The sequence below is a fragment of the Rutilus rutilus genome (genome assembly GCF_951802725.1).
Source record: "Rutilus rutilus genome assembly, chromosome: 25".
Lineage (NCBI taxonomy): Eukaryota > Metazoa > Chordata > Actinopteri > Cypriniformes > Leuciscidae > Rutilus > Rutilus rutilus.
Window position 1 is genome coordinate 13182689 of NC_140229.1, and position 71706 is coordinate 13254394.

The 71706-nt window shown below is 37.4% G+C and overlaps 5 protein-coding genes and 1 long non-coding RNA gene across 17 annotated transcripts in view; all 6 read left to right on the forward strand.

Annotated features, from left to right (window-relative positions):
* Positions 1-753: 753 nt before the first annotated feature.
* Positions 754-34338, forward strand: bbx (BBX high mobility group box domain containing). 9 transcript variants are annotated; one of them, XM_084399756.1, is made up of 17 exons: positions 754-1338; positions 9153-9234; positions 15278-15449; positions 17236-17493; positions 19482-19683; positions 20200-20267; positions 23006-23086; positions 23248-23322; positions 23464-23541; positions 27782-27859; positions 29174-30038; positions 30434-30572; positions 31374-31522; positions 31706-31795; positions 32165-32353; positions 33156-33351; positions 33427-34338. In XM_084399756.1, exons 3-17 carry the CDS (start codon positions 15291-15293, stop codon positions 33506-33508), a joined length of 2709 nt encoding a protein of 902 aa, XP_084255882.1. In that variant the 5' UTR covers positions 754-1338; positions 9153-9234; positions 15278-15290; the 3' UTR covers positions 33509-34338. The 9 variants fall into 9 exon arrangements, with proteins under 9 accessions (XP_084255882.1, XP_084255886.1, XP_084255881.1 ...); XM_084399760.1 differs by having other exon boundaries at positions 1082-1338; positions 27785-27859; XM_084399755.1 differs by lacking the exon at positions 754-1338 and adding an exon at positions 2934-3544.
* A 6732-nt stretch (positions 34339-41070) lies between these two features.
* LOC311285563 lies at positions 41071-42750 on the forward strand. 2 transcript variants are annotated; one of them, XR_014626376.1, is made up of 4 exons: positions 41071-41665; positions 41764-42033; positions 42307-42412; positions 42670-42750. It is a non-coding gene; the product is annotated as an uncharacterized lncRNA (long non-coding RNA). The 2 variants fall into 2 exon arrangements; XR_014626377.1 differs by having other exon boundaries at positions 41389-41665; positions 42307-42708.
* A 630-nt stretch (positions 42751-43380) lies between these two features.
* Positions 43381-45264, forward strand: LOC311285002 (uncharacterized protein). The gene is made up of 4 exons (XM_084400377.1): positions 43381-43656; positions 43909-44217; positions 44316-44588; positions 44740-45264. Exons 1-4 carry the CDS (start codon positions 43593-43595, stop codon positions 44799-44801), a joined length of 708 nt encoding a protein of 235 aa, XP_084256503.1. The 5' UTR covers positions 43381-43592; the 3' UTR covers positions 44802-45264.
* Positions 45265-46265: 1001 nt separating this feature from the next.
* On the forward strand, positions 46266-51418 carry LOC311285000 (uncharacterized protein). Of its 2 annotated transcripts, none has more exons than XM_084400374.1 (5): positions 46266-46711; positions 47343-47654; positions 47758-48027; positions 49330-49416; positions 50428-51418. In XM_084400374.1, exons 1-5 carry the CDS (start codon positions 46648-46650, stop codon positions 50559-50561), a joined length of 867 nt encoding a protein of 288 aa, XP_084256500.1. In that variant the 5' UTR covers positions 46266-46647; the 3' UTR covers positions 50562-51418. The 2 variants fall into 2 exon arrangements, with proteins under 2 accessions (XP_084256500.1, XP_084256501.1); XM_084400375.1 differs by having other exon boundaries at positions 46271-46711; positions 47767-48027.
* An 11532-nt stretch (positions 51419-62950) lies between these two features.
* LOC311285357 (uncharacterized protein) lies at positions 62951-67553 on the forward strand. Its single transcript, XM_084400972.1, has 6 exons — positions 62951-63108; positions 63292-63340; positions 63504-63845; positions 63934-64209; positions 66734-66829; positions 67251-67553. The coding sequence occupies exons 1-6, from the start codon at positions 63049-63051 to the stop codon at positions 67400-67402; spliced, it is 975 nt and encodes a 324-aa protein (XP_084257098.1). The 5' UTR covers positions 62951-63048; the 3' UTR covers positions 67403-67553.
* Positions 67554-68197: 644 nt separating this feature from the next.
* The window catches only part of LOC311285471 (uncharacterized protein), a 5363-nt gene continuing 1854 nt past the window's right edge, over positions 68198-71706 (forward strand). Inside the window, exons 1-5 of one of the 2 annotated variants that reach the window (XM_084401117.1) lie at positions 68198-69022; positions 70285-70345; positions 70446-70790; positions 70909-71205; positions 71315-71398. In XM_084401117.1, the coding sequence (XP_084257243.1) occupies positions 68978-69022; positions 70285-70345; positions 70446-70790; positions 70909-71205; positions 71315-71398 (832 nt within the window). In that variant the 5' untranslated portion in view covers positions 68198-68977. Of the gene's footprint in view, positions 69023-70284; positions 70346-70445; positions 70791-70908; positions 71230-71314; positions 71399-71706 lie in introns of both variants that reach the window. The other variant, XM_084401116.1, reaches the window with a different exon arrangement.

The window sequence follows — 71706 nt, forward strand, 5'->3', positions numbered from 1 at the left end:
ATTACATTGTAATTTGTCATTAGTCCATCAGAGAAAATGGCAATAATCTATGAAAATAATATTGAAAATAAATAACATAGGCCTAATAAATTTGTCAAATAACAGTGATCTTGTAGAACATTTTCAAGGTACAAAAGGTAGCCCGCCTACAAAAAAAAACATTACGCAAGATGTAGGCTACCCTACATTTAACATTTAAAAAAAAAATTGAATAAAAAGGTTACTAAGGTAAACTGCTGATCTTAGCTGATTTAAGATGGTAGACTGACCAAGCTGGTCATCGGTTGAGCTTATTTACACCAGCTAGACCAGTAGGAAAGTGCTCAAAACCCATTTAAAGCCAGCAAGCTGACTAACTTGAGCAGCCTGGAAGAAAAGCTAAGACCAGCAAACCAGTTTAGGCTGGTATACACTGTTTTTTTGTTTTGTTTTTCAGCAGAGATAGAGTTAAATTTTGTATTGCACGAAAGATTGACAGAAAAGTATGAACTTAACAGTTATAAAAGCATCGCGTCGCACAGGTACGATTCTGCCTCTGTTGACCCCCCTCTTCCTCTTCCTCCTCCTCCTCATCCCCATTAATCAATATCAACGACATAAACAATCATGAGCATAAATTGCTTGATTTATTACTGCTCGTGTGTGACCAAAGTGATATGTAGAGGTGATAATGCGATGTCCACTCTCGTGTTAGCATGTAGATCCGTATCATGAAAAACTCTCATAAAGAGGGCAACGAGACAGGAAAACGGTGGACCAGTATGTGAGAGAACAAGGCTGCTGTGACACGAATGAACACACGCATGGCTTATCGTCTTTTAACCACAATGAGCTTTCAACAGTCGTATGCAAAGAGTGAATACGGGGCAAACACATCAATGTTGTTCACTAATGTGTGTTTGCACTCGGGGTCGGGGACTGTTTAGTAAGTGTTGGGATTGCATGAAGCGTATGTCACTCGCTCTCTTTTCTCGATGGCGTCTCTATATCGATAATTTCACACCTCCTGTTGATCTAATGAATGATAGTGCACAATTCTTCTGTAACTGTTGTGTGTTTTGTGTGTTGTGTGAATGTTCAGGACATTATGAAGATGTGGTTTTAATCTCTCTGTCTCGGAACCGTGCCGAAATGTTTCGCGCACTCTGAGTGGCTGCCTCGGGCTGTCACTCAAGCGTGCGTCCAATCATAACTGTCCTTTCATGAAAACTATATTTTCACTCACTGCATGTACAGTAGACTGTATGTTGCAAAAAAAGTGAACAGAGAAAGACACCATCGAAGGGGTGCGAAAGGTGGACAACGGAGCTGTTAAGTCACTTTGGTGGCCTGTTGCAGGTAAGTGGCGACGCACATGCACTGTTAGAGTTTATTTTACCAGCGCAACGCCGATCTGACACTAATACACAACATCCAGGAAGCTCTACAGATAGTGGACCTGAATCAGAAAAGCATTCCCAGCATGGTGGTGTCATCCTCTAGAAGTAGGTGTAGTGAAACAACTTAAACGCAGCACTTTAGTTTAGGCAGAATGGTTTGACTCTAAACCATGCTGGGAAATCCAGTTTAAAATGATATGTGTGTTTTGTTACAAGGTAGCTGGTCCACCAGCAACAAACCAGCTATCAGTCAGTTATACCAGTTTAAGGTGGTCAGGTATGTTTTTTGCAACATTTTAGCTGGCCTAAGATTGTCATTAAGCTCTTGAACCAGCAAAAAAAAAAACCCACAGCTTAAACAGTCACTAGATCAACCCTTAATGGGTAAAAAATTATGATTGGCTATAACATGGGTAGTCAAGTGCACAAATCACCTAGAATGTGTTTGAAGCTCTGGCTGCGTCCGAAATCGCATACTCTCTTGAGCAGGTACATATTTTGAATATGTAATTCCTTAACGACTTCTTAAAAAAGTATGTTCTATATAGTATGAGTATGTGTTGTATGAATGTAATATGGACGAACTACATTCGCCATGTTGTCATTATTATGTGATCATCAACCAGCGTCAGTTTCATCACTTCACTGCCATTCACAAATCCTCTCCTGTGGCCTTATGGGAAAGTGAAGTGTCCATCATTGCACACCTCAGAATCTCGTGGGAAGAAGTAGGTCATTCGGGTACTTTTTGTCTACTCTTTTGAGCTCTGTGAATTCGGACATACTATTTTTGTCACATACTGTTTTTCGCCTACTATATAGGGAAGTATGCGATTTCGGATGCAGCCATGGTACCGGTTCCTAGATGGTGGTCCATCTTAGACCAGAAAAAAAAACAGCAATTGGCCGGTTTCACAGACGAGGCTTAAGCCTAGTCCCAGACTAAAATGCATGTTTGTGCTGAAAGTAACTTGCACTGACATATCTTAAAATATGTCAGTGCCATTGTTTTGTCACAAGATGCACACCATTAATGTTTTTTTTTTGTTTTTTTCTAAGACACGTTTATAAAAGCTACTTAAATGTCCTAATTGAACTAAGGCTCAATCCTGGCTTAATCTAAGCCCTGTCTGTGAAACCAGGCCTTTAAGACATTCATACCGGCTTAAGCGGGTCAACCATGTTTTTGCAACATGATCGCTCATTTCTAGCTGGTCTAAGATGGTAATTAAGCTGGCAGACCAACAACAAACCAGATACCAGCTGGTCATATGAGGTGGTGAAGCTAGTTTTTGGAACATGGTGACTGGTCAACCAACTAATTATGATAATGATGATAATTATATTCAAGTCAGTCCAGAACAGCAACACACTGGACAAACTAACTAGATGTGTTTTGGAGCATGGTAGCTGGTCTAAGATGGTAAATAAGCTAGACCAGCAACAAACCAGCTACCGGCTGGTCATATGAGGTGGTCAAGCTGGTTTATGGAACCTTGTGACTGGTCAACCAGCTATTTATGATGACGATATAGTCCAAAACAGCCACACACTGTTCACAAACTAACTAGATGTGTGTTGGTATGGCATGTGTTTCTGGCTGATCAAGATTTTGCAAGCTTGCAAACTATTGGACCAGCAGCAAAACCACCTACCTGCTCGTCATAAGGTGGTAAAGCTGATTTTTGGTCAACCAGCCAGAACCCAGATATAAAACACAAGTATCGTATTAGACTGGATTTTCTGACAGGACACCGACTGAATGAGGAGGATGATGATGATGTGACGGTAGGCCAGTGAGTCCAGCGCTGTGAACATCCACACACACTGTGCACACGGGCTTCAGTGGGAACACTTGAACGCACGGAGGGGGAGGAGGGCTGCGAGAGAAAACAAACCCAGAAAATTGTTCGCCTGAAACGAAAGTACCAACACCAAGTGGCATTCGGTCCCCACCGTTATTCGTTCTTGGAGTGATCGGCGCGATTGTGATGTAGTTTTGTCGACTTCACGCTGCGTTGTTGCTCCCTTCCAAGCATCCGGTAAAAAATAATATAAGTGTCTGTGGGGCTACTGTACGGACGGCCAGTGCAGAACTGTTCTGATGTGTCAATAAGTTTGAGGCTGGAATGAGAAGGCCCTGGCGTTTCGACCGGATTTCAGGGGTAAGTTTGCATTCACATATGCCGCGATGACTGAAAACTTGGACATATTTTGTTTGTGAAAAGCCCCGAGTTCCGATTGATCGGGAGCTCTCGCTTAGACAGTGCGAAATACGTGCCAGTTTGTTGTGCTTCGGCATAAACAACTTTTGTGATCTGCGTGTGTGACACCTGCTCTCACCGAACATCAGAGTTTCTGTGCAATTCACGACGATTTAACATGTACGACCAACCGTGCGATTATTGCATATGGGTCTGCTAATGACACGTTCAGGCGAGCTAGAGCAATCTCGCATCACAAGGGCTAGCAGGCTAGCCAGCTACTTTTATTCTATCTGACCGAACGGAGCGAGAAACCTGAGCACAAAACCGTCTCATCTGAAAAGTCTGCCCTGAAAACCCATAGTTTAAGTAATGAAAGCTTGTGGAGGGGTATCTCTCTCTGAAAATGCCCTGGCGGAGTTTGACAGGAGTGAGATTTATACTTCATCTTCCCCAAAGCAAGATGGACTCTCGGCTGTCTGTCTTGTCAAAGCCCAGATCGACATTTTGCACCGAGATGCAAACCGAGCACAGTTCAAATAAGGGGTCAAATGAGTTATGAAATGTGCTCGATGGCTTAAATAATCGGACGATATCGTCGACATTGTGCTTTGTGGAGTTCTTGATTCGCTGTTCGATAGTTGAGCAGGGAGAGACACAGAGAGAGAGCACCGCTCTCAGGCTGTACCTGAAAACGAAACGCTGCAATACTGTAGATATCGTCCATCCACTCGACAAAACTGTGTCGGATTTGCTTTAATAAGACCTACATGAACGAGTCGAAGTATGGCAAGCCTTTTAAACATTGCTTTCTTAAAACTTATGTCTTTTTATTAACGTTACTAGGTATAATTGGGGCTTTTCACACTTGAAATGGCTAACCCTGGGTCAGTCAACCCCAGGCTAAACGAAATCCTGGGTTATCTTAATTTATGTTTCACATTGCTCATAATTTACCCTGGGTTAACAATAAGGGCTAACTGTACATTCTTAAACCTGGGTTAACATCCTTATTCGCGGTGTCACTGATTGGATGAACGCTGCATGCAAAATGTTTACACAAATGCTCTAGCATTGCACATCCTCCTATTGTATATTGCCCTGTATTATAAAGTGTATCCTGAATTTACTTTTTGGACTATAAAGGTAAGAATGAAATGTTCTCTTCCTCATTCCAATTGTCGCATTTTCTGTCACCATTTGACATTTTTTCCCCTTAAACTACTGTATACAACACAATGTTTCCATGACTGTCCAAAACATATGAATATGAATGAGACACACTTTTGGTTGTCTGTTGCTAAGCATCTAGTTGTAACACAGCATTACTTCACACTGTATAAGTTTGGCACCGCAATGGGGTTAACACTGCAAAAGCCATGCTAACCCTGTTCCAGAGCAGAGTTTCACAACCCCGGGTTAAAAGCCGGGTTTAGAATGCCGATAACCTGGGGTTAAGCTAAGCACAGTGTGAAAAGCCCTATTGTTTAAATTCACTATTAGCTTAACTGTTCATTACATGTAAATGCATATTGAGTTAAACAGGTGTTCACATTGACCGTGATCTGCAGTGGAAAAGCAGCAGAAAGTCATTCATTCTGCATAAACGATTATGACCGTTGGCGATGCAAAAAGTTGAGAAGCAAATGTGCAGCGACCCGTCATCAGTAGGCGTATGAATAGGAACGGCGACTGGAAACCAGCAGTACAGCGACTCAGTGATGTCCAGCAATTGAATCACCATTCACAGCTATTTGTGAGCATGCTTAGCAATGAAAAGTTGCAATGAAAGGGAAATATGGACATCTAAGTGTAACGGATCATCGAAAAAGATAAAATGTAGGGTGGGAACCTGGTTTAGTGCATTGGTTGTTGATTAGGTTTTGAGATGTGGGTGTTGCGCTCAAAAATGAGCTTGTAAGGGAGCACACTAAATAATTGCAGAAGTCTATCGTTTTTTTACCAGAAAATCAAGTTCATGGTGTTTTTATTAAACGTTATGAGGTCAGACTTTAAAAATAAAAATGTATGCATTTAAAAATAGGGTGAGTTTTCATTTCAGTCTGACTTTAACAAATGCAGAGTGACTTCATGCAGCGACCTGTCTCTTGTATCAGTGTCTGCAAGACGGAGAAGTTAATCCTTGCAGAGTGCATTTTTCTTATGTCTTTGACTTCATGCAATGACTATGTAAAACATAATGTAAATATGCCAATTAATTGTGAATTGACCCAAATAGTCTTGCATTTGTGGCCTTGGCACAGATAGATGGCCTCACTTGCACATGTTGATGCACAAAATGATATTGAACATCATTTTAGCGGCAGTGACGTTCATTATCACGTTAGGTTAACCAGAACTAAGAATTTCTACTAGCAACCAACTGGTGCAGCGACATATGAACTACAACAACAAAGTTGCTAGTGTGAACGGGGCTTTATTCATTAGATACTAGTACTTATTCCAATTAGAGATGCACCGATACAAAATGTCTCTGCCGATACCGATAGGCGATTATTCAGAGTGATCTCTACCAATAGTTCGATTTTCTTAAGGAAAAAATCTCTCCCAACTAATGCTGTAAACAATACAGGGAACTCTGTAACTCATTCCGTGCATTACTGTAATATTAGAGGTTAAAATTAACAGCAGAGCCAAAACTATTATATTTAACTGCTATTTATTTTTAGAATCTGAAATGTTTGTATACAGCTGTTGCACTTAAGGTAGTTTCACAAACACTTGTCTTCATGACATTTATTCAAACACAAACCGTAAATAAACTCATCTCTGGTGTTTTTTATAGCTAACAAACAAACTTCCATGAGGTAAATGCAACGTTAAGCGACATATTGTTCACAAGCTGTTTTATGGACATCTTTCTGCGGTTGAAACACTGATTGAGCGATTACATGAGACATGATACATTTCGGTAAGTTGGACTGTATCTTTCAACATACCTTTTGATGTTCATGCATGTTTTTTCATGCTATAACTTGTGTTAAAGTGGAAGAAAAGTTCCGCGCTTCTGCTTGAACTTAGATGCTACAGCGATCTGTCACATCACATATTGAGTGTCAAAATGGAAATTATTTTTACAATTTTCTGATAAAAATGGACAGAATTTGCGATAATTGGATGGGAGGTGAGCTACAAAAAATATTTTGGTCTAGAGAAAAACAATGGACCTGGCAACCCTGGCTTGAACTACGGGTGATTTCATAGGGTCAAATAGAGCCTGCTTTTTAAATTGTTCATGCTTTATTGTTGCAGCCCTAAATTCAATATGACATTTTCTTTACACACAATGGCCCTCATTTATCAAAAGTGCGTACACCAAATTTCCAGCGTACACCTGGCGTACACCCAAAACCACGGTGACTTTGAGATTTATCAATATGGACGTTGGCGTACGGCACGCTCAAATCCTACGCCAGCTTAGGAGGTGGTGTACATGTACGCACGTTTTGAGTTAGTGTGGAAATGCGCAGAAAAACAATTCCTAACACCACAAAACGCACTGACAAACTAAAAGATATGATATATTATGACCCACTGTAAAAAAAACAACAACATAGTAATTATAAACTTCAGTGTTTATTTTTGTGCAACATGGACTTCAATGTTTAATTTGTGTGACTTTACCAAAGCATTTGATTTGTAGGCGTATATGTATTCCTTCAGTTGCGAGCCTGTGCGCTTTACCTGACGTTTCAAGCCTTGTTTATACTTTCGCCTGGCTCCGCAGCGCGAGTCTCCGCAGACTGCGCGCGCACCTCCCCAAACGGACGAGGCTTTTATACTCGACGCGCTCGCCGTTGTACTATTCTTTGAAACGATGGTTAGGCCAGGGTTAGGCCCGGCAGGTGTGCACGGACTGGGTTCAGTAATGAAAGGCTTTCAATGACCAAAAAATAATTCAGACTGACAAAATAATAAAAATGACATTCTTCTTTTAAATAATACAAATAATAATAATAACGACATTCTTCTTCTAAATAACAATAAGCGTCATTAATAATACAAATCTAGAAATCAATTTTGTTTCTTTCCACTTCCCTTGTTTCTCTTTCTCTTTCTCAAAGAAGTTTTTCTTTTTTGCCGTCTTCCGTGTGTCCATGGCGTAAAATGAGGGCGTGGGGGGAGCGGAGACTTGAATATATAGGGGCGTGTTATTCTAATGACGATCGTTTTCAGCCGCGGCATTTATCAAGGGCAGGTATTGCGTACACCTGTATTTCAAAGGTACGCACAGCTTCATAAATCAGGCGGTGAGAGGAGTGTAAGCACCCGTTTCTACGCAATAATGATAAATGAGGGCCAATGTGAGTTGCAGTTTGACGTATTTCTGCCCCCTTTTGATTGACAGAGTATTAATAGGCCCTGATCATCGGCTGTTTTTAAACAATCAACCAATGGCCGAACGTGAATATAAATGCTTTTATCGGCTTATACCGATTATTGGCCGATACATTGCTGCATCCCTAATTCCAATAAGTACAAGAGTCTACCCAGTAAACAATTACCGTCTTTCAACGTTGAAATATGGTTGAAAATATGTCGGTAGTGCTTTACGAGTAAGTAGTTTCGGCCGGACTGTTTGACTACGTGATTTCAACTGATCATCTAAGACAGGATAAGTCTGTTATACATGCTAAAATAACGGAGAAAAACAAACTACCAAACCATGCTCATTATTATCTCAAATAAATTTAAAGAGTTTTACATATTCCATTAAGACGTTGAAGATCGACCTGTTTCCAACGTTGAAAAGTCGTAATTAGACGTTGAAGATTTACGTCTATTCAACGTTTAATAGACGACTTTTTGCTAGCTGGGTAGTGTCTATCATTTGCAGTTAAATTGAATTTAATGGGAATCTATGGTTCAGATATCAGCTATTAATTTTCGACTAGTATATGTTCCAGTTGTTGTATTTATTTGAGTTTTAATGATTCATTATGTTGTCTGTTTACTCATAGTTGCTTGTCACAGCTGGATAGTACAAGCATCTATATTGAATAATTACAAGCGAGTAAATTATAGATGCTAGTCACTGTTGGAATAAGAACAAATGTCTAATAAAAATGAATGAGTACTAGTATCAAATTAATGAATTATGAGTAGTTAAATTGAAAGAGATAGCCTACTAGTCACTATTGTACTATTTAGTAGTAATCTTAATAAATCAATGTCTGTTCACTTGGTTGCTGCAAATCACTGTCATTGTAAATGACACTTGTATTAGTAACATTAAAAAACAAGTGTTAGTAAATATATACAAGTTAGGGAAATGTTCCTACCGCTTACCATGACTGAAGTGGATTTAATGAATTCAATATATGCTGTGAGCGATGTCATAACTTTATGCTTCCATCAATAACACCAAAGATGCCACCTTGGTGCACATATGCCTCTAACTAATCAAATCCACAACACACGGTTAAAATGTCGCTGACTGATGAGGTCGGACTCGGGACAGAGTTATTTGGTGCATTTGGCTTTGCTTTCGATGATTTATTCCTGTACTGAGGGCACAGTGTGTTTTTTTTTTTGTTTTACTTTGTAGGTCATCTTCATCGCATGATACAGCCTGACTGACAGATCCATCCTCATCTTTCAAATACCGTATTTCCATATTCTGTGGCTCTGTAAGTACGCCTTCACTTCATGCCATGTGTTTTTCCCTTTCATCGGTTGTTATATCTCTTAAATTCACGGACTAATTGGTATCTGATGCCTTAACATCACGGATCAAACATTCATTACATCACAGATTTTAAGCTCGTGTCTGTACATAATCACCTGCTTATTGGGATGTGCTCAATCTGAGATAAAACACATATTCATTCTTCAACCTTTTATCATGCAAAGAGCTAGTCTGTTCAAACATGGTCTACTTTCCTGAATGACTGCATCAATAACAAATTGTACTTTTGATCATATAATAGCATATTATAAAATGTTATTCCTTTAGCCCTTCCATTGTAATCTGTAAGAATGGACTATAAATACCACATTGTTTTTGGTATTGGAGCCAGGCTTTCTAACATTGTCATGGATATCTAAAACAGAATTTTAATCTATTTAAACTATTTCAAATGTGTTCCATCTGTGGTATTGATGATTTGACAGTTATGACTTTTGGCCTTTCAGCTTGTCATGCTGTTTTTAAATGGTTAAAACTATGCCTTTGAATCATATTTGGGGAAATGGAAATTAAATTGTAATTTTAAACTAGAATTGTAGCTCTAGGATGTATACAGTTTAAAAAAAGTATAAAAGTAATACAGAAATTGTTATAAAATGTGAGATATTATGAAATGCCAATAGTGAATGAATTTACTTCTTAATCAAATAGTGAAACTCCATCAATTTTAAAGATTTAACAACAAGTATATAACCATTTATAATGTAAATGTATATAACCATGTGTCATATACTTTGACCAGCAAAAATTATTTTCTTTAATTAATGTTTCTTAAGATCCGTTGAACACTAATTAAGAATTCATGAATTTTTAATGGTTTTCGAGGTTGGTCATATTTAACCTAAGGATAACAGGTGAATGCAGTTCATTAGAATGAAAGGGGAGTTAAAGAGCAATTCATTTTTTATAATGATTGTGCAGGTTTTTTTGTAGCTAATGGTTTGATAATGCAACTGTTTATATTTACATATGTTTTCTTTCCACTTACACAGTATCATCAAGCTGTTGTAGGTTTGCATTGCATTCATAAAAAGTGCATCATTAAAGTTTGATTTCATTCTATTATAATAGAATAGTAAGTGTTAGTATTGAATAGTAATGTGTCAACCCTCGACCCATAATACTAACACTTCTATTCTGTATATTTACATATTATTGCTTCGTTTGCATCTTAATAATACAATTTATGTATTGTAATAATATACTTTTAATCCATTACACATGTACAATTTTAGTTGATCAATTATTATTAAGCAGTTAGTTTAGTAAAGATATGTAAAATAAATAAGCTTTAGAATAAATAGATAAAAATGTGAATATCTTAACTAAACTAACTTTACATCTTTTACTTGCACCGATGTCGTAAGATGTTTTCTTTTACTTCTCTTTCATAGACAACTCTTTTTTTTTTCTTGATATGTAAATTTGTTTAAATTCTAAATTTGTGAATTTGAGAGAGAAGTGAATGTGATTGGCTGATCACTACTGATGTCACTGATTTTACACAGTCTCTTAGACAATAATAAGTATCTATCTACCCTGTTAAGCTTTGTGCTTGCTTTTCAGTAGAGCAGTTTAGACCGTTCATATTAAAGTTATGATTAATGTCATGCGCCAGGGTTACATTTAGATAAATATACCCATTTGTTTAATCTTGGATGGCTAAAAGATATAGAATAGAATTGAATCACTAGCTTTAAACATAGGTTTCTTGGAATTCTAACTTTTTTTTTGCAGCAAACCTGTTGCAAGTCCTGTATCCCTCTCTTGGTTCAGTGATGTTTCAAACTCTTGTTTCATTCAAATTTAGGAAATTTAGATTTCATTTGTTTTTGAAAGTTGTCATTGCATGGCAAGTGCATGAGAGTACATAAGGGTGTGTTCACACTTGGCATGTTTGGTTCGATTAAAATGAACCCTGGTGCGATTGCTCTGTTAGTGCGGTTCATTTGAACGTGTGTGAACACTGCCATCCGAACCAAACAAGTGGACCAGCACAGCTGAAAAGATGGCTCTCGGTCCGCTTCCAAACTAACTCTGGTGCGGTTCGAATGATATTTGAATGCAACGCGGACCAAAGACATGTAAACAAAACAAAAACAGGCAGACGAGGCCCTTAAAAGGACAGAATGCATTGCTCACTGATATATATATATATATTTTTTTTTTTCTCGTCATAGTTGCCCATCACAGTTCAGTACAGGCATCAGAACCGCATCTCCTGGCTGTGTGGATGACGGAGGAATTCCTGATGCTTTTTTGACACCTTTACACATTTTATAAGTACTTCACATGTTCTCAGCTGGTCAAAATACCATCATATGTACGCTATACACATACAATGAGCGCATTTAGCCCAGCACACAGCGTTGTTTTGGATGTTCGGTAAGTTCAGTCACGAAATATATGTAATAAAAGCCGACCAATCAGGTTGTGAGTCAATTTTCTATGAGCGAGGGATGGACAGTGTTGCTAACTATTTTCAAAGGAAAGTAGCTAACGCCTCCCCTAAATGTCGCTAGATGACGTCATACATTAATTAGCATATTCATGACGTCATCGCGGCGTACTTGCGTTCTGCCTGCCTAATGTTTTTTCTCATTAAAATCATGCTCACATACTGTATTTTAATATAATATAATATAACCGAATGTCCAATAAAGCTGTTCTCATTTACTATTTATTTTTTTTGTCAGACAATAGAACGAGTAGAGCTTGAATGACTATTTTTTATATGTGCAAAATTATCTGAATTTAGAGAGTTCGGGAACTGGGTGAACTAAAGCACTGTGATAGTATTACAAGTGATAAGCACAAGTAATAAAATAAAATGGTCAAACTAAATTCTTTAAATATAAAACAAAAGATAAGTGATAAGTCCGTGGAAACAACACTGCTCATTCACGTCTGTTCCGTGCTGCTGCTCCAGTCCTCTCTCAGCCTCAGCCATTCACTGAACAGGGTAGACACAGAGAGAGGTGTGTGACGGCAAAGAGAACGCAAACCTCGCGCTCGCAGGACTGTGCTGGCAACATTTGGAGGTTACTGAGGTTTGTCAAAAAAGTAGCTAGATTTGTCGCTAGTCGCTTTTTTGAAAAAATGTCGCTAACGGGGTCTGAAAAGTCGCTAAAAATAGCGACAAAGGCGCTAAGTTGGCAACACTGGGGATGGAGAGGACTCGGAGGTGCGCTAAAGTAAAACCCCGCCCTCTATTCAATATTCTGTTTACCTTGGAAATACGTCACAACACTGGAGAAAACTCGTTGCAACTTCTGGTTCACGTGGACTTTAAAAATGCCAATGTGAACTCTAAGCGGGCCAGGACAAAAAAAAAAAGTTTTTTTTGGTCCCGACCAAACGAACCAAGCGAACTACAAGTTTAAACGCACCCTATGATGGGAAGGTTGGAGAATCCATGCAAATGTAAAACACATGCAAGAAGGGTAACAACTTTTATTTTAATGTCCCTTTCAAAATTTCCATTTTAATTTGATCATGTTGCCTGAACTGAAAACAAAGCATTCACTTTTCATAATATTGGTATTTATAAGTGGCAGAAACAGTTAATCATAAAATCGGTTTACTCAAACTAAAATCAAATAATACATGATCTGTCTGTATTATTATTGAAGTCTGATTGTTTAATCAGATTTATTAATCTAAACATCTTACATTACTATTGTAAACTTAGCCATACATTTTCTGTATAAAAAATTCACATACTGCGGGATGAGTCAAAATGATTTTGTGGTAAGCGGCAGCTTGCTACTAGAACATTCCTTTAATAGTAATGTTCATATATATTTACATTCTCATAACCATGAATTACAGTATTATCCATATATTTTTGGATGATTATGTTTTTTTAATGACACAATCTTTCCCATTTGAATTCATTTTTATTCTCATTTGATAATGTAAGCTCCTGTAATCTCTGTTTTATTGCACTTTATCAAGCCGTCACTCAATAAGAGGGGCTATTGCCACTCAGACTGAACAGCCATTAGTGACCGGTCATAAAGGGAGAACTGCTGTCCAGCAAGACCTGATTGGTTTCATACAAATGGCCTGAGTTAAATTTTTCCCTGCTGTAGTTTTATTGAGCTTTACAGTGATTCGTTTGTCCATACAGAAAAAAAATCAGCATTCCCATTAATTAAACATCTGTCATCATTTACTCACCTTTATGTTGTTCCAAACCCACAAAGGTTTTTCCGTGAATGACTTGGTAATGTATGCTTTCATTGTATGGAATAGAGCAACATGAACATCCTCAAAATGCTTCCTTTTGTGTGCCCACTGGAAAAAAAAATGGATTTGAAATGACACAAATTATGGTTTTGCTAAATTAATGAATGAATGGACATGATTTTGTGAACCATTAATTTACTGTAATTTAATCAGCAAACAAAAAAATATGCTTTTTATTTTTTTATTTTTGTTTCGTTTTAATTTTGCTTTCTACATAACCAATCATTATATTAATTGCAGTTATTTTATATTGCAGTCATAGCAGCAAAGTGACAAATCTGCATAGTTTTGTGAGAAAATTTGGTAAAACCTTTTAAAATAAAGTCCCATTAGTTAATGCATTAACTAACAATGAGCAATACGTGTGATACAGTATTTATTCTTTTTTATGAACATTAGTTAATAAAAGTATAAATTTTCTTTGTTAGTTCATGTTAGCTCAGGCCAATTAAATAATATTAACATACAATTCTGATTTTAATAATATGTTAGAAGTTATTATTGTTAATATTAATAGTTAATAACTGCTTTAGAAGTATTTTTCATTGCTAGTTCATCTTACCTAATGTAGTTAATTAATGTTAACAGATGGAACATTGTTCATACTATTAAGAATAGTTTGTCATTTTATATATAGCCTATATATATATTTTTCACATATATCATATAATTATTTTTAGATTATTAGTATTGTTTTAATACAGTACAAAATCCATTTTTTTTATATTGCATTTTGCTGATGATTTAAAGTTTTTTCTATATGATACTATTTTTCTCAAACAGTATAAATGGGTATTTTTACATGGAAACATATAGGCGCCTTTAAAATAGTGATGAAAACATCTGGGTTAAATGAGATTATAACTCTAAAAGTTCTCACATTAACAATGTTGAATGAACGTGCAAGACCTCGTCTAGTGTCAGCATTTGTTCAGTCCTTATTACTGAATAAACAGCAAGAGGGCAGCAGACACCAGCTATGGAAACCCTTACAGAAGATGTCTGCTGTTAATGCAATGTCTTGAAACATTGTGCTCCCAAATTCAGATCCATTCTGGATCCTTCCTGTGTGCAGTTTAAAGTGTAACACATGATAATTGAGGCGCACGAGTTAGGAAACAATCTAGCTAGAAGAGAGCTGGTATGTTTCATGGTGATGTGACTGGGTGTGTGTGTGTTCCTCTTCCTGTTTGTGTGCATGCAGCGAACGTGTGTGAGATGTGTGCTCTGGTCTTATTGGAGAGGAGGGTCACATGTACAGTAGAGCTGCACCGGTGCTGCAGATGCAGAAGAACAGTGCTGAGATAGACAGGGAACCCTGTGTCCGCTCTCCATCAGCGATCACTGCGCCGCAATGCACTCAACAGCATGCCTGTTTTTTTCTTGAACTAACAATGCACACTGGAAAACACAAATCAACAGTGTTTTGAGGATCTTATCCAGAGCTATCGATGCTTAGGTTCTCCCCACTTGATTTATGGCCCTATCAAAAATACATTATTGTAGCCTTGGCTTCTCTTATAGTTTTATGAAGCCCGTCAAATTCTGTTTACAGTCTGTTGCTGCCATTCTGTCTCCTCGAATTTGTAACCAATTACACATTTCACCTTTAAATTAACTACCAGGCAATGTAATTATCAGTGTGTCATGGCCTCTTCCTGTCCTATAGTCTACTACATGATGTTAAAGAGCATTAAGGGCCGTGTTTGACCTCTGACCTTTGCCCTCATCAGGGTCAGCAGCAGTATGAAGGGTGGAGGTGGAGGGAAAGAACCTCCGGTGGAGGGAGAGATCAGCGGAAAGCGGCCCAAACGCAAGTGTCTGCAGTGGCACCCGCTGCTGGCCAAGAAAGCTCCAGACTTCTCTGAGGAAGAGGAGGAGGAAGATGAAGAAGAGCTGGAGAAGGTGAATGATTACTCAAACTGGATTCACTTCAGTGCATTAACTGCCATTAGTGTGTGTGTGTTTTTTTTTCAATACAGCAGTTGCTCTTTAAAGACATCTTTAAAGAGTTTTGTGGCTTTTAGTTCATGTGTGTTAGTTTTGAGGTCATCTGTATGCTGGTGTACTTCTAAACATTGACAGAATTAGATTTTAGGCTATTTAAATGTTTAAATTCATTGTAAAAAATTAATTTAATGTTTGAGACTTGTACGATTTTTTTTTAAATGTTTTTGAAAGAAGTCTCTTATGCTTACCAGTTGAGAACAGTTGTGCTGCTTAATATTTTTGTGGAAACCATGATTTTTTTCAGGATTCTTTGAATAGAAATTTCAAAAGGACAGCATTTATTTGTACTAAAAATCTCTTGTAAATTATGAATGTCTTTGCTGTCCCTTTTAGTCAGTTTAACACTTCTTTGAAGAATAAAATGATGTCTTTAAAAAAGATCTTACGGAACCCAAACTTTTGAATGAATATTGAGAGCTAAATGGACTCTTTACACTGACAATAATCAATAGCAATAGCTTGTAGCAAATCATGGTTAGAAATTTTAGCTGGGTTAAACAAAGGCTATTAAACATAGACATGCCATTTCCATCCAATCTGTTTCAGTTTCAGAAATGCATCATACAGTAAAAAACAAAGCAGCTTCATATTGTCTTTAATGTTGCATCATTGTTGAATCATTGGACTGTCAGGCTCAGTCAGATTTGTAGGATATACCACCATTTTGTAGCTTTGCAACACTAACTGTAATTTTTGCAGTTTCCATCCATCTCTGCTAGAAAGTTTGCATATTTAATTAAATAAAAATGCTCTCTTGACATCGTTTTAATTTATAATACATGTAAAACAGCTGTAACAACAAAAGTATGTCTATTTGGAATGATGGGTATGTATCATGTGCCAAAAGGAAGGACAAAAAACCGAACTACCTTGGGTAGTTACCTTGTTATTCAAATTCTGTTTGCAAACTCTGGAGGTTCATGAGGAAACTGAAGTGGGTTCATGAGTTGACGAAAAGCTAATAATTAAGTAAATGATAAAAAAGTACATTTTTTAAATAGATTTAAAATAAAACATGGCTAAAAAAAAAAAAAAAAAAAAAACTTTGGGAATTGCTTGGTTAATGTGAAGGGATCCATAGGAATGCATTGTTTCATTTTAAAGGGTTATTTCACCCAAAAAATAAAAATTCTATCATCATTTACTCACCTTCATGTCGTTCCAAATCCATAAGACTTTCATTCATCTTTGAAATCTAAAAGCTTTCTCTCCCTCCATAGACTGCTAGGGAACTACCACTTTGATGCTTCAAAAAGTTTATAAAAAGATTGTAAAACTAATCCATATGAGTTGAATGGGTTTGTCAACATTTTCTGAAGAGACTCGATTGCTTTATATGATGAACAGATGAAATTCACATATAAAATGTATCATTGCGCACATCAGTTAAGTAAACGGAAGCTCAAGCATGTTTGCTTGAGGTGCGAGAACCATTGAGGTTTGTTCTGAACCGTCAAACAAGTACGGCTGAGCTTCTGTTTATGTTATGTTATGAAAGTCTTTCGCTTTGGAAAAGCGAGTAAGTGATGACAGAATTTTCATTTTTGGCTGAACTAACCCTTTAATATCGTTCTATGGTGAAATATTGGTGGTTAAACTTGTAGTTTTCTCCACTGTTACTGTTGAAACTGACCAGGTCCTTGCATGTCTCTTTCCACTTTCTCCCCACTTTTCGCCCCAGGAGCCGGTGTTATGTACAGAGAGCGTAGCTCAGGAAGGAGTGTGTGGCGGGATAGAAGATGACAGTGAAGAATACTCCTCTGAGCAGCGGGCTCGCCGGCCCATGAATGCCTTTCTGCTGTTCTGCAAACGCCACCGCTCGCTGGTCCGACAGGAGCATCCGCGACTAGACAACCGGGGGGCCACTAAGATCCTGGCAGACTGGTGGGCCGTACTGGACCCCAAAGAAAAACAGAAATACACCGACATGGCTAAGGAGGTAAAAAGGAGGCAGACCACACACAATAAGTCCCTTGTTTTATTATTTTTTTGTAGTACCTTGTAACCAATCACCTACGTGCTAGCGGGCTTTAGCATATCATTAACTATGACCGCTCTGAAGCAGTGAAGTCTCAAGAGAAGCCTGGTTATCCCGGTATATTTTTCTGTTGATATGTAAAATCCGGTAGATTTAGCAATACACTCACCTAAAGGATTATTAGGAACACCTGTTCAATTTCTCATTAATGCAATTATCTAATCACCAATCACATGGCAGTTGCTTCAATGCATTTAGGGGTGTGGTCCTGGTCAAGACAATCTCCTGAACTCCAAACTAAATGTCAGAATGGGAAAGAAAGGTGATTTATGCAATTTTGAGCGTGGCATGGTTGTTGGTGCCAGACGGGCCGGTCTGAGTATTTCACAATCTGCTCAGTTACTGGGATTTTCACACACAACCATTTCTAGGGTTTACAAAGAATGGTGTGAAAAGGGAAAAACATCCAGTATGCGGCAGTCCTGTGGGCGAAAATGCCTTGTTGATGCTAGAGGCCAGAGGAGAATGGGCCGACTGATTCAAGCTGATTGAAGAGCAACTTTGACTGAAATAACCACTCGTTACAACCGAGGTATGCAGCAAAGCATTTGTGAAGCCACAACACGCACAACCTTGAGGTGGATGGGCTACAACAGCAGAAGACCCCACCGGGTACCACTCATCTCCACTACAAATAGGAAAAAGAGGCTACAATTTGCACGAGCTCACCAAAATTGGACAGTTGAAGACTGGAAAAATGTTGCCTGGTCTGATGAGTCTCGATTTCTGTTGAGACATTCAGATGGTAGAGTCAGAATTTGGCGTAAACAGAATGAGAACATGGATCCATCATGCCTTGTTACCACTGTGCAGGCTGGTGGTGGTGGTGTAATGGTGTGGGGGATGTTTTCTTGGCACACTTTAGGCCCCTTAGTGCCAATTGGGCATCGTTTAAATGCCACGGTCTACCTGAGCATTGTTTCTGACCATGTCCATCCCTTTATGACCACCGTGTACCCATCCTCTGATGGCTACTTCCAGCAGGATAATGCACCATGTCACAAAGCTCAAATCATTTCAAATTGGTTTCTTGAACATGACAATGAATTCACTGTACTAAAATGGCCCCCACAGTCACCAGATTTCAACCCAATAGAGCATCTTTGGGATGTGGTGGAACGGGAGCTTCGTGCCCTGGCTCGTGATCTCCATCAACTGCAAGATGCTATCCTATCAATATGGGCCAACATTTCTAAAGAATGCTTTCAGCACCTTGTTGAATCAATGCCACGTAGAATTAAGGCAGTTCTGAAGGCGAAAGGGGGTCAAACACAGTATTAGTATGGTGTTCCTAATAATCCTTTAGGTGAGTGTATAACGGGTGTATGATGTATATTACAATGATATGATGAACTATGTATCTTTCTCCACTGACGTTCTAAAATGTTCAAAGCTTTTCTAAGGATTCTGAGGCAGCGGTCAGACTCTGAGATGGCGAACAGGAACATGGCTCATGTAACATTAGCAACACACTATTAGCTGTTTGATAACATAGTCAAGCAAAAGGCTAATATTAATAACCGTTATGTGTCCGATGTTGTAAAGAGCGATACCATTGTGCAGCGTTTACCTCAGTAAGTCGACCAAGTGAAGTGTAGAGTTACGTTTAAGTTATTTTAAGATGAGTTTTAAGGGATAAAATGAATGACTACAGGGGGACTTTAAACAATTATCTAACATAAAATTACCTTTAAAAGGTGCTAGTTTTTGAAAGCCGCTTGAAAAGCTGTTAGTTTATAACTCTTTAAGGACAGCAAGAAAAAAACATGAACAGGCTTATCTGTTCTTAGAAAGGATGAGAAAAATCATGTTAATCTTACTGTAAGTTAACACGTTTAAATCTATTATTTGATAATGTTTTTGATAATTATATGTTCTTTCTGACACAGTACAAGGATGCGTTTATGAAAGCTAACCCTGGTTACAAATGGTGTCCTGCCACCAACAAGCCGGTAAAGAGTCCTTCCCACTCTGTGAGTAACTCCCGCAAGAAGGTCTGGTCTCTTCCCTCCAACCCTAATAAGGATCCTTCAGTTGCCAAAAAACAGGCCAAAACTGACAGCACACCCCAGCTCAACTTCGCCATGGCTGGTAGGAACAATACAAGCACCTGAATATGTACACACATGCACTACTGTTCAAAAGTCTTTATTATTACAATTTAAAGTAACCATTTTCTATTTGAATGTAGTTTTGAAAAGTAACTTCCTGTGATGTCGTCAGTGTCACATGATCCCTCAGAAATCATTCTAATATGCTGATTTGGTGATCAAGAAACATTTCTTATTATTATCATCAATGTTTAAAACAGTTGAGCTACTTAATACATTTTTATGGAAACCGTGATAATTTTTTCAGGATTCTTTGATGAATAGAAAGTTTAAAAGAACAGCATTTATTTGAAATAGAAATCTTTTGTAATATAATAAATGTCTGATCAATTTAATGCATCTTCGCTAAATAAAAGTGTTAATTGCTTACAAAAAAAAAAAAAAAAATCTTATGAAACCCCTAACTTTTGAACAGTAGCGTACATATTCCCTCACTTCATTTCATGTCACTTGGTTTAACTGTATTGTCGAACATTTATTAATGCTGTGTTTATAGATCCCAATAAGATGGGGGGCCTAAGCATGCTGCTGTTAGCCGGGGAGCACGCGCTGACCGCCAGAGAGGTACAGCAACATCATTTTAATACATATGAAAATAACCTCTCAGCATAAAGTACCACATTTGAGTTCATTTGCAGATCAGAACAGCATCTGAAAGACACAAATACACCACAATAATAACATTTAGAAAAGATTACAGTGTAATTGCACATGTTAATATACAGATTAGCAGTAGGAGCACAGTGTAACCACAGTCGAGTTAAATGAGGTTTTAAAACCAGGGACACAAAGAGGGCTCTAGATGAGAATAACAGTTATTAGTCTAGATCTATGTCCTCATATCTTGATGTGATTGAGACAAATCTGCATCATTCTGTACTCACGGCAGACCTCTGATATAATGAGCACATGATCAGTGCTCACGTAAATAGATTGTGACAGGCCCATCTCCACGGATACAGCAGCCGAAGCGGCCTGTGACTAAACAGACTGGGATGACTGTTTTGGGCCCCAAACTGGGTTTGTGTGCCATTAGGAGGTGCATAGACTTCATAAATTGTAGAGCTTTATGAGGCGTTCGAGACGTCAGGCTAATGTGTGTGTGTGTGTGTGTGTGTGTGTGTGTGATTCAGGGATGCGAGCTGTTTGTGTGTGTGTTTCTGTGGGTTCCTCAGACTCTCACCCCTGTTAATCCTCTGTAAATTCCATTTTGCTGCCACTAAGTGATCCTAATTGCCTTCGGCGCAGTGCATTTGTCACTGAACAGGGCCACGGGAGGTTAATACAAAACAAAAGGCAGCGCCTCCATGTTTTGCAGACAAATACATCAAATGTTTAGTCCTTTTTAAGGGACAGGGCTGAATCATTTCTACCTGTTGTCTGTCTGTAATGTTTGACCAGGAATTGTCTTCTGAGTCTCTCTGTTGTCAAACACAATCTCACACACGGGTTGATCCAAAGTAACTGTGCCTGGCATTAGTGCACTGCAAGTCGTTCCAAGTGAAAAGTCACTGCTAAATTAAGAGTAACACCATGTCGACGTTGCTTTGTGTTGATGGACGTCTAATTATTTTTCTTTTTTTGCGCTGCAAAGCTACACCTGCTACTTTATTTTCCCATTTTGCCTAAGATCATAAAGTAATGCCATGTCTGTGAATTAGGATTGGGAATCCCCCAAAAAAATCTATTGAAATCGGATACTTACGGTCAGGAATCGGATACTTGTCCTAAAAAAAAAAAAAAAATTCTACTTGTCGATTTTTGTGCGCTCATTTTAATGTGGTTTTAAACCATTAAAGCACAAGAAGACGCGAGAGAACTCGGCACGAGTGCACTGTTTTCTGTGCTGTGCACATCCAGAGAGCGCACAGAAAGCCGCCTCTCATATGGTGCATGAATACTGAATTGATTTCTCTTTCACATCTTCTTGCTCTTGAACGGACAAATACACACAAAAATTGTGTCAAAATAGCCTCGTAAACACAGGCGGTTATGTCTTAAGTAAACACAAACAGTTGAGAAAGAAATTGCATTTGTAACGCTAACAGTATATTGGATCAGTGCATTAGCTCTTAAATTGACAGCAGCCTAATAAACCTGCTGCCATCTGTGTCTTTAATGTTAATTTAAAGAACAAAATAAAAATAAAATCATTCAATAATCTTGACTGAATAACTTTTGTCATTTTAATAAGGATTAATCTATATTTTATTTATAAAAGAAAACAATGCAGTGTAATTTAATTTTACATTTGATTTTAATTTCTGTAGTTTAAGTTGTATTTTTTTATTTGCTCATTTGCTTATATGTTCTAATTGTATTACTGACTTTAATGTTTGAAATTTATATTAGTTAATCTAGTCTATTAGCTAGTTGTTCTTTAGGCTGCTAATTTTTGTTAATGGTATTCAACTGCAACAAAGCTTTGCAAAAAGACACAGAATAAATATGTTTGATATCTAAATATTAGTTTTTTTATATATATATACCATATTGGAATCAAGAAGAATCAGAATCAATAAGCAGAATCAGAATTGGAATCAAAATAGCTGAAATATAAATAGCTATTATATATATATATATATATATATATATATATATTACATAAAATGAATTAATTACATAATAGGAATAGGAATAATTGATGATAGGAATAATTAATAATTGTGAAATTACGGTTAGGGTTGTGAAATTGTGAAAAGTGAATCGATTTCTGACTATTCATTAAATTCACTATTTAAATAACTTTTAACCATTCAAAGCCAGTTCATGTTTCTAGGCCTACAAATGTATACATTTTTGTTTCTAAATTTGTACAATATGTAACCATATGTAGCAAAGATATTATATTATATTATTTAATATATATATTTATTTAAAGTACAATGTATTATTTAATATATTTTAAATATATTATATTAAAATATGTTATATTTTAAATATAATTGAAAAACATTATATTTATAATAATCTTTATTTAAAATACATATTTTTAAAATCACATTGAATGCAAAGTGTACATAATTATTTACCTGTTTTACTGTGCTGATGTCTACAGTAGTTTCTGAGGTGACATGCAGCAAGTTTCCAGTGTAGACACCTCAAGCTGTCACATTGTCACTTCCTGTTTAGACAATGTAATTGATGGGTATTTTTTATTTTATTGAATCTACCTGTGGCTTTTCCATCAAGCTATCAACAGAGGGAGGTGTTGAGTTGTAAATGTCAGTGTTGATTCAAGATTGTTTACATTGATGGCTTTGTTCTGCTTTACTGATTTCATGTTCATGGTTTCATTTTAGATTTCCTCCAGCTCTTCCCAGACTGGATGTACAGATGTTGCTAAGCACACTGGGAAATCAGCCCTTTTCCAGCTGGCTGAGGTGAGACCACCTGAAGACTTGTCAGTTCTTAACAACAGACCCTTAGAAACCTCCTTAGCAGTGAGACGTTTCAGATATGGATGGTTGGCTGTGTGCGTCTAAATGACTTGCTTAATGATCTGAATGCATTTTGTTGACACTCTTTACTTTTTTTTCATTAGATTTCTTCCAGTCCAGTGCAGCCTGCTGGAGGAAGTAAGAACGCTGAGGACACAAGCTCTCTCACACACGTAGAGGTGAGGGACAGTCAAGTATAGCTTTGGACACCTTAAGTATAACAAGTGCTACAGTAATGTGGAAGGTTTTGGTTGTCTTGTGAGGTTAAAATGACATCCCATTCCCAGCACTCATTTGGTTTGCTTTAATGTCCTTTTTAGGCCTCTGGACCATCCCAGCCAAGCTCACCAGACCTGCCCAAGAGTTGTGTTAAATCACCCCTGTTTCAGCTGGCTGAGGTACAGTTATAATAAACTCTCTCCTAGAAACTCCATTTCCAACCCCCCTCTGTCCATCCCATCCTGAATGTCATGTGGCCCACCTTACATGTTAGAGCTGGAGCCAATCCTGCTCCATCGAGCTTATTCTTAAAGCTACAATAAGTACTTTTTTTCGCCGCTAGAGGTCGATAACCTCTTACAATAACAAAGGCGTAGATTGATGACGCAGTGAATAAGCAGAATCATGGAACTTGTCGTCATGCCGATGGATCTAATAATGTTTATGGATGAGTGAATACATGACTGTGGTATGAAGCAGGTCGTGATTGCTAATGAGAGACAGATATCAGCGCCATACGCGAGTCCTGCGGATATAAAGGAATAAGGACATTTCTTTCTACCGAACTACACGCAAGTGCTGAATAATGCTCACACAGGTCAGTTTATTAGACAAATAAAACGTGTGAGGTAACGCAGCGCTGGTTCACTTGGTCTACACTATAACACTAAACTGCATTTGAGTGTATTGAAAGTTATAATGTTGTTCTATGTGTTAGTTTGTTGGCTGTATGAGACTAGCAGGAAGCTAGATCAACATTAGAATAACATACTGATCATATTCTAACATTTTATCATGTTGAGCTATATATTTATTTACATTTGCTCACCTGTCTAATAAAGTACATGCAGGAGCCAAGTCTGTCGCGGACGTGGAGCTCTCGCCGTCTCGAAAACACCACGCTGATATTGATCCTCGTTTTATTTCTCCGTTTGTCCCAAAGTCTGCTTGCCATGGTCCATAATGTTTGAACGAAACGACAACAGCGTGAGCGTGCCGCTAAACATTACGCAGTTGTCCACGTCTGTCGCCATGGAAACCAGGGATAGCGCAGATATTACGTCATTGACAGGCGACAAGTTACAAGCACTATTTAAAATTGTGAATTTCTCTTAATTTAGAAATTCTTGGAAACATTTAGGATAATGTAAGCACACAATTGAAAGAAATATATTACACTGTGCAAGTGGTTTTTGGATATTTTGATACAAATTTCTTACATATTGTACCTTTAAATGCATTTTGGGGTGTTCACATTGACTGCAATTTATTTGGCAAGAAAAGTAAAAAAAATAATGAAGTCATTTATTTGCTGAATTTATACAGAACATTTAATTGAGGTACGTTAAAAAAAAAGATCTAAACGAGAATACAATTTTCCTTCAAACTCATTGTGAATATTTTATAAATCATGTGTAAAATATTTTTTAATAATTTAGTTTTGTCATAAAATACTTATACCGGAAATCTTAGCTAAAAACCTTCTGCCTTTTTACCCCACAACTGTCTTTAGTTGTTTGTTTGGTTTCAATTAGTAAGCAAATATTCTTCAGTCAATGACCGCAACAAAAACCCTCAGTAACCCCTCCTGAATTTCCAGTTTGTTTTCAGCACTTCTCATTATCATCATCGTTAACTGGAAAGAGCTGATCAGAGTCAGCTGATTTTGTTTGGTTTGAAGAATTTGAGTAGTTTGCACTTAAACCGTGGCACAAAACGTGACAGCATGTGACACATGAGGGTGGTTGTATTAGGAAGTGTTGTAGTAATTAAAATAAAGCTGAAATAAAATCAAATGTAATACATTTTAGATGATAAGCTTAAAATACTTAAATGGAGATTGTAAATGTTGACTTGGCCATTAACTGATAAGTTGAATTACTAAATAGAAAAATAAAATGAATTTAAGGCTATATAGAAATGTTAAAAATAATATATAATATAAAAAAAAAAATATATATATATATATATATTTTATATTATATATTATTTTTAACATTTCTATATTAAATATATTAATATATATTAAATATTACATATAAAACAAGAAATATAAAAATTAAAGCAGCAAAATTACTAAAAATTAAAATACAAACAAAAAATAAATAATATGAAAATGAAATGAAACTAAAAGCTAAGCCTAATTCAAAATATATATACAACTATAACAGCATATGCATAATAGTAAAATAACACTGCTATTGGGCAGTGAACATTAATTTAAGTTTTTTAATGAATATTTCTTCTGACAGAATTGAAAAATTCCATACATTGAATAAGGGTCTCAACAAGTCATAAAGGAACCAGAGTATCATAGAGATAGGGATATTTTTCCTTTGGCCAGTAAGCATCTAACAACCACAATACCCTAGAAACACCCTGGCAACCACCCTGACCACTGTAACACCATGGCGGCGAGTTTTGCATGTTCAAGCTCCTCTCACGTTTTCTTTAGAACATGTAAAAAATTTTTTTACTTAAATACAATTTAAAATTAATTTTACTTGAATGCCATTACAGCATTGTGCAGGGGTGTAACAGTACATGTATTCATCCCGAACTGTCACAGTACGGACGTCACATTTCGGTGCATACAGTCAGACAAAGAATACAGTCAGTCACAGGCGATCCACACCCCAATCCAGAAGGGGGCGTGCGGTAAGGCAACACTCTTTGCTAACCGCCATAACAGGATAAAGAGCAGAAGAAGAGACGATCTATGCACTAACCAGGGGGGCAGGGTTTCATATTATTTTGAAGTTTCCCCGGGCGCCGCCATTGGCTAGCGGACCCCCACCTGCTGTTAGCATCCCATTGACTCCCATTCATTTTGGCGTCACTTTGACAGCGGATAACTTTACATCTGAGGCGTTTAAAGACTCCATTTGTCCATTATTTATTTCTAAAGAAACACGAAAATGTATAAAAAGCTCCATTACCTTGTATCTTCCGTTATGGCCCCGTAGGAGCAGTTTTTGTAAAAATAGGCTAACGATTGCGTCATAACCACGCGACTCTCTGTCGCACAGTAGAGAAATTACCGTATGGACAGGAGGAGAAGCTCGCGGGCAATCGGGGGGACGTGGAGGCAAAATGACAAAGTAATTAATCAGAAATACTTAGCAAAAGTTACTCCTGCTCCTAGCTCATGGACACCTCCTACTCACACTCTCCGTCTCTGCAAGTTTCGAAAGGGAATGATTTAGATTTCTCTTGACACAGCTACTAGAAGACAGACGGGTTGCTCACGTCACATCTACGTCGTTGTCTACATCAAGCTCAGTTTGAGTCTGCGCAGTACGCTCGACCATCAGGAAGAGAGTGCTTCTAATTGACTTCACTTGTCTCCTTTGAAACCTATGGGGTCGCTGTGTCCAGTTTATATACTGTCTATGGCACTAACCCAAACCAAGAGTTTAGATGGCATGCAAGAGTTTCCATAAATTTTTTGTGATGCGCTCCACTAACTTCACAGAAAAGGAAACCGGGACGGCAGAAAGCGGCTTCCTGTTTGTTTTCTTTCTTTTTCAAAAGCACAATGTTTTGTTTTATAGTGTGTGTGCACAAATAAAAATAGACCCTTTTCAGTTTCGAATGATGTCTTGCTCTTATCTGTATGAGCATAAATGAACAGAGTATTTTAAGTTGTTTCCGCTGTTCTAATAAGACAAAATCCTTTGGCATTGTGCCGATTTTGTCGTGGAAGTCAAATGATGAAATACGCGTGTCCTGGAAATGGGAATCCTCAGGTGCCGCTTCACTCGCTTTCCTCGTGGAAAGGTCAAAGGCCTCGCTCATCTTTCCGTGATTTCTTGATAGAGCGTAATATTGAAATATGTGCATCCGCCATTGTCACCGCATGTTAATGAACTCTCACACTCAAAGGAAAAAGAACGTTTAATTTTTCATTATTCTATTTATTTTGTACTGTTAGTACACGAGATGCTTTTCAGGTTTGTAGCTGATTTATTTTTTTTATTTTTTTTGCCCTAAAAAATAAAAATAAAAAATTGACCTGTACAAGAGTGCATTTTGTTTACAGCTTAATAGACTAAAGGACCAAATGTACCAACCACCTCAGGGGGGACTAAATGTCGCTAAGTGGAACAAACTGTAATTTGCACTACTGTCTGTTTAAAATGAATAAAAAAAGAAACCTAGCTTTGGGGATTTGTTGCTTTTTCCTGTTGTACCAAACTCATATCAAACCGTGACCCCAAAACCGAGGTACGTACCGAACCATGACGTCTTTTTGCTGTTACACCCCTAGCATTGTGATTTACCCAGAATCCTCCTTAATAAATGAGCAGTATAAATTTTTCCCTAAACAAACTCCATATGTCTATGTATATTCCTCTCTGTGGGTGAATATTGCGCTTGTTATTGGTCTTAATATGCATGTTTGGTTTGTCTCTGTAGCAGATCTCCTCCAGTAGGTCTCAGTCAGCATCTGAGGGGAGGCAGTGCGGCCAGTCGGCTCTTTTCCAGCTCGCTGAGGTACATCACCAACCCATAATCACTGCCCCGGGTTACACAGACACAAGACTGGGGATGAATCTTACGCTACATACAGTATTTGATGTTATAGTGCAGAATTAAAGCTCAGTGAGGCAGTGGCTGGTGTTGACCGGTTGGCATGGACTATGGCAGGCAATGTTATGTAATAAATCCTTGGACAGTTTTGATACGTATGCTGCCACCTGGTGGGTGTTTATATTTTTAAGTTAACAAAATTGACCCTAGTATTTATTTAATACATGTTCCTACTTTAAATGATTCATCAGTACACATTTCCCAAAAATGTTAATGTAAAAAATCAAAATGTACAAAAAAACAGAAAAAATAAAAAAGATTTAATAACATTTATACCTCAATATAATATAAATACAAATAATATCATATTTATTTTTAAATACTATTTTTTTTTTTTCAAACATATAAAAATGTTTGATTTGATTTAATTTACAAATATTTTTAAACCAAGATTTTTAAACATTCTACCAATTGAAAATGAGTTTTAATGTTTAAAACAAATTTTCCATAAGATATTAATTGGACTAATTAGGCTTAACCCTAACCCAGTAAGCACCCTAGCAACTGCATAGCAACACCCTGGCAACCATCCAGTTTATCAAAATGTTCTAAAATAACTTGAAACAACAGATTGCTTAATTTGTATACTTCTCCTTTAATAAATGTATAGTTATTTATAAAAATGTATCTTTTGATTGATTTTATTTTCTAAATTGAAATTATATTTAGATTTTAAATCTATATTATTTTTAAAATATTATATAATTATTATATTATAATTTTTAATTTCTATTTTTCTATTTTAAAGTAAACAATACATCAGTTGAACACTGGAGTTCAAATATCTTATTATCTTTCATTACCATGTTTAAAGTACCATGATTCAATTTATTTTATATTGTAATTTTATTATTAAAGCAGGTACAAATTATACCATTTGAGCAAGTATTTTAAAAAAAGAAGATTTTAAGGATTTGCTGAAAATGAGTTTTATATCTTATGAAAATAATTTATCTTTTTTTTTTACATATGTTTAAAATACTGAATAGGAATTTAATTTGTGCTAATGTAGAAACTACTTTTCATCATTCAGAAATGACTAATAGATCAAATTAAAGGCCCTACATTTTTTCCCAATTTAATAAGCTAAGTTTCACTTAGCAACATGTCACATTATGAGTAAAATGAGGAACGGCCTTCAGGCAGCTGATATGTTGCATGATATCTAATAATAGCCTGTAAGACTCCATAACCTGATGTCCTTCTTTGTTTATATAGATGTGTTTGGCCTCTGAGGCTGAGAAGATAGAAGCTCGATCCTCCCAGCCCTCTGGTGGTTCCTCCTCTCTCTGTGCTCAGCACAGCTCAGTTAGCACAGCCATCCCAGACCAAGAAGAGCAGCGGGACGCTCCAGAACTTCCTCTCACCACATCTTCATCCTCTACCTCCGGCTCCACCTCATCCTCCCCTACTGACGCCATCCCATCTGACATCAGCCCTTGTAAGACGCAGAAGAAGAAGAAAAAGAAGAAAGAAAATAAAGAGTCTGACGAAAATCCTCCATCGCCCAAAAAGGCGAAGAAGCGCCAGTCGTCTGAGTCGGACCTGGACAGCGTAATGTTCACCATTGAAGCGGTCGCAAAAGGTACTTGGGGCTCAGAAGAGACACCCAAGAAGAAAGCTCGTCCCTCAGAGAGTGAAAGCAGCCCCTCTACGGACCAATCTCCATCTGTGAAGAAGAAAAAGTCTAAACCGAAAAAACAGCTCAAGTTAAAAGACGACGCCACAGAAGAAGAGGAGGAAGGGGACGAAGAGGCTAGTAAGCCACAGGATGTAGAGATGAAAACTGAGGAAGCTCCTTTGACCCCTAAAGCTGAGTGTGAGAATGAACCAGACATGGAGGTGGAGCCCCCTAGTGGCGTGGAGGACATGGAACCACACTGCTCTCCTCTGCAGCCAACAGAACTGGAGGAGAAAGACACAGACACCAAACCACCTCAAACCACACAGGAAGATAAAGACCTGGAGGTTAAGCCAGAGAATTGTGGGTCCAGGAAGTCTGAGCGAAGCTGTAAAGGAGCGCTTTATAAAACTCTGGTGTCCGAAGGGATGCTCACATCACTGAGAGCAAACGTTGATAGAGGTAACGTGCTCACACACTCCTCCCACAGGTTCTTTTCCTGTTAGTTGATTATATCATACTGACTGGATTTGAAACTCATTGCCCACTAGTTCCAGCTGATCATGTGGAGCAAATGGTAGCATGGAAAAAAACATACTTCCTTAACATATTTATCGCCCACATGCTATTCTGCAGAAATGACAACACTAACAAAAACTCTCGTTTTCCAAGTACCATTTCATTGACTTCTTTGAAATTTGTTCAATTTATCTCATGCTGAATATCCTTTAGAATTTCCAGTTAATATGATTCAGTTGGCCATTATCTCCATTATCCCATTATCTCATCTCATATACTAAACTAAAACCATTTGATTTGACAATGAATGAAAAATGTGCTGTTGGTCTGTTTTCTAGGGAAAAGAGGTTCCATGCGAGGCAGTGTGTCCGATCACGAGGGCGGCTGGAATGATGAAAGCTGGGGATTTTCTCAAGCTGCTACCAGCAACCCAAAAAAGCTGAAGAAGTCCAAGTCTAAAGAGGAAACCGCCCCGGGGTGAGCTGTACTTTCTCCCATCACAGCACTGAATCTGCTTGGAAATAGTGATTATTCTCCTGCAGAGGAGGTTTTTGATTGGGGCTGCAACTAACAACTATTTTGATAATGGAATTTTTTTCCAGATTAATGTAAATGGGTTAAGACATGCTTTTTTTTGGCGTTAAATAATGGCACAAATACCAGTCAACTGACTACCGCAAACCTTAGTGAATCACGTTGCTTGATTTATCTAAATACTCTCCTCTCATAAATGTTGCGAATGAAAGGGAAACTCCTACAAATGCACATGCAATAACATCAGTCGCAAAAATAACTGTGTCCACGCCATTTCACCGCTAATTTCTCACTGTATGTCTTTACTAAATCCTGACAGTAGGTTTTTAATGCCAAAAGAGGGTTTGCGCTGGTGCAAGCTGTTAGTAAATCTGGCACAAAATAATTACAAATTTGTATTTTTTTGTAATTTTATTGATTAGTTGCAGCCTTGTCCACCATTGACTATAGATTGATTGTCAATGATATTGGTTGAATCAGTACATTTGAATGATGATCATAGATTTTCTTTTTCAATCAGGTTAATTATCTAAAAATATTTGAAACATCTCAAAAGCTGTCATTTTCTTGCTTGTCTAGCTTGTCTGTATTCAGAGTATCATAGTTTGTCAAAGTAAAAGTGTTTAACAACATTCCATCGTGTTTCACTGTGCAAGATTGAAGTCAGTTTGTCTAGAAGACTTTGAATCCAGGTGAGCAGATTTTGCACAGATTGCTAATGTGTTCTGTGTATAAAACTCACAGACTAGGAAAGCTTGAGGAGGAGTTCGAGAAAAAGTTCAACAGCTTACCGCAGTACAGCCCCCTGACATTTGACAAAAAGAGCGTGTCTGTCACCAAGAAGAAAAAAACCAGTACATCCAGCCCTCCTGAACCACCCAAACCTTGCAAGGGTGAGTGCACTGCATGCATGGAAACTAACTAATCCTCCTGGCCCACCACACTCATTTCCTCATTTGCTTACTTTATTAGGAAGTAGTCATCTCATGTTCAGAATGACATGACTTCCACCTAACATAGCATGCTGTGTTGTTTTTTTTGTTTTTTGTTTTCTGTTTTATTGCTTTTGAAATTAGGTTCATCTTCATCTCAGAAAAAGACCTTATTCCACAAGATAGTGAACAAGTACAAACACAGGAAGGAGAAATCCAGTGCCGCAGACAAAGGTGAAAGCCATTAGAAACTGTTCTGAAATCAGCTTCATTCTCTGTTCAGACAGCAAGAGTGTGTGCACGAGTGTTGGAAACTCTGCCTGCGTGGTTCTGGTTGTTTGTCCGTGGTTTTGCCCAGTGTGTCTCAGTATTTCCTGCCGCATAGCAGGGAACGCTGTCATATCTAGGTCACAGTATACTCTAGTTATCTTAAAGGGGCACACGTGTAACAGTTATTTAAATACTTTGATGTAGCCTGTTGTGGTGTAGTACAAGTGGCACAAGCTAAATGAAATACAGTATCCTAAAGCACCAATTATTGTCAGGATGTCTGCATTAGGACTTCCAGGTCTCAGTCTTGACATATTTCATGTGTTCTTTTAGACGTCGCCACACCTGACCCCATGGTTACAGAATCAAGTCCAGTGAAGTCGGGCAGTCCGTGTGTGTCTCCCTCTCCTGAACCCCAGAAGGTTCTGGACACACCTGTGGGCAGTCAGAAAAGGAAGGCCAGGAAGAGTAAAATCACACACTTGGTGCGAACGGCCGATGGACGAGTGTCTCCTGCTGAGGGTGAGCCGAACCATAGTTTCCTGTTACTGTCTCATGTATGATTTCTGAACAGATAACTCCTTCAAGAAACACCCTGCACCAATTCTTTTCAATGTTTTTGTGCTAATTGAGGCTGCATTTATTTGATCAAAAATACAGTAATATTGTTATATTATAAAATAACATATTTTATAATGTAAATGATGTATTACATTTTTTATGTAAATTATTCCTGTGATGGCAATTACTCCAGTCTTCAGTGTCACATGATTCTTAACAATTCTAATATACTTACTTAGTGCTCAAGAAGCATTTCTTCTTATTATTATTGTGCTGCATTTTTTCAGGGTTCTTTGAAGAATAGAAAGTTCAAAAGAACTGCATTTATTTGAAATTGAAATCTTTTGTAACATAAATGTCTTTATAGTCAATTATATTGTTGTTGTATTTGTGTATATATACATTAGCTACTGATGCCATTGTAGAAATGCGCTATTTGCAGATATGTTTGTCACCCATGTATACCGCAACCAAAAGTGTCCAACAATAGAAGGTTACTAAGATAAAATGATCCACAGTAATCTAGCCACATCATCTCAATATGATGCAACTTCCTCGTGTTCAAAAAAATAGCTTGTTTATGCCATTTCTATGACTGGATTCTTCATATCATGTGACATGTGAGTGTGAATCACTGAAAACATACTTGAATTGTTAGTCTGTGCTGTCCTGCCAACGAAAGAAGAGTGGGGGGAGGGGGGGAGCATATTTGTATAAAAATCCATTTTTTTTTGTTATTTTTTACTATTTTTCTCTGTTGCAGCAGAAGACAAATCTAAGGATCAGACCAAGAATCAGGATGAAAAGCCATTCACTCAAGAGACATTATGCAATAGCGGGGTCTGCTACAATGACCCCAGATCAGCGGAAGTGGACGCGCCAGATACGTCCGGTGGCCTCCCGGCCTTCTTCAGCTTAGCTGCTCTCGCTGAGGTTGCAGCCATGGAGAACGTGCACAGGTAGATGGGACACCCTGTAAACTCATGGGCGTGATGATGTGTGTGTTGATAATAAAGCCTGCGTGTTTGTTCCAGAGCCCAGCGTGCTGTGAGCATCCCCACTGAAGGTCAAGTGAAGGACATGGCTCCTGTGCTGATTTCCTGCGCGGACCAGTGAGGCCTCAGCCTGGCTCGGGACGGGTTTAGTCCGGACTGGGCTTATGTACAGACATGCTGGGGCCTTATTCTTGACTCTCGGCCCCTGACGCCGAGGATTTAGAGCGAACGAGAGCGAGAGAGACTGGAAAGGGATGAGGGAAGCTTTGAGATGGATGAAGATGTTTTATCCCAGAAGCCTTCACCTTACACCCAACCCCACCCTCCCTCCCTCCCTCTCACCCCCTCAGGGCCCTGGGGGAGCCAATTCTGGTCCCTAAGCCTGTTTCCTCTGGTGGCTCCGGACCAGTTACCTGATTTTTACAATCTGCAAGAAATGGCTACTATTTAAGGTCAAGTTTTGCCTACAAAAAGTGCATTTGAAGCAAGTGCTCCCTCTTTGTCTTTCTCTATCTTTCTCGTTTCTGTTCCTGGTTAGCTTCATTGCACAAACGTCTTTTTCACACAGCAGTGTACATCTTCTCTCGATCAGAGGAACGTTTTGTGGCTTCCTGCCCCCTTTTACTGCTCTGAATCTTATGAAGAGAGAGAGAATGAGTGTTTTCAGACTGCTCAACCTCAGCCTCATACCTCACAAACCTGTTCAGATTTTTCTCTGCACAGAAGCACCACCTTCACCTTCACAATGCACAGTCAATGCCTAGATGCCTCTTTATTTCAAGCAATGACCCTCAATGTGTCTGGTGCCTCTATAGATAAGAGTTAGATAGATAAACCACCTGTTATTCTCTCACAAACGGCAGCGCTATGTGGGAAGCCAGGTGTTTGCACAAGACGCGCTGCGGTTGCAGGCATACCGGCGAGCAGGGTCCAAAATTAGCATTTGTCAGCATTAAATATATATATATATATATATATATATATATATATGTGTGTATATGTATATGTATATGTATGAAGACTTCAGATGCAAAAGCCTCTAAGTGCCATTTGAAATTTTCTTCTAGAATGATCATTTTTATCAAGCTTGTATGTTTATGTTCAGTTATTTCACTTTAATGGCAATGAAAATGACCTATTAATTGTCATTAAAGTGAAATTACTGAACTTAAACATGAGCTTGAAAAAAATGCTCATTTTAGAAGAAAATTTCAGATGGCACTTAGAGGCTTTTGCATCTGAAGTCTTCATATATATATATATATATATATATATATATATATATATAAAAATACGCTACAGTTCAAAAGTGTGCGGTCGGTTTTGACAGAGGTATCATATGCTCAGCAAGGATGCATTTATTTGATCAAAAATACAGTAAAAACAGTAATATTGTGAAATATTATTAAAATTTAAAATAAAATAAATTTTGTATTTTAAAATGTAATTTATTCCTGTGATGCAAAGCTGAATTTTCAGCATCATTATGCCAATCTTCAGTCTCACATGATCCCTCAGAAATCTTTCTAATATGCTGATTTGCTGCCCAAGAAACATTTCTTATTATTATCAATGTTAAAAACAGTTGTACTGCTTAATATTTTTGTGGAAAACGTGATACTTTTTTACTCGATTCTGTGATCAGCAGAAAGTTAAAAAGAACATAATTTATTTGAAAGAAATCCTTTGATCAATTTAATGCAACTTTGCTGAATTCTTTTTTTTTAAGTATTCATTTCTTTATACAAATCTTCCTGACCCCAAACTTTTGAAAGGTTGTGTATATTCTAAAAAATAATAACAGTACATATATATTTATAATTTTCCCCCATATTTTTTTATAATGGAAACTAACGTTTGTTATGAGTAATTAATATTTCTGCCTAGCAGTTTTCATTAACCGTTGGCAGTTGTTGCAAAGAGTTAATTTTAGACCTTGCCTACAAGTGTTTCTGACTGAATCACCCAATGGAAAGTCAGTCGAACCTTTTTATATTGTGACACCCCTCTGCGCTCTTCTCTGACATGCACAGCTATAAATGAGTTCGTTATCAGAGCAGTATGGCGATACTTGAATGAAAAAAAAATGCATTTTATGTCAATACTTGACCTTACTGCAGTGTGTAGCGTCTTGCTGGCTAATCCAAAAGAGTGCTACTCCTCTCTAATATAGTTTAATAATAGACACTGCACTAATTTTTAGCTACCGTAGAAGATGCTTGTAGTTGTCTTTGGCTTTCGTTGTAATAGAGAATTTTGTTTTGTGTTTGTTTTATTCTCAAATTAGCTTTTGTATCATCACTGAGATACTCAGCCCTGGTTTTCTTCTTGTACCTGAGGCTGTAGACGCCATTCCAACTCAAAGTTTTGCTGATTCTGTCCATTCCTCCAAGCACACGGTGGGAGAGAGTTGGAGAGGAAAAGAAAACAGGGTTTGACGTAGAGGAGAAAGGAGTTTTTCTCTCTCTCTCTCTCTCTCTCTCTCTCTCTCTCTCTCTCACACTCACACTCACACTCACACTTACACACCTACCTTGAATTGTGGGAGTCAGCATAGCATATTCTTCTGCAAAGTGCACATCCTGTGTTTAGGCACTTGTGAGTCAAGACACCTCCAGGGTCATCTTTAGGTTGTCAAGCCAGATTATGTGCTTTGTATCAGCGACACATTGGAAAAAAAAAAATCATGTTCTTATTTTATTTTTTTTGTCTTGTAAAAATATCAAAATAATTCTTAATTTTATCTGAGAAGCAGAATTGTGAAAGATAAGACTTGTATTTTTTGCCATTGGCTTTTTTTCTTCTTTTTTTTTAAACAAACCTATCGATTTTGTTATTTGTATACCGGAAAAGTAAGAAAAATACGATTATTTCAAGATTAGTGTTCAGTGTTCAAGTTCAGTGATTCTTTCTGTCGGTCATTATGGCAGTGGTGACAAGCTAGTTTTTATTTTGTTTAGTTATGAGGAAGTTGTGAATCATCATTTACATGATCAAAACCAGCCTTATTATCATTCATTAAAATGTGAGTGCCTAAAAATCTACTGAAACTCTTCGGAAAGGTTTTATCATGGAGTCATGGAGCTGAATGTGAATGATTCAACTACTTAACAGATTCGTTCAATTGTCTTCAGCAGTTCTGCTTCTCAAGTAAAATTGTTTTCAGGATGTTTCGATATTTTACTGGAAAACAATATGAATTTTGCAGTGCACATCAGTTCCCTGTGTTCTCGGGCTGGTTCGAACCTCAGACTCTTCTTCCCGAAACCCTCCTGAGGTCGCAGGGAGCCTAGATTAGACAAATGAAGGAATTCTATAAGCCAGATCACAGGTTTAAAAGCCACACACTCTTTCACTGTTACAGTCAACCTTTTTCCGTTTTAATAAGACGATTGATGTTTTTTTTGTTTTTTTTTGCTTTTAGAGTCACCGTTTTTTCTTCTATAAATGATATTGTCTGTGAATTTATGAACTTATAACTAATAAGGTTTTTGTACTCCTTCGAAATACTGTATTTAATTTGTTCTCCCTAGAACACCTTCTGTAGGGCGCTGTTTTTCCTCGCTTCGTTCGTAACATTTCGTTTAGAAACAAACCTCAGCCTTTCCTGAGGTGTGCTCTACTGGATCGAGACTGTTGTCAAAAGCTCATATACAAATATCTGTGTATATATACCTATGCTTACCTGTTAAGCCAACAAGCACTGATAAAGAATGCAGCGCCTCTAGACGTTTAGTTCCTGCTTACTGACGCGCACGTGCGAGGCAACTGCATTGCCGCATATGGCCTACGTCTGGCGGGCGCGAGATCTGTGTTTGAATGTCCCCCCCTTTCCTGTTATTTATACAATAGAGGCATTTACTCCAAGCCAAGGGTTTAAACCTCAGTGTATTTTAAGTAATAGAGAGCTTGTAGGCTGTAATTGTGCCTGAGGCAGTCGTGAGACATATTGATGATGTTTACCTGAAAAATCAGGACCTGATCACTTTTATAAGTGTGATTTTATTAAGCTAATTTTATAAATCACCTGTAAGGCCCTTGCTTGTAAAACTTTAAAAGTGTATAGTAGGGTAAAAAAATAATAACAATCATAAATCAAGAATAAGACGACGCTAAACCTCCTGCTCAGCTGTTTTGAATCAGTTGATTGTCATTATGGACGATTTGAATTGTATCAATCAGTAATATGATCGTGAATTATCCTCTCTTCGGCTTAAACCTTAGTCAGAGTGGATGCCTTGTTTAATTTTATGCTAATGTTTCCACCCTGACTAAAGGTGCGGTCACATTGCGTGCAAAATTGAGTCTGCGTGTCTTTCACTCCTGTTCCAGCTGGTCAGATGAATTCACCGTGCTGACCAACAGAAATCTGCTTAGTTTGAAAGTGACTGTGGCGAGCACGACGAGGTCGAGGGCCGTGGGAGGACGGCGCGAGGCCGGTGGCGCGATTGATAATGAGCGACACGTGCGCGACGCACCGGTCTCGCACGTGTCGCTCATTATCAATCGCGCCACCGGCCTCGAGCCGTCCTCCCACGGCCCTCGTCCTCGTCGTGCTCGCCACAGTGACTTAAGTGTGTGAGCAGTGCTTCATGCATCTCTTTTTCACACACCAAATTTAGCTGAAATGTCGCTAATGTGACCGCATTGGAAAATGATGACGGTACATCGTAATTTACGCTCCTCACCCGAGTCCCACAGGAAGTTACTCTAGACGTCTTCCCTCGCGCATAATGCGCCTCGGACGCAATTTTTAAGTTCTTCCCGGCGATCAGGAGACGTGTTGTACGCGCGTCGTTCTCTCAGACATTTGCCAAAGAAAAGCGAAAATAGTCTGTAAGGGAAATTTCATGATGCAGAGAGCCAGGCTTTATCCGTCTTCAGGTTTTCAGATGTATTTTATCAGCACAACTAATTCTTCTAATCTTTTCTGACGGTTTTTCCTCTGAATGAACCTGCAGTGAGAGTGGTGTGCAAAATGTTGGCACCTTTTTAATGCCTATTTTAGAAAGACAATATTTGCACCTTAAACCCATACCAAAACAACATCATGTTTTTAAAAGGGATTGTTCACCCAAAAAAATGAAAGTCTGTCATCACGTGCTCGCCCTCGTGTCGTTTCAACATCTGCGTGATTTTGAGGAACACAAAAGGTGATGTTTAGCGGAATGTTCAGGTTGCACTCCTCAATAATTAAAGCGAGTGTAAAAAAAAAAAAGGCATAAAAACACCATGAAAGTGGTTCGTATGACTCTCATTCAAGTCTTCTGAAGCCATATAATAGTTTTGTGTGGAGAAAAGACTAATTTAAGTCATTACCGGATACTTTTATGGTGCTTTTTTTTTGTGGCATTTTGGGTCACCATTCATTCTTTGTACAGAAAAATGCAACGTGTAAGTCTCTTTTTGTGGTCTACGGATTTGGAACGACGTGACGATGAGAAAAGGGTTCCAGAATTATATTTTTGTGCGAACTAGCCCCATTAAGATTGATCTCCCCATCTCGCCAGTGTCCCCTCATGATCGCCATTCTTAATCGTAACCTCTCGTGCATATCGTGTGTTTTAAAAATCGTCATTGCTAGCGAGAATTATTATGCGTTGAATGATAACACGGCTTATTTGAACGTCCCCCGCATGATGCGTCTTTAGAATCTGATCCCATCCCATGATGCCCCCGTCATGATCGTTCACCCCACTTTTTTCTATTTAGAAGATGCCTCTTAGCAAAATGCCTCTATGAAACAGAAATTCCTATATTAGCTATAAAGATTATAATATTACCCTTTTGTGCTAGATTGTCTCTTGAATGTAATGGATTTTGTACCTGTATTTTTCTAATTCCAATCCAGTCTTTCTGTATGCGGTGGCTTTATATGGAGGAATTGTAGGCTGCTTCCTTACAGTACCTGAATAATTTGTAAAAACTTCCAGTCATCCTCAAGACACACACCCTGACCTCCGTCATATCTGACATCAAATAACCTTCGCTTTTACGCATTTAGACCTGAAACGTGCAATATCAGCGATCATGGATATCAGTTGCCAAACCTTCCTCGTTTCTCCTTCTCAACTCGTTTCGAGTCTTAATAACCTTAAATATGCACCCCGTCAATGATGAGGATTTTCTCTGCTCTGTACAAGAATGTACGTTCATGGCTTTAGATGCAGTTGTGGCGCCGTCTTTTTAAACGCTTACCCGAGATCCTGTTCTTGATTCCTCTAAGGAGTTTATACTTGTGTGCTTGATCTGATTATTGTCACTAGTACTGTATGATGCAATGTATGGATCTGATTGTTACAGCCCAGTTGTTGATGCAGCCTTGCCTTACTGACCCCCTGCGTAGAGAGAGGGACCCCTTTGCCATTGCCCTTCTCACTGAGTCTTATGTCATAACACTGTCTGCTGACGCAAATGTTATTCTTTAAACACCTATTAAAGTAACATACATATGAATCTTGTCTGTTTGCTGTCTTGCTTTCACGTCGTGATAGATCTCAGGGTAGGTCTAATCTCACAAGAATCCCTTTCAATCAGAAAAAGTAGATTTTAAATAGATTTTTGATTAGTATAACTAAAACTGTAATTTTAACCATAATTAAGCTATTTGTAAGGGATATACTATTTTATTCATCAAAATTGTTATTTAAAAATATGAAATAATCATTATACAGGGTGGGCCATTTATATGGATACACCGTAATAACATGGGAATGGTTGGTGATATTAAAGTCCTGTTTGTGGCACATTAGTATATGTGAGGGGGCAAACTCCTCAAGATGGGTGGTGGCCATTTAGAAGTCGGCCATCTTGGATACAACTTTTGTTTTTTCAATAGGAAGAGGGCCATGTGACACATCAAACTTATTGGTAATGTCACAAGAAAAACAATGGTGTGCTTGGTTTCAACGTAACTTTATTCGTTCATGAGTTATTTACAAGTTTCTGACCACTTATAAAATGTGTTCAATGTGCTGCCCATTGTGTTGGATTGTCAATGCAACCCTGTTCTCCCACTCTTCACACACTGATAGCAACACCGCAGGAGAAATGCCAGCACAGGCATCCAGTATCCGTAGTTTCAGTTACGTTGAAACCAAGCACACCATTGTTTTTCTTGTGACATTACCAATAAGTTTGATGTGTCACATGGCCCTCTTCCTATTGAAAAAACAAAAGTTGTATCCAAGATGGCCGACTTCTAAATGGCCACCATGGTCACCACCCATCTTGAGGAGTTTGCCCCCTCACATATACTAATGTGCCACAAACAGGACTTTAATATCACCAACCATTCCCATGTTATTACGGTGTATCCATATAAATGGCCCACCCTGTACTTTATTGGTTGTACTTTAATTTGGAGGTTGTGAATTAAAAAAATATATATTATTAATTCAATTTACAGGAATAAAATTGACTAACATTTGGGAAAATAATGTTTTATTGATTAAATAATAATTATTGAACATTAATAATAATTATTTGGATTATTTATAAGGAGTTTGCATTCTGCATTTTACATTCAACAGAAAGTATTTTACACTAAGTATAGAAAATGTTAGTTTTCAGTAAGACTATTGAATGCATGTTGAACACATAACTCACATGTAGATGTATCATTAACTAAATGTATAGGTCTACTTCTCTGTTTTTATGTAATTAATATCACTAAACAAATATATAAAGCAAATAATTATCTCGTCAACCAAATGTATAAAACCAAACTTTTCAAATAAAATAAAAGCTAAAGGTGTCATGTGACTCATTTAGAATTGTGTATCATAAACATAACGGTAATGATAACCTATATTCAAAGTGAATCTCTAGTGTTTGGTCAAAGGAAGGTTTTTCATTTGATCTTTTAAAGTGATCTAGATTATGGGTGGGCGCATGGACAGGAAGTTCATCACTCAGAATGTATGTACTATGTAGTGCAGAAGTGTCAAGCTAAGCATACTACAGTAGCTCATAAATGTGTTCAGTTGATATGTTTTTTAAATGGGTTACAAGGAGCGACTGTCCTTCTTCCCTGCCACTCAATACCTAATGACACTGAACACGTTTCTGTAAAGTGGATAAATAGAGCAACTAGCCAAACTATTTGTGATTGGGATATTAATAAAATTCAGACAATCTCTATCAGACAATGCCCTCGTTTTAAAATCAACAGAAAATGTTCAATTCAGTGATTCTGGTGATTACAGCTGTAAAATAACAATATTAATTCCACCACCATCACTGGACAGCAGCTCAGATGTTAAACTCCAAGTTGAAGGTGATTGCCATTCATAAATTATTTATATATCTGAACTGTCCACTTGTTGTAGAACATCTGAGATGTCCATAATAAATATAATTCTTCACTATCTCCAGACCTGTCCCTGCAGAAACAGAACGGCAGTAATGACCGCTGTATTCTTCTGCTCTGCTCTCTGGAGGGCCTGAACCCTGAGCTGGTGAACTTCACCTGGATTCGAGCGGGTCGAGGGTCACTTAATTCATCCACAACTTATGACATGAACAGTTCGCTGCCTCTGTGTAAACCTGACTGGAGTGATGGAGACACGATCATCTGCCGCACCTACTACTCAAACACCCGAACACCTCACAGCGTGAACATTACACTTGACTTCCGCAACAAGGGTGAGTGGTTTTAAAATAGGAAAAATACTGTCCATACAGCTGCACTGATTAGAAAATGAAATGCATAAAGAGAACTGTGGGTAATGTGATCATGAACATTTTCTGTTTTTTGTGGGTAGTGCATATAATGTCCCTTATCTTTTAAATTCTAAAAAGTAAATACATTTTTTAATTGTATGAAATAAAAGAAAAAACTATTTTAAGATAAATAAATTGACTATTAAAATTAAAATAAGAAAATATAACTACTATATTAACTCATTTGTCTTCCAGAATCCAGCCAGAACTCTCCAGCGTTTTGTTTGGTCCTTTTCAGCACCTACGTCATCTGCATCGTTTTCATCTGGTTGCTGTTCTGCATTTCTATAAGAAATACTAAGTAAGAAATACTGTGCATTTTGCACATTCAGTAAATGCTAAATCTGACACTATAACTAAAATTCAGTTTCATCCAGAAGTAAAAAGTGTGTAATGTTATTAAACAAAAAAGACAGAACCGACAAATCTATCTTAATTGAACATATGGATGGGAAGTTCATTTTTCATTGGTGAAACATATTATGAGACACAGTTCTTTTAGCTTTGACTGTGTGAGAACTGTGGCTAAATTATGTACGTAACATTCATATCTTGCAGATAAGAGTATGACCTGCTGCATTGGACCATCGACACAAGAAAAATGATTGAATCATTCTGTTTTCGTAATTCTGTAAAAAAAAAAAAAAAAAATTAAGGATAATTAAAAACATACATATATATATATATATATATATATATATATATATATATATATATATATATATATATATATATATATATATATACACACATACATATACATATGATATACATATGTATATATATATATATATATATATATATACATATGTATATGTATGTGTATATATATATGTATATATATGTATGTTTTTAATTATCCTTAATTTAATGCATATATTGCATACATAACTAATATGTAGTATGATGTATCATAAACTGCAAACATAGGTCTACATCTCTGTTTTTTTTATTCAAAGTAACACTGAACAAACATATAATTCAAATAATTCTCCTGTCACCCAATTGTATAAAACCAAACTTTTTCAATAAAATAATAGCTGGCTTGCCCTTAAGGAGTGTGAGGCTGATTTATGAAGATACCGTAATGTAAGTTAGTTTGAAGATTGTGCATTTACGGCAAATTGTGAAATTTTTGTGGTCTTTCCTTCCAGAATGTCGTAATAGTTCGCCTTAACACACAGAGCAAGTTATCTTTTCTATTTAAACTAGTGTATTCTCATTTGCTATTTGCCAGGCCGCTACAAAACAATATATGTTGGAAGGATTTCACTCAATAATTCAATAATCTACAGTTACTGTAAATAAGCACAATTTGTGTCAAAGCAAATCTCTAAGTGTTTGGCCAATTTTTTAAGGAATTTTTTTTTTTTATCTTTAATGATCTATTTTAGATTGTGGGTTGGGCGCATGAACAGGAAGTTCATCACTCAGAAAGTGTACTCATTAGATCAGTAGTGTAAGACACTGAGCGCATCAACATGTTTTTAAAACGGGCTACAAACTGTCTTTTATTTTTTACTTTGATTTATCTTCCGCATACAGGTAAGAGACTTCAGTTCTGTTTACTTTGCCCTTTTATTTAAATCAAAGAAGTTTTATATAATGTCTCATTTGTGACTTATAATCTGTGACAAGTATTAACTGACTAATAACAAAGATCCCTGTGATAGACTTAATAATTGTGGTAAATTTTTCTGTGATGCGTATATTTTATAATAAATGTGATTTATTTACTGTATATTTGATGGAAAAATTCTGCTGTTGGTTTACACTGAAATTTGTGTCAATCCACAGATGCGGAGTTTATCCGAGCAGTTAAAGGAGCGACTGTCCTTCTTCCCTGCCACTCACTACCTGATGACACTGAACAAGTTTCTGTACAGTGGATAAATAGAGCAACTAGCAAACCTATTTGTGATTGGGATATTAATAAAATTCAGACAATCTCTATCAGACAATGCCCTCGTTTTAAAATCAACAGAACGTCACTAATAATAGAAAATGCTCAATTCAGTGACTCTGGTGATTACAGCTGTAAAACAACAATAAGAATTCCACCACCATCAGTGGACAGTATCTCAGATGTGAAACTCCAAGTTGAAGGTGATTGCCATTCATAAATTATTTATATATCTGAACTGTACACTTGTTGTAGAACATCTTAGATGTCCGTAATAAATATAATTCTTCACTATCTCCAGACCTGTCCCTGCAGAAACAGAACAGCAGTAATGACCGCTGTATTCTTCTGCTCTGCTCTCTGGAGGGCCTGAACCCTGAGCTGGTGAACTTCACCTGGATTCGAGAGGGTCGAGGGTCACTTTATTCATCCACAACTTATGACATGAACAGTTCGCTGCTTCTGTGTAAACCTGACTGGAGTGATGGAGACACGATCATCTGCCGCACCAACCACTCAAATAGACAAACCCAAACCCAAATAATACTCGCCTCAGAGAATGGATCTAACAAAGGTGGGTCATTTAAACTACCTATCACTACTAGAGTACAGTGTACCAGTTCAGCAAAGCTGTTCCACTGCCTTTATCTCTCAAAAGGAAATGTAAAAAAATATATAAATCAACCAATCCATCAGGCTAACCTGAGATTCGTCTTTTTTTGCAGAATCCAGACTGGACTTTCTTGTTTGTGTGGCCTTTTTCATCATCTTCATCATTGACATTTGACCTCAAATTCTGACATTTTAATAATAATTATATTATATACATAAATTGTGATTTTTACATCTAGAAAAAAAAAAAAAAGATTCCTTTGGAATCTCTAATCCGGTGTTAATTTAATTTGATTTGAATGTAAATTATAGTTCAAAAACCACTGCAAGTTCTTGCAAACAAGTTAAATGATTGTATCTAAAAGACTTGTCATCCTGCAGACAAGACTCTGAGCTGCTGCCGTGGACCCTCGAATGAGAGCATCAGAAGAGCAGAGACACACTAAACTATACATTCCTAAATGATAGTTTACCAATGATACTTTTCTTATGATCCTTTAAACTATGCTTACCAAAAAATGCCTGCTTTGTGTTTTCCAGAGAGATGATTTTCGTTTAAAATAAAATAGCAACTATACGCCAACTTCTGTTTTATGTAATGAGTACCACTTATAAATAAACATCTAATATGCAAAGAATTTTTTTGTCCACTGATTGTATAAAACCAAACATTTTAAATATAAAAAGGTGTCGTGTGACTTGATGGTCTAAATATGGTAGATAGTTCACTTAAAAATTAAATTCAGTCACACTTTAGTTTAGTGTCCAATTCTCACTATTAACTAAGTATTTACTACAACTTTTGCCTGAATAAACCCCTATTTACTGCTTATTAATAGTTGGTAAGGTAGTTGTCAAGTTTAGGTATTGGGTAGGATTAAGGGATATATAATATGATCATGCAGAATAAAGCATAATATGTTGTTTATAAGTACTAATAAACAGCCAATATCCTAGTATGCATTATTAATAGCGAAAATTGGACCCTAAACTAAACTGTTACCAAAAATTCTTACATACACCCTCATGTAATTCCGTATGAGTTTCTTTCTTCTGTGGTACACATAAAACAAAATATTTCGAGAAATTGGGTCAAAGGTCACCAAAAAACAAACAGTTAAAGCAATGTTAAAGCACAATGTCATATCTTATTGAACATATAACTTTTACAGTGTTATTGTAGATTATAATATTACTGTGTGAACCATTTTGACAAAATGTAACATTAATAAATCTACTTTGTGATTTACACGATTTGTACAACAGATGAGCTTTTGCGGTCAAGTGTTTGGGGGAGCTATTTTTAAGGGCTGCCAAGTTCAGTTGCACTTTGCTTGGTTTGTTATACATAACCCTTTTTCCTTTGCATACTACACTAAAATGACACTACTATCACACCCACATTCACAAGAAGTTGCGCCACACTGACGCTGTTGCCCCCTTTCAAAACATTAAGTGCATGACGCATCCGTCTGTGGTAGTAGGAGGTGAACACTGAGTATGCAGTGCATATTGTGAAATGTTGTGGTCTCCCTTTCCAGTGTGCTGTGGCGTCTTGCGTATAGTTTAGATGGAAAGCAGAACAACAGAAAAAGAAAGATAAAAACAGACAGCAAACTCCATGTCCTGAACCCTTCCTTGATTAAAAGTAAATTACTGGGTTTTTGTTTTTTCTTCTTTATTTTACATATTCTCCATGCCATCGAATTCACAACAACAAAGCCATTGAGTCAGAAAGATTTCATTCAAGATAATACAAGCTCTATTTACAGAAATAAATCGATTTTTTAAAACACAGTCCTTTTCAGAATGGTGTATAACGACGTGATGGTAATATTCATTTAAATTAGCACGATTTGTGTTAAAGTGAATCTCCGAGTGACTGACCACCGGGAGAAGAATTGATTTAGTTGTTTTTACTTAGGATCTAGATTGTGGGTGGGCGCATGAACAGGAAGTTCATCACTCGATCAGAATGAGTGTGTGAGTGTAGAAGTGTCTCACACGACGAGCACATCGACATGCATTTAAAACGGATTACAAACCATCTTTTATTTTTGACTTTAATTTATCTCCCGCTTACAGGTAAGAGACTTCAGTTATGTTTATTTTGCTCTGTTGTTTAAAGCAAAGAAGTGATCATATAGCCTAATGTCTCAGTTGTGACTCATACTGTCTAAGAAATATTAATTGACTAAAATCAAAGATCTCAGGGATGGACTAAATTAATGCATCTTAGATATGGTGGTGTTTTTTGTGATATATTTTTAAATAATTGTGACATATGAACTATCTGCTGTTGGTCACACAAAACAACATGACCTGCAGTAATAAATGCAGTAACACTTTACAATAAGGTCTCATTTGTAAACATTAGTTAATGCATAGTAATATATTGGTAATATACAGCTTTTATTAACCTTTATTATTGTTAGTTAATAAAAATACATTGTCATTTTTTGTTCATGTAACTAGTGCATTAATTAATGTGAACAAATACAACTTTTGATTTAAAAAATGTGTACATGTAGAAATTAGCATTAAGATGAATAAATGTTGTAAAAAAATTAGTTAGCTTTTGTTAAAGTGTTACCGATGCATCTTATATGTAGTAGACTTTCTGTGATGTCTTTCACAATCATTTTTGTGAATGTGCTGTATATTTGAAGGGAACATTCTGCTGTTGGTTTACACTGAAATTTGTGTCAATCCACAGATGCGGAGTTTATCCGATATGCAGTTAAAGGAGCGACTGTCCTTCTTCCCTGCCACTCACTACCTAATGACACTGAACAAGTTTCTGTAAAGTGGATAAATAGAGCAACTAGCAAAACTATTTGTGAATGGGATATTAATAAAAATCAGACAATCTCTATCAGACAATGCCCTCGTTTTAAAATCAACAGAACGTCACTAATAATAGAAAATGTTCAATTCAGTGACTCTGGTGATTACAGCTGTAAAACAACAATAGTAATTCCACCACCATCACTGGACAGCAGCTCAGATGTTAAACTCCAAGTTGAAGGTGATTGCCATTCATAAATTATTTATATATCTGAACTGTCCACTTGTTGTATAACATCTGAGATGTCCGTAATAAATATAATTCTTCACTATCTCCACTACAGCTCATCCAGGCCTGTCCCTGCAGAAACAGAACAGCGGTAATGACAGCTGTATTCTTCTGCTCTGCTCTCTGGAGGGCCTGAACCCTGAGCTGGTGAACTTCACCTGGATTCGAGCGGGTCGAGGGTCACTTCATTCATTCACAACTTATGACATGACCAGTTCGCTGCGTCTGTGTAAACCTGACTGGAGTGATGGAGACACGATCATCTGCCGCGCCAACTACTCAAATAGACAAACCCAAACCCAAATAACACTCACCTCTAAGAAAGGTGGGTCATTTAAACTACCTATCACTTTAACCAGGACAAACTTGTAAAATGATCCATTTACTAAATCAAGTCAAGTCAGCAAATCTCCACCAACCTTATCGTTTTCAGGCAAACTGCTAGTGGAAACAATGATAAAGCCACATATAAATAATTGTTTTTTTCTGCTTTACAAAGATAAGGATCATACAGGAAAAAAAAGGTTCCACTTTTTAAGGTACCTATTCTTAAATCAAAATATATTTATCGAGAAGAAAAATGACAAGATAAGTATCATCATCTGAATTTTTTTAATAAAAATTAATGACTTTATGCTTAAAACAAACAAAGAAATATCTGCCAATAGGGTAAGCAAAATAAATGTGTTTTTCGTTTAAATTAAGTTTATTTTTCTGACCCTGTTGCTGCCAGATATTTTTCTTGCTTTAAGAATGAAGTCACTTAATTTCTATCATTTTTTCAGAAAGCAAGACTTCATATCTGAAGTTATTTTACTTCTCAAGTAATTGTATCTTGATTTAACCCCGTTATTTGTAAAGGAAAACATTTTTTTCCCTGTGTGTGTGTGTAGGCCTGTGTACCTCCAAACTAAAACTGAAACTAAAACCATAAAAATTATATAAAATAAACATTAACTGAAATTAAATAAAATATAAAAAAAACTTTTAACTTGAAATACTAAAATAACAAAAACTGAAATAAAAATTAATAAAAAACTATACAGGCATATTTTAATAAATATATTCAAAATGACAAAACACAACAAAATAGTTAAAACTAAAACTAAAATGAAAACAGAAAATATATTAAAAAATATATATATATATATAAAAAAAAAAAAAAACTATAATAGTATCTCAATTATACTAACATACCACTGCCTCCATATACTTAATGATTTACAGATGCTTTTGATGTTAAGCATTCTATAAAGGAAAGTCCCACCAAAATGACATATTTAAACGTTTTTTTCCTTGGAAAAAAAAATTCGCCATGCCTTAAAATAGCTTGTAACTCTACACCCTTGCCTCGTTTTCACCACATAGACTTACAAAACAACATTAGAAGCTTAATTTTCATCATAGGGGGACTTTAAAAATGCAAATGCACACATTAATTCAGCTATACATAAGTCTGATTTCAAATAGCATTCTGAGTTACAGTAGGAGAGACATTATGATGGTCTCTAGCAACCTGACTGGTAAAATATGAGGAGAGATTGTTGCTGTTTTCTTGTTGTCTATGTCAAAAATTCATCGTTCTGATGTGTATGATCTGATCATACCCTGTTTGTGACCATAACAGATCGGGACAATCTTACTTTATTAATCTCATGCAGTGCTGCTGCAGGCATCATCCTCTGCATCATCACCATTGTTATTTTTTGCAAATGTGAGTATGATTATGTTTAACTCTTTAACAATTAATACAACTCAGATTACTTCGATTTGTAGAAACCATTGACTCCAACGGGGGAAATATTTTTTTTTTTTTTAGTAACAGCGACTTCAATAAAAATAAGGAAATTGCATAAAGAATCTTACTTTATTCATGTTACACAATAATGAAAGTTAAGAAATAGTTCAGCAGTTAAAGGCGGCAAGAATTTGACGTAAATAATTGCTATCTTCCTCCCTCTGTTCAAACACCTCTCTATCTCTATACATCAGTATCCTTCCTATGTCTGTTTCTGCTTTCGGTCACATGACATCAAAATCTCAAGGACATAATTTTTATATTTTCAGAACAAACATCTCAAAAAAAAAAAAGGGAATGAATTCGTCTGCATATTGTGAACTAAAACCAGCTCAAATAAAAAGTAAGATGGTTTGCTGGTCCTTGCTGGTTTAATCTAGTTTAGCTGGTCTCCCAGTCTGACCATCTTGACAAAACCCCAGCAGGCCAGCTGAACAGCTTGACAAAACCAGTTTAACTCAGCTAAGAACAACAAATTAGCTTAGTTGTGGATCTTATTTTGAGCAAGGAAGTGAGTAAGACCAAGTTACCACAGTGTAACGCAACAAACAACAGTAGCCTATCTATAGTAGTTACATGGAAAAGTAACTAAAGATGTTATTCGTCTACTGATGCATTAATAGTCCTCGTGGATCACTAAAACTTGATTTAAATTCGTCCCGACCTCACCAGTACATTGTAAACAAATTTTTAGAGACCTCCACTAGATAAACTGTGGTAAATAAACATTTGCCACAATTATTGGTTTTTATAATTGTACTGTTAAAACAGTTTAGAGTTTATTTTTTTATACCAAAATTACCTTAACGATTTATAGTACACAAACCACTGTTATAAATGATTTAGGCCTAAACTGTTTATCTGTGGAAAGGAACCATATGTTAATTGTATTTGTGTATGTTTTTCTATGTCTGTTTGATTGCGCAGGCAGAAAGCGAGACGAAAATGGATCTATAGTGTTCACCAATAAAGTCTATGAGAACTTCAGTTTCGCCACGGCCCGCCAGAACACGCAGCCCATTGCTAAACCTCAGCCAGAAGAGTGTATTTATGAGAACTAACTGCTGCTGCTTACTTCAGTCTGGAGAGTTTACCTAAGAGTTTCATTTTAATGACATGGCATCTGACCAGAGGCACTTGTCGCTGTGCTTAGTGACTCATCTAGTGGCACATCCGGTCTTCATTGGCATGTGCCACACATTATAGCGAAACACTGACACCAAGGGGTTGTTTACGATACTGTTTTCAACTAAAAACGTAAAACTTTTTATGCGTTTTGGGTGCATAAACAGGTTTCAAATTGTACGTTTTTGACAATAGTCTAGTTTTTGTACAAAAACGCGTATCTCTGAGGACAATGACGGTATGACACGCGTATTACGTGTTCAGTCTATAGTGTTTCATTTCGCCTGGCAGCAGAATATCCACTGGCACATGCCAATGAAGACTGGATGTGTCAATAAGCATAGCGGCATGTGCCATTGGCTTCTGTGCGTCCGATGCCATGTCACTAAATGTTAAAAAAGCTACTGGTGATTTGTTTAAAGCCAGGTGGGACCAGTTGTTACAAATGCAGTACCCGTGTTATGTGGTTTTTCTAAGACATTTGAATGATGGTGCACTTTGAATGTGAAGCAAATGGCCACTTACTGACTTAAAAACTGTAAGTTGTCACTTTTATCAGTGATTTTGAAGTAACTTTGTTTTTATTATGTTTAGCCTACTAAACTATTATGTGTCGTAAATTAAATTATATGATTATGAACAGGACTTCATATATGTTTTTATTAGATAAAATGCTAAGGCATTATTGCAATCTCTCTTTGCACTTTTTGTGATGTGACTTTTGGTTTTGGTATGGTATTTGGTCTATTGTACTATTTCATTTCTTGTAAATAAATAACACATTATAAAAGTATTTTTGTAGCCTCTACTGTCAAACCAAACTTTGCAGAAAATAATCTCACACTTATTCATTATCTAACACTTTACTGTATCTCTTATTCTCTGATGAACTCTGGGTTGCAATGAAAAATGATCACTTAATTATGGTCATAGTTTAAGCAAAGGTATCTTCAGCTCTGAGTAGATGTCAGCAGTTTATTTAGTAAAAATGTAAACTTTGCTCCTTTTAGCACAGGGTGCTTTATAGATCTAAATTCTATGAGTGTTTGTGGTTGACAAGTACATATGACTTTACTGTCACATTGCACATGAATAAGACATTAAAATAATATTAAACATTAAAGGGGTCATAACCTGCACTGTTTTATAATGTTTCATGGGGTGCACTTATGATTTTTACATCAAAAATGGTCATAATTTTGAAATAAAAGGCATTTTTCCTAGTCTGATTTGAATGCTCTGTTTTAAGGGGCATGTCTGCTTAGAGACTTCAGTGTAAACTCCCACTGCTGTGATTGGCCAATATCTTTGCATATGAAATAGCTAAGTATTAAAGTGAGTGAGTGAGTTCACCCAAAAATGAAAATTCTGTCAGTAATTACTCACCCTCATGTTGTTCCAACCCCGTAAGACTTTTGTTCATCTTCAGAACACGAATTCAGATATTTTTGATGAAATCTGAGAGCTGGCTCACTCCTTCATAGGGTTCCATGTAATTTCATATGCCAGCCCAGAAAAGTTCAAGTTTAAGACATCATTAAAATAGTCCAAGTGACTACAGTGGCTCAACCTTAAAGGGATAGTTCACTTTGAAATGAAATTTTGGTATGTTTTAGCTTACCTCAAGGGCATCCAAGATGTAGGTGTCTTTTTTTCCGCAGTAGTTTCAATTTTGATATTTTTAGGTCAAACCGTTCTTCTTGTCTGTCAGTCATATAATGCAGGTCTATGGTCACTATCTCAAAGACCATGCACAGAGAAGTCCAAATCAAACAATTCCCCATCGTAAGTACACATTGATTGCCTAAGACACGAAACGAGCGGTTTGTGTGAGAAAACGAACAGTATTTATATCGTTTTTACCTCTTGTACACAGCCACGTCCAAGTGATCTAAGGGCGCGGGCGCTTCGGTCTGCGCAATAAGCGCCGGAAATGATCTCACGCAATGGAAGACGATTTCTATATATCAACAGACAACGTTGAATTTTTTGCTTCCTCCATCGCACTGAGTTCTGGATCTGTGTATTCTGGTTCAAATAAATATGGTTGTGAAAAAAATTCAACGTTGTCTGTTGATATATCGAAATCGTCTTCCATTGCGATTTCCTGTACGTCTAAATATGTTTAGATCTTCACAGTTAAAGGTAACACTTCCGAAATCGCTAGGCGTTTCTCAATGTCAAGGAAGGATCCTCGGAAGCCAGAATTTTGAGGATGCTACATCATCGACATCCGTCGAAGGACTGTTCCAATGTCGAGGATCCTCGGAATTTCCACCAAGGACTGAGTCCTTCGTTCGAAAAATATCCCATATACAGGAAAGGATGCATATGTGTAGCCTTCGCGCTCTTCGCCCACAATCCTATGCGCGCAGCTTTGCTATCTTGTTCAAAAAATTCAAAATGTTGGACGTTAACGGAGTCGGAGCGTTAACGGACCAATATGCTTTCAAATGTAAATATATTTACGTTACCAAACATTTGTTTAAAAAAATAATTACATCCATTATGTTATGGGTCAAATTGACCCGCACTGTTTAAACACACTAACAGTCAAATAATCAATATGATTAAAAAGGAGTTTATTGATTTAAAAACGATTATATTGCCTTATAGCAGAGAATGTCTAATATGGCGAGAAGTTTCACTCTCACTACACTTCCGGCTTCTGAACTGGTTGCAGTTCCACTCTGATTCCATATGAGGGCGCTCACAGGACGAGTGCAGAATGAATGGAGGTCAATGGCGGTATACCCCTCAAAATCCACTTTTCTCAGGATATAATTTTTTGTCTAGTAATTTGAATGTTGTATTCGAAAGGAGATGCAAAGAAATTACACATTGCTGGGTGTTAGATTTTTTAGAGTCACTTATTTGCTTTAAAAAAGTCTTTCAAAATGTCAATGACGTCAGAATGCTGACGTCATTAGCAGAATGCTAGCATGTTATGGGCAACAACAACTCAACCTGTAAGAAATCAAAACGACAAAAGTACTCGTTCATTCAACTTTCGACCTAAAACCCATGTTGAACTTGCAAAATCTACAATCACATCTGAGATTTCTCAACGGCAATCGGGTGAAAGAGACAAATTTAGCCATCTAGCCCCATTGACTCCCATTCATTTTGCACTCATGGCGAGCGCCCCCAGTGGAACTCTGGTGGTACTACAACCAAAATTCGGTACAATAGGGCTTAATAGGGAGTGGACAGGCTCTCCGTAGACGGGCTCTGCTTATAGTGAACAGAACTGCGTCCATAGCAACGCTCATTTTCACTGACGTAATGACGCACTGACGTGCACTTGCTAGCCTGTTCCATTTACGTGTTCTCCGAATGCTAAAGAGGAGCCTCGCCTAGCCTCTGAAGGAAGTGACTTGGAAGGACCAGTCATGCCAAGGAAGTATCCATTCTCTGGTATCCTTGACATTGAGAAACACCTACGTGTAAACAGTGAGTGACGTACACGCGCGAGAGATCATTTCCGGCGCTTTCCGGAACACAAAAAGTATTCTCGTCGCTTGATAAAATTATGGTTGACCACTGTAGTCACTTGGACTATTTTAAACATTGTCTTTACTAACTTTCTGGGCTGGCAAGTTTCAATAACATAGAAGCCTATGGAGGAGTGAAACAGCTCTCAGATTTCATCAAAAATATATTGTGTTACGAAGATGAACGAAAGTCTTACGGGGTTGGAACAACATGAGGGTGAGTAATTACAGTAGTAACCTTACTGACAGAATTTACATTTTTGGGTGGACCATCCCTTTAATTCATGCTTCAAAACCTACTTAAATTGGCCAATGCCATCAACATATAAAGTGTTTTTGTCATTGTGTGAGTCACACTAGGTAAAAAGTTTAGATGGTTTTTCATCATGGAAATATTTGTTATATACAAAAAATCATAATTTTTCCTACAAATATAAATGTATAAATATTGATGTAGGCCTATTTATACAGTATTGCTGTATCTGCTTCTTTTTAAGGCAGTGATCTCAAACTCAATTCCTGGAGGGCCACAGCTCTGCACAGTTTTGCTCCAACCCTAATCAAACACACCTGATCCAGCTAATCAAGGTCTTCAGGATTACTAGAAACTTCCTTGCAGGTGTGAGTTGGAGCTGGTTGGAGCTAAACTGTGCAGAGCTGTGGCCCTCCAGGAATTGAGTTTGAGACCACTGGTTTAAGGTTATGGGCAAACTCCATATGTATGATGCCAAACTTGATTGGTTGATTGGCAAGATTATGATTCCTATTTCATAAAAATGGCAGGTCATTTACTGTCACGAACGCCGGTGAAGATTCCCCTGTCAGCCACTGGAGGTCTCACTCACCTGAGTACTAGCGTTAGTTTTGGACTTCATTTCCCAAGAACCCTAATGCAGGGACTGGTTACTGCACGCATGGTCCTTATCACCAGACTATTTAAACCCTGCTTGTTCAAGTCACACATTGCGAAGTCTTGTTTGCCCTGGCTGCGTTTCTGAGCATTATTCTATCATTGTATCTTCTGCCTATGTTTTGACCCTGCCTTGGTTTACCGTTAACGACTCTTCTCTGCCTGCCTTTCAGCTGCCTGCCCTGACCCACTGCCTGTTATGACCACGTTTGATGTCCTGTCTCTGATATTATTGTTCGCTCTGGTATTTCGACCCACGCCTGTTTGTACATTGAGCTTGCTTTATTTAAATGAACCGCACATGGATCCTACTCAGCCTGAGTCTCTGTTACATTTACCAATTTAACAGACATTACAAAAATTCCATGTCAGATATTTATCAATATACATGCATGTTGGACAGATTTTTATAACTGAATGGATCATTTTGCATGTGATGGATCATGGCTCACATGATGAAATAATGTTTAGAAGTTGTCAAGAGTTTGCCAATTTCACTGAGAATCAACTCATCAGTTTTGACTTAGTTTTTCAACAAGCCATGTGCATTTAGTTATTGTGCAAATTGTAAACAATTGTACTTATTCTTTTGCACACATGTGCCAAAACACATGCAATTTGCTTAAACCAATAAGAAAGTCACATCTGATGAGAACAAGAAACTAATTCTTCAGAAATCTTAAAATTGAGCCAAAGCGATTGAGGAAAAACTGTAATTTCCTCTATGTAAAATGTGTAATGCACACACATGTGTGTCTGTCAACTTCTGAATTACTTTGAAATGAAATCACCTCAACCCAGTTTTACAGCATGAGACACTTCAGGATAACACAGCGAGACCGTAGCCATTCGCAACACTTTCCCTGGAAATCAGGGATGGTGAGTGTGTGAATGTAATGAGGAAAACTATTTTATATGTTTATGGATTTAATGCAACATGGAATGTTTAATTAATCTTTATCTTTAGTTGTCCAGTTAAAACAACAGTTATTCATTTCACTGTATGCACAAAACATTCTCACCCTCAGATTGTTCCAACCTGCCTGTGACTTTCTTTCTTTCTTTCTTTCTTTCTTTCTTTCTTTCTTTCTTTCTTTCTTTCTTTCTTTCTTTCTTTCTTTCGTTCTTTCGTTCTTTCTTTCTTTTTCTGTTGTGGCTGAAAACTTATGTCTTCAGCTTTCTGCAATAAGAATGTTAAATACGCTAAATCTATCCACTGATGGATGGATGGATGGACTGATCGATCTATCTAATCTTGTCCCATTAAGGAAGAAAAGACTATCGCAAGTTTCATTTTATGCTGACAAAGGCATTTTTATGCCCTTCCCTCGCTATCTTCCCTGCTTCTCTTTTACTCTGATGTATGTCATTGCTTACTTTGCACAAGTGTCCACTACTGGTGAAACCCTTGCAATGGGTTTTAATGGAATGCCCTAAGCCCTTGATCACTTGTAATCTGCTTTGGAGCATGCCTATAGTGAGTTGCTGTTATGACGCCACAATCATGTTGCATTGTGGTCTATGGATCTGCCTGAAGTGTACATATGAGTAGACTTGCTCCCTCGGTCAAAATCAAGGGGTCGAGGGTTGTGTCCAAAGTTGAACAAAGTTGGGAAGTGCTAAGGGAAGTTTGCAAGCCTATTTCTAAAAATGGAGTTAAACATGGCCTAAGTGAGAACAAGAGAAGTTTAAAGCTTACAGGCTTGTTGTCAGCCTGCAATTACTTTTGGGATCTGCATTTGACGCATCCTTGATATCAAGAATGTTCTTTCTTGCGTCCACTGTACTTGTGTTATTTAGTATTGGAATTGAACTTCGATGGTTCATGATGACCTAATACTAAAACACAAGAATGCAAGACTGGATAAGAATAAATGAACGAGTTTTTGCATTCCACTGGACTGCTTTTCCATTGCATGTCTTATGAAGGGTCATGCTAGTTCTAGGGAGGAAATTACCTAGATTAGTCACTTTCTGCAGAAGAGAAATTCAGAGGAGAAAACAAAGAGTAATTTTTGAATGCATGCCATTTGCTATTTTAGGAGTACAATATAGATGACCTCAAAGGTAATAGATTTAGACTAAAAACAATCAAACTCACATTTTAATTTCCTGAGTCTGTAGGGATGGCTTTGACTGTGGTATTATGGGATACATAAACATTTAAAAAATGTTATATCTATATGTTAGATATTAGTATCAGCAGTTCAATGACATGAAAAAAAAAAAAACTGTTTCAGGTTAGCTTAAACACAAAACAGCCTAAAATAACACTGCATTACATAAATGATCATAAGGAAATACAGTGGTGTGAAAAAGTGTTTGCCCCCTTGGTAAATATGATCAAATATGGCTGTAAAAACTAAATCTGCATTTTTAATCAATTTTGATATTTTATTTTAAAAATGTGCAAAAATCTAACCTTTCATTGAAGTAAAATAATTGAAAGTGGGGGAAAAATCACATTATGAAATAAATGTTTTTCTCCTAAACACGTTGGGAACAATTGTTTGCCCCCTTTTATTAAATGCTTTTTGCAAGCTCTTTTTTCCAAGATAACAGATCTGAGTCTTCTCCTATAATGCCTGATGAGTTCAGAGATCAGAGACCATTCCTCCATACAGAATCTCTCCATCCTGTTCTCCGTTATAAGATTTCTAGAACAGGCTGTCAGGTTTAGATTTTTTATCTGTTGGTATTTGATCGAATCCATGATGCCATGTATCTGAACAAGATGTCCAGGACCTCTGGCAGAAAATAATTTGTTTCATCTGACCATAGAACCCATCCCATTTGAAGTTCCAGTAGTGTCAGTTACTTTTCAAATGTTCTGTGGTCAGATGAAACAAAAACATTAGCTTTTTTGGCAGCAAACACTTAAGATGGGTTTGGTGCACACAGGGATAAAAAAGTTAGCCTGACTACGTCAGACTTCGTACTTCCGCTCAATTTCATTTCGCTTCTGTACTCAGTCTGAGACCTTCATAGCTTTCCGTTTTCCTCCGGCCTGAAAACAGCCGGCCAATCAACGAACAGAGGGCGGGCTGAGAGCCGTGACGTAGACGCTGATTGTACCGTGGATGCGTAGATTTACTTCACATAATCTGCAAAAGTCGTTCACAGCCATGTTCACTCCGGTATTTCGCTCGATGGTTTTGTTTTCGCATCATACGTGTTTACAGTGGAAGTTAGATGCGGCTGAGCATGCGCATAACACACGCCATAACCAAACGTTATGTGATTGGCTTACGGGTAACCAATGATTTTAAGCTTCAGACTAGCGCCCCCTGGCGGTAAAGAAAACGTTTTTCTATTACGGAACTCCAGAGTCTAGACTCTCTCTACGAAGCAAAGCGAAGTAGCAGAGTCTGGTATTACCCAGGGGGGCAGGGATTTGTATTATTTTGAAGGTACCCCCGGGCGCCGCCATTGGCTAGCGGAACCCCACCTGCTGTTAGCATCCCATTGACTCCCATTCATTTTGGCGTCACTTTGACAGCGAATAACTTTACATCTGAGGCGTTTAAAGACTCCATTTGTCCATTATTTATTTCTAAAGAAACACGAAAATGTATAAAAGGCTCCATTACCTTGTAGCTTACGTTATGGCCCTGTAGAAGCAGTTTTTGTAAAAGTAGGCTAATGATTGCGTCACAGCCACGCGACTCTCTGTCGCACAGTAGGAAATTACCGTATGGACAGGAGGAGAAGCTCGCAGGCAATCGGGAGGACGTCGAGGCAAAATGACAAAATAATTAATCAGAACACCTACAAAAAGTTTCTCCTGCTCCAAGATCATGGACACCTCCTACTCACGCTCTCCGTCTCTGCGAGTTTCGGAAGGTAATGATTCAGATTGATCTTGGCACAGCTACTAGAAGACAGACGGTTTGCTCACGTCACATCTACGTCATCAAGCTCAGTTTGAGTCTGCGCAGTACGCTGGACCCCCAGGAAGTAAGAGTTTCTAATTGGCTTCACTTTGTCTCCGTTGAATCCAATGGGGTCGCTGTGTCCATTTCTTTTACTGTCTATGGTATTACCAGGCTATAAAAAAGTACCCCATGTGTAAAATGAAATACTCTGCTGTATCTTTAATGCTGTGGGCCTTATTTTCTGACAGAGGTCCTGGACATCTTGTTCAGATACATGGCATCATGGATTCGATCAAATACCAACAGATAAAAAATCTAAACCTGACAGCCTGTTCTAGAAATCTTATAACGGAGAACAGGATGGAGAGATTCTGTATGGAGGAATGGTCTCTGATCTCTTGTCAGGTGTTCTCCAAACTCATCAGGCATTATAGGAGAAGACTCAGATCTGTTATCTTGGAAAAAAGAGGTTGCAAAAAGCATTTAATAAAAGGGGGCAAACAATTGTTCCCAACGTGTTTAGGAGAAAAACATTTATTTCATAATGTGATTTTTCCCCCACTTTCAATTATTTTACTTCAATGAAAGGTTAGATTTGTGCACATTTTTTAAATAAAATATCAAAAGGATTAAAAATGCAGATTTATTTTTTACAGCCATATTTGATCATATTTACCAAGGGGGCAAACACTTTTTCACACCACTGTAGCTTTCAAAGAGCAATAAGAGACAGCCCTACGATGTGCAACTGCAGGCCGTAGAGGTTACGATAAGTAATCTTAATTTATTTTACATGTACTGCCTTTGCACGTTCAACATTGACTTACATCAGCCTTTGATGCATCACCTGCCTCAACATACATTCACAACCTCCTACACAGTGAGGTTAAAATAGCCAAGCCAGAGGCCACTTCATTGCTTTTTCAGTTCAGCTATCCAATCAGAGCATGAAGATGTTGATCAACAAAAGAGGTTTTGATGGAAATGAGGTCTACAGGGCATCTGGTTATAGAGCATTGCTACACTATCTGTTATGCTAGTCCCATCAATCAACTGCAACCAAAATAATATTTTCTTGCCTGACAAAAATCATAAATGTGTGTTAACTTTGGAAAGTTACCATGAAGAGTCTTCATTTATTAATATCTTTCCCAATAATGCAATTTAAGAAGTTCAGCAGATTAAAAATGAACACAAGAAACTCTCTATAAATAGCCTACATCAGAATCCTTCCTTATTTCTGCTTTCCGTCACCATGATGTCAAAATCTTAAGGAAGGCATTTTATATTTTTAGAACATGATGTAGAAATTTAAAATAGTGAATGAACATTCGAAGCATGGTGAACAACTTACAAAAGAAACATCTAAAACCAATTAAAAAAAAGTTAAGTCCAGTTAAAAAGGAACGTACTCATAATGTTCTGGGAAGGTTCTTTCAAACTTATGACAAACAAACAAACATATCAGTAATGTTAATAGAACGTTCATTCAAAGTTATCTAGTCTTTAATAATATCCTCAAAACTTTAGCACAGAAACGCTAATTATAAATTGTTTGTGGAATGATTTTTGTAATGTGGTTTTTTTTTTCTGGAATGTTTTTGTTTGATGTTTTTTAACAAGCAAAATTCTCAAAAAAGGGGGATTTTCACACTGACTTTGTTTGATGCGGTTCGAATCCGAGTGTGTTTGTTCCTGGTGCCCCCACAGCATGGGCCTACTTGATTCTATCAAAGTGCATTTGTGTGCATTAATTTTGCATCTTCACTAACGTGCACAGTGTGCATGATAGAAAACACAACGCAGGTCAATATATTACAATGTCCTTTGCGGAGACACCTTTTACTTCCTGAAAAAGTGCAGACTCAAGTTCAAGTTGCTTTCACATTCACACAAATCGCACCATATCTCTATGCAAACAAACTCAGACCACCTACAGATAGTCTTGTATTTAGTACCCCGGGACGCTGCCCCGGTCCTCATAACAGCTTTCACATTACCAATTTTTTGTGCAAACTATTCTTTGTTGAAATAAACTGCCATTATTATTTAAAAAAACTTACTTGCTGCATACATTTGGGAGTTACAACTTAGCAATTGAAATAAGCTAACATTACCCACTGGGTTTGTTTGATTGTGCAGGCAGAAAGACAAGTGACGAAAATGGATCTAAATAATCTAAATGGTTCAGTAATAAAGTCTTTGCTAAACCACAGAGTGGTAAGAACTGCCGCTTACTAGGCTAACCTTTAAAGCTGGACGTGCCCTACTGTTGTTACAAAGACAATATGTAGGCTAAAGTGTGTTAAGTGGTTTTACTGAGATACATGCGTTCTCTCTGAATGTGATGGAAATTCTTATTGTATTGTTTATAATGCCTTCATGTTGACATGGAAAAAAAAACGGTAAGCTGTTACCGGTAAGTTGGTAAACAGCAAGTATTTTTCGAATAACTGTGTTGTCATTGTTTTTAAGCATTGAATAGGAGCACTAAACAATTATGTGTGGTATATTAAAGTGTTCATGACATTGGTTTTTTATTACTTTAATATGTTATATATGTGTGTATATATATATATGTATATGTATGTGTGTGTGTGATCTGATTTTAAGGGGTGGCTCCTTTAAGGCTTGTCAGTCAATGATTGGTTATCATCATTGCATAGAAAATAGTATCAACACCCAAGTACCCAAGTGTTTTGAAAACATAATCCACATAAAGCCATCATTTACAGACAAAGAAATCATTTCATAATCATCAGATTGTGATGCTGTCAGATCCGATACTGCTTCATCTTTAAGCAAAAGTTATTTTGCGAACTCTCCATTACACTGTGCCTCGCTGGCAAAACAAAATGCTCAGAACGAACATAATTCTCTGATGCAAAATTAAAATTAAAAGGATCCATGCACTTGTGTCCGACGCTGGCATCCCATCTGAAAGTCTGTACTCAAGTGAGCTGTTAAAACTGGTCGTGTCAAAGCAAACGTTCTTTCACTCTTCCATTTGTCCTGTTTTCGACAGACTCAAGTGAGTGGAATATGTCAGAAACTGAACTTGCATCTATTGTATCCAGTGTAGACAGCATCTGTAATTACAATAGCTTCTATGTGCTTGTGACACGACGCAACACTCGCATCCAGTGTAAGCAAATGTCAGCTGTTAAGTAAGAGTCATATATTCTTGTGACATGTGAAGACCAAGTGAGTCCTGAGTTTGTCCTCTCCATCCAAGTTAGTGCACACACATTTTGAGTAGTGAGTAGAAAACACACACACACACTGCAAACCGTGGACACACACCGAGAACAGTGGGCAGCCATTTTGCTGTGGCACCTAGGGAGGACTTGGGGGTTATGTGCCTTGCTCAAGGGCACCTTAGACATTTCCCGTCAGTATTCAGAATCGAACCCACACCAGTCTGACTGCATTATTGCAATCTCTCTTTGCACTTTTTGTCACATTACTTTTTGGGGTTTTTGTTATGGTATTTAGACTAATGATGTTGAAATTGTATTTTACTTACAAATGAATTGTAGCCTATGTATCTTTTTGTAAATAACACCTCATAAAAATGTTATGCGTCCAAACCGCTCTACTGTCAAACCAAACTGTCACTATCTCACACCATCTCTGGCACTGATGAACTTGCAGTGAAAATTGATAATGACTCACTATAATTATTATCATTTTCTGTTCTAGGTATTTACCAGTGGTTTACACAGGTTACACATGGTGCGTCATAGGCCTGAAACAAAATGTTCCAGTCTTGCCCATGTTTGTGGTTGACAAGCATTTACATGAAGATATATGATTCAACTCTTACATCCTTTTCTTTCACTTAATTCCAGCTAACAAGCAAATTTAGAGTATAAAATTAAAATAAAATAAATGTATTAAATTAATTTACATCTCTATATTACACTCTGTTGGTGGCTGAAAATTGGATAAACAGTCCTGAGTGTAAGATTTTGATTGGTAGAGTTCATATTTTGATTTATTTTTTTCTAGTACCTAGCATCTTTTAAAAATTTGTGATGAAATATACAAGAAATTTGACGAGATCCAGGTGATAAATTGTTAGAACTGCTGCTAACTTCTGCATTACTTAAAGAGGAAATCACCATGCGAGCCCAGTTTTAGCATGAGACACCTGACAGAGAGATCGCAGCCACATCTGACACTTTCCCAGGAAAGAGCGATGGTGAGTATGTGAGTCTTATGAAGATGTATGAAAGATCTTAATGAATATAATGCTTTTGCTAAGCTGAAAGAATATTTAATCAGGGTGAATATGCTGCTCTGAATCTTATCACTTAATTCATAAGATCTTTATTGAAATGATATTCATATGACATTTCTGTTTAATGTGTAAACTTTTTTGCAGTGTTTCTCTCTGATCTGTTGTGGGTGGATGCTGCTGTCTTCGGTTTTCGGTAATAGAAATTGCATTAAAATACCCTCTAAAGAAATCAAAAGTACATGAAGTTGAATCTATCAGAAATGTTGTGCCTCAGCAAACAACACAGGAAGCTCCTGCATGTGCAACGTGAGAGAAAACATGAGAAATTAAAGTTGTTGCTGGTCTTTGTTTTTCAGCTTTTGGCAATGCGGCAGCAAATAACACTATAACTTTATTTGTCAATCATGGACAGTCTGCCAAAATTACCTGCAATTACAGACGAACAAATGACACAGAAATCATGACAGTGAATCTTCAAACATTAAATCATACACTGTGTTCATATTTACATGTGGATTCATGGAAAAAACAAGATTGTAAAGATCACATCAGATTCATATGGATTAAAGAGATTATGGAAATATCTTTTGAGCTATTAAATCTCCAAAATCAGGACACCGGCACATACATCTGTACTGTGAAGAGGATTGCAAAACCACCTGAAGAGGATCTGGGAGTAGAAAGAGTTCAAGTTATTGGTAAATACTTCTTTGTACTCAGAAAAAAACACACACAAAAAAAACATCAATAGATATATTATAATAATGCTTTCGTGAATTCCTGCAGTACGTCCCGTCTTGTCTCTGTCCTGTGAGAAGTGGTCTAATGGATCTCCCATGCTAGTGTGTTCTGTGGGATTTTACCATGATTCTCTTGAACAGCTGTGGATCAAAGATGGAGACGTTCTCAACAGCTCACACAAATCAGTCAATGGATCCTCATACCTTATACTGCCGCCATACACCTTCAGTGACACAATCTACTCTTGCTGGGTAAACCACTCATCATTAAACCAACCACTTGTGGGCAATTTATCAAGCTCTGTCTGCTATGAAAGAGGGGGTAAGTTTTGAGATATTGCACATTTCCTATTAACTTTGGGGTCAATTTGACCCCATTCAGTGTTTAACGTCGCTAAATACATACTTAAAAAAAAAATGTTGCTTCATATTTAAAGACTTTTCATAATTTAATGGGGACAACTGGGTAAACATAAAATTAACATGATGATAGGTTTTCAATGTTCTGTATGTACTTTTGTAGCATCGGTGTTCTTTGGGGTCAATTTGACCCCAGGCTCATTTTGCTGTATAAAACATAATAAGAAATATCAATTTTTTTGTTGTTCACATTGGTGATTAGGCACAAATCCCACATTTATTTTGGATGATATTGAGGTCATTATAAGTTGAGATTTTATGATCTTCAAAAACCTTCACTCTGCTTTAGGGCCCTAACCTGACATTACCATATAGGCCTACTTGAAGTATTGTGAGAACCACTGATAGTTCACACGATATAGTGGAGGGGGGAATCATAATTCTCACAAGAAATTAGATATTTCCAGTGCCAATTATATATTTCCAGGGAAGGGAAAACATAATTCTTGCAAGAACTTTGATATTTTGTTCCGTGGGGGAGGGGAAAACATAATATAGGGGATGAGCAAATGTATGAAAGCTTCCACAGAAGCCTTATAAACCATTTCTCTTTGTGCTCTGTGAGCTCTCTCTTTATGCTCTTTCTCAATTGAAAATTACCTCTTAGCAAAGTTTTTTGGGTTTTTTTGGGGTTCTATACGGACCTGTTCGCCAGCAAGACACCAGTCGACCCGCCCGAATTGCAGGACGATGCCATGCCAGCCATCCCGTCAGTGTTGACCAGTGAGGTCAGGCATGCGATCCAGAACATCCAAAAAGACCGGACGGAATCGAGGCCGAGCTACTCAAAGAGGGTGGACCGATGCTTTGGGCAGCATTGGCCAGCCGTTTCAGCCGCTACATGGCGCAGAGAAGAACACCAGATCAATGGAAGACGGCCAAGACAGTGCTGTTGTACAAGAAGGGTGACCGCGAACAGCTGAGGAATTATCGGCCAATCTGGCTCCTGCCGACCGTGTACAAGGTTTTCACCAAGGTGCTGTACAACCGACTAGCCAGGCAGTTGGACGAACAACAGCCACCCGAACAGGCCGGCTTCCGGTCTGGCTACAGCACAATGGACCACATCCACGTGCTGAACCAACTGCTCGAACGCTGCCGGAAGTACAAGATGCCCTTGGTACTGGCCTTCGTAGACTACGAGAAAGCCTTCGACAGCATAGAGATCAATGCCGTACTGCTCGCCCTACAACAACAGGGCATCTCCTACGAGTACGTGGACCTTTTGCGGGAGCTGAACAGCGGATGCGCCACCAACATCACCTTGTTCGACCGGACACTTCCCACTTGAATGACAGGGTACAGCTGTGGCCAAATTTGAAATTTTTGCTGCTTCAGTTGTTATGATGTTGATTCACATTTTTCTAGATTATTGTGCAGAGTGATCAGAGGCATTTTACATCATTTCAAAAAGCTTTATCACAAAACCCCAAATTTGACTGTTTTTGTCCTTGGCACCAAATTACCAGCTAACATCATTTTACTAATCATATCATCAGCACATTATTGCTATAAGGAAGGAAGAAGTGCCTCCAATCATTGTGTTCTTCTGTTAGCAATGGTTTCCTCCAAAGAAAGATGGAGGATCATCTTTGCATCAAAATGGCCTCCATTTACCAGATCATCAAGAGCTTCAAGAATAGAGGTTCGGCTGCAGTGAAGAAGGCTTTAGGATGTCCCAGAGTGTCCAGCAAGTACCAGGAACTTCTCCTCCTGAGGAATCAGCTAGGGAATCGTGTCACCACCAGTGCAGAACTGCTCAATATTGGCAGCAGGTGGGTGTGAGAGCATCTGCACACACAGCGAGGCCAAGACTTTTGGACAACAACCTGGTGTCGAGAAGGGCAGCAAAGAAAATATTGGCTGAAATTCTGCAGGAAGTACAAGAATTGGACAGCAGAAGACTGGTGCAAAGTTAATGTATCTGATTAGAACATCTGGAAAATCGATTGTCCAGAGAAGAAAAGGTGAACGCTACCATGTCATGCCAACAGTGAGGCATCCTGAGACTATCAATGGGAGTGTCATATTGACCCCAAACCCATCCTTGATAAAATATATTGTGTAATATAATAAATAAAAAGCTATTAAAACACCAAAAAATATATAGAATTTTAGATAAATCAGTGACATTTTATAGTGATTTGATAATTTGTCCATAGTCGTGCAATAGGTATTCTGGATGTATAAGGGGTGGGGGTGGGGGGTTGGTGGTGTTTTATTTAAAGGGCTATTTAAGTAGTCAACAAAGAAACATAAAGTATCTGACTTAAACCTTTGGGGAAAAAATCTAATTGTGGAGATTTAAATTGCTGGGGTCAAATTGACCCCAGTGGGTAAAAGATGTTGGTAGATTTGAGGGTAACAGGAGGGTTAAATGTTATATACTGTATTTATGAGGCCTTCACAATTATTCTGTCTTGTAGGTGCGACTGTGAAAGTGGTGTTTATCATCTCGTCGGTGTTGGCTGTCTTTTTGATCATTGCATTCATGTTCATTGCAGTCATGTGTAAATGTTACAGTAAGTCTCACTTTACATCCTAAAAGTCTCACTTTGTTTAAAAATGTCATTCTGAAACTGGAACTGTGTAAAAAAAAAAAAAAACTGCAAACACAGGGCCGTTGAAAGTGTTTCTCACAGAATATCTTGATTTAATTATATGCAAAATGTCATTAGGCATCAAGGGTCATGTTATCACATTATAAAAGAAGTAACATTATCTCATCAGTCACAGTGAGTCACAAATCTCCCACACTTTTAATACCAGTTCTTGGTTTCATTGGTAAACCTTAACGACCTCTGTCGTCTGTCTGAACCTGATCATGCCAACAAATGTACAGTTGTTCTATTTCAAGTAATAGAGTGTTCATTTCCCCTCACATGTGATTTAGACTTCGTCACCATGTGCAATGACTGAATAAATGTTTTAATATTCTTCCAGGAAGAGCACGTTCACAGTCTGTGCCTCCTGTATACATGAGTGTCACACCTGAGCCTTTCCGCCACGATCACCTGCATTCCGAGACATTGTATTCAACACTCGGTGACCATCATCCAGTTCCATGCAGCCCTGTTGAAGTAAAAACTGAATAAAGACATTATACAATGACAGATCTCTGTGTATTCACTACCTTAGTACAATACAACAAGTAGTTATGGTCTTCAAATTTGATTGACAGAGTAGCGTTCCAAAAGTGCATTAGTGGAGGATATTCGTCGAGTTTTTCAGCAGGTTACATCAATACGCCAGACAACGACAAGGTGTCATTGTCATGCATTCAATTGATCATGCATTCAGTTCATTTGTTTAGAAACATGGTATCATTCAGTCAACCAAGTGATTCAAAAACTGATTTGTTCAAACACGTTTATTTTAGGAACAAAACAAGTGACTCTTTATGGATGATTCATTGAATCATTCACTCAACCCATTCGTTCAAATAACAGTGAATCGTTTAGTTACTTAATATTAACATATTGCTTGTTGAGCAAAAACAAACACTCGCAATCGTGTCTGTTTGCCTGAATTAATTAGTACGGTTGTGATTATCTGCATCTGCTTCACTACCGCTCTTTTTCTACAGTGTTCTACAGTATTCATTCTGTAGATTTTGGGAATTTCACGTGATGTTCTCGGAGCTCTTCACGTCAGCTGGGAATTTTGCATTTTTATGGCAGCACTATCAATGCCTAAATACATCTACAGCAGTCAGGTGGTACAGTGGTCACATTTAACAAGTAGCACAAAAAATTCTCATCTGTAACAACAAGGACTCATTCTTTTTTTCCTAAATCATGTGCCTTCATAATCTTTCATCAAAATTATTTTCTCTCCTTAACAGGGCAAAAACATTTCTTTACAATTGCCTGAATAAAAAGATGGCAAGCTTTAACATGCTAAACTAAAAACTTAAAATATAACTTAGTGTATAAATAAATACAAGGAAGAAGTTAAAGAGCTTCCGATTCATCTTCAACCGAAACCTATGTGAAACTGCAGGCAGGAATTAGGTCTGAGCACATCATCCATGCACTGACTTACTTCATTTCTACATTTTCACACGTGACCTAAATGACAGCTTCTCTGCATTTCACGTGCTTACAACCCCGCTGTGGTTAAAATAACTAGACCTCACCGCCTCTACAGAGCGTGAAGATGCTCTACAAAAGAGGTCTTAGTGCAGACCGTTATGAGCAAATGAGGTCTGTAAGACATTTGGTTTAACATTTTAAACGCCCTTGTACTTTTAGACATTGTCAGACAGCTGCAGGTCATGATGTTACACTTCTCCATTGTAGCTTGGACTATGAGCAATGCCTCTTATATTGGTCCCTCCAATCAGTGAAGCCATAAAAGAAAAGGGAGTATTGTGATTGGCTGCTCCCTGGATGAATACAGATTAACTTTGAAGGTTGTATGTCATAGAATAACTGCTTGACAATCTCATAGTGCTTTTGATTGTCATGACTTAAATTATAAAGTTTTTTTTTATTTTTTTGAATAAGCGTTAGTTTATTTTTCTTTCAGTCTACAAATTAAGTACTCTCAGACAGCCTTAGTCGGATTGGATGGGCTTGTTTCTGAGTTGACATAAATTACGTCGCCACCTCAGACCAACATCACTTCTCCATTTGCACTATCATGAGTTAGAACAGTCAGCGAGTCCCATGCAAAATGCAAAGAAGAGGATGCAGTTTCTGAAATATGAAATGGTGAGAATATGGGAGTTTTATATTACAATAATAATAATATATATAGCCTATATAAAAAAAAATATTTTTTTGTTTTACTTTATAAATCAGCTTTTACTTTCTGACGTTTTTCATTCAAATTTGATATATGTTTCGGTCAGTTTTGTGAAGCTTAACTAAACAGTAATTCATGTGATATTTTGTAGTTTTGAAATGTATCACTTTGTGGAAAGTAGGGCTGCACGTTTTGGGGAAAATGTCATAGTGCGATTATTGAGGTCAATATTGCGATAATAAACTGGTTTCATGAGTCAACTTGCTTAGTTCTCAAGGAAAATGCACACACAGATTAGTGATAATGCTGAAATGTGTATTTCTCAACTCAGTGTTTTCAAATTAAAATAAATTAAACAATGACATCTTTGCATTAGCCTACTGCAAACTTGTCTCAATAGAGCAATAAGTACATTGTATGCTAATGAAAAAAAATTTGTCCAGACAAACAGGGACATTTAAGCAGGATGTGTATTGTGAACAGAATTTTGTTAGGTTTAGTAACAATATGTTACAATGTTTACATGGTACAATGACTGTTTTTATTATTGCTTGATCTTGTGATTTGATTCCGATCTTGAGTCATTATCGATTCGTTAGGATGAATATTAGGTAGGCTACATGTTAATTTTTCTCAAGAAAAAAATATATATCTCACCTAATGCTGTAAAACATACAGAGAGCCCTGCCAAGCCATACGCAGACCATGCGCGCCACTGCCTAAACTGAAACGGACTGGTCTTCTTGTTATTAGCGGTGTAGAAAATGGGCAATCAGCTCCCAGAGAGAATGGGCTTTCATGTCCACACATGCATTTATTTACTTAATAAAATCGCAACATTTTGCGTCATATAGCGTAATCGCGCTTGAGATCGCGATTGCGATATGAAATCGTGCAGCACTAGTGGAAAGACTAGCTTCTTATGAATGCTTGAATCTGATTGGTCCATTTCTGATTCTATTGTCAAATATGTTTGGGGAAATAATGATTTATAATAACTAAGTTGGCTTGGCAAGTGGTCTCCTATTGTGCTAGTTTCATGTAGGTTATTTTGTACACTCTCATTTAACAAAGTAGCCTAATTTCAGTTCAAATCAATATTTCATGTTTATTTAATTAACTAAACACCTAAGCATCAGCCAGTCATTATTTCAGAACAAACCAAACCAAAATATGTATTTGTAGTAGCCTATAAGTATCAATGTATTTCTCTGTTTGTTCTTAATAGATATCATCAAAGTGTAACTCTGTGACCACATGTGCTCTGATGCTGCTGTCCTTATTTTCTGGTGATTATACAATACTGTTCAAAATGTGAAAATTCTCTGAATTGAATCCCTACTTTTTAATATAACTTCAAATGTAAAACTGAATTGTCATCTTTTTCAGTAATAGGTGGACATTCAGAATTCAGCGGCTCCTCAGTTCAGACTGTTCATCGAGAAAAGTCAGTCAATATCAGTTGTAAATACAAACCATCAAGTGGCATTAAATGTTTCACAGTGGAACTGAAAACTAATAATAAACTGTGTTCATTAATGAAGAGTAACAATTCATGGATAAATCAGTCATGTAAAGATCACATTAGATTTATTCCAAAGACTGAGGAAATGTCATTTGAGGTATCAAATCTGCAGATAAATGATACTGGCACTTACAAATGTGTTGTGACAAAAACCATACCACCTCCTTCTGAGCTTTTGGATGAAGAAGGAACATTTGTTCAAGTGATTGGTGAGTTTATTATGAGTAGAATCAAATAATAGTGACTTGAGTGTATATCATATAACTGAGACAAATATCTGCTCCTAATACATGAGCTTTTTACTAATAACTCTTATATTTACTACAGCACACCCCAAGGTGTCCGTGTCACATGTAGGAGCATCGGATGGATCTCACACGATTCTTTGCCTCTCTGAGGGGTTTTACCCTTCTGCTCTAGAGCAGGTGTGGATGAGAAATGGAGGATTTCAGAACGTCCCTCTCACATACAACATTAACAAAACCAACCCAGATGGATCATTCACCCTCCATTCATATTTGAATGTCTCTGACTGTACAAACTACTCGTGTTGGGTAAATCACTCATCCCTGAGCCAACCAATGATTCTCCACCTGTCTCCTGCTGACTGTTATGAGAACAGAGGTGCACGTAGCAATAAATACCAAAGTGTGTCTCATGCAAATATTTTCACAAATTAATCGAATTTTTATGCAATAATTGTGTTATGTTGCTCAATATCCCTCTTTCATAGGTATAACAACGTGGATGGCTCTGGTGACTTGTGTGCTGCTGATTCTTGCCATACTGATTATCACAGTCGTGTGTGAGCGTTTAAGTAAGTTTAATATTTGATCTCCAAAATATAGAGTCTGTTCTTATAAATTTAAATCTCAGTTATCATTCTCTTGGAATGGAATTTTCCATCGTCCTCCTGTAAATTCGTCCAGGCTCAGGCAAAACTCTTCCTCGATTTGCAAACAGGCGAATTTATCCGTCTTTCTTCTCCTCACGCTTCCAGACGCCCTTCCAAGCAATTTTCCCGATGATTTCGTAATGATTTCATAAGCTGTATGAACTGTTCGTTTTTAAATCTCCTGGTCAACTGGCATTTGTAGGCTAATGGGTATAAAACTGCACTTTTCG

Bases quoted from the DNA above. Each gene is read 5' to 3' on its own strand.
- LOC311285357 (XM_084400972.1), top strand. From the start codon at position 63,049: ATGAGACACCTGACAGAGAGATCGCAGCCACATCTGACACTTTCCCAG. The intron at 64,210-66,733 runs GTAAGTTTTGAG...TCTGTCTTGTAG, and splicing joins TGTCTGCTATGAAAGAGGGG to GTGCGACTGTGAAAGTGGTG. The intron at 66,830-67,250 runs GTAAGTCTCACT...ATATTCTTCCAG, and splicing joins AGTCATGTGTAAATGTTACA to GAAGAGCACGTTCACAGTCT.
- LOC311285002 (XM_084400377.1), top strand. From the start codon at position 43,593: ATGTTTTTAAAACGGGCTACAAACTGTCTTTTATTTTTTACTTTGATT. The intron at 43,657-43,908 runs GTAAGAGACTTC...GTCAATCCACAG, and splicing joins GATTTATCTTCCGCATACAG to ATGCGGAGTTTATCCGAGCA. The intron at 44,218-44,315 runs GTGATTGCCATT...CACTATCTCCAG, and splicing joins TGTGAAACTCCAAGTTGAAG to ACCTGTCCCTGCAGAAACAG.
- bbx (XM_084399756.1), top strand. From the start codon at position 15,291: ATGAAGGGTGGAGGTGGAGGGAAAGAACCTCCGGTGGAGGGAGAGATC. The intron at 15,450-17,235 runs GTGAATGATTAC...TTTTCGCCCCAG, and splicing joins ATGAAGAAGAGCTGGAGAAG to GAGCCGGTGTTATGTACAGA. The intron at 17,494-19,481 runs GTAAAAAGGAGG...TTTCTGACACAG, and splicing joins ACACCGACATGGCTAAGGAG to TACAAGGATGCGTTTATGAA.
- LOC311285000 (XM_084400374.1), top strand. From the start codon at position 46,648: ATGCATTTAAAACGGATTACAAACCATCTTTTATTTTTGACTTTAATT. The intron at 46,712-47,342 runs GTAAGAGACTTC...GTCAATCCACAG, and splicing joins AATTTATCTCCCGCTTACAG to ATGCGGAGTTTATCCGATAT. The intron at 47,655-47,757 runs GTGATTGCCATT...TCTCCACTACAG, and splicing joins TGTTAAACTCCAAGTTGAAG to CTCATCCAGGCCTGTCCCTG.